Source organism: Panthera pardus, unplaced genomic scaffold (genome assembly GCF_024362965.1).
Source record: "Panthera pardus isolate Hobbes unplaced genomic scaffold, ASM2436296v1 HiC_scaffold_19, whole genome shotgun sequence".
Classification (NCBI taxonomy): Eukaryota; Metazoa; Chordata; class Mammalia; order Carnivora; family Felidae; genus Panthera; species Panthera pardus.
Genome location: NW_026526754.1, coordinates 21,851,172 through 21,920,926, shown reverse-complemented (window position 1 = coordinate 21,920,926; position 69,755 = coordinate 21,851,172). Strand labels below are relative to the sequence as shown.

The following is a 69,755-nucleotide window of genomic DNA, read 5'->3' as shown; positions in this document are numbered from 1 at the left end:
AGTAAATGATATATGTATGAATCTATGTGTATATGGCTATATATCTATTGGAAAGATTTAGCTATAGATACTTGATCGCGAGAGCCTCTAATTCAGCACTGGCATCTGTCCACCAGATGTTGGATCCTTTATGAGGGAGAACTCCGACCACAACCGGATGAGGAGGCCTAGAATAAGGGCCTGGGACAAGCTCAAGAATCCATAGGGGCGCCTGGGTGGCACAGTCGGTTAAGCGTCCGACTTCAGCCAGGTCACGATCTCGCGGTCCGTGAGTTCGAGCCCCGCGTCAGGCTCTGGGCTGATGGCTCGGAGCCTGGAGCCTGTTTCCGATTCCGTGTCTCCCTCTCTCTCTGCCCCTCCCCTGTTCATGCTATGTCTCTCTCTGTCCCAAAAATAAATAAAAAAACGTTGAAAAAAAAAATTAAAAAAAAAAAGAATCCACTGGTGACCTTGACCGGAAAAGCATGCAGTCTTCATGCTGTTTTCCTGTGGAACCTGACTTCATCCTGTTTTCCCCGACACTTTCACTTTTATTTCGCCTTTAATTACTATTTTCTTTCCAATTGTAAAAGGAGTGCATGCTTCAAGGGAAATGCAGAGAAGTCCAAGAGGAAAAGTAAACCACTCACTTCCGCACCATCCAGAAGTAACGATTGCTAATATTGTTGCGTCTTTGGGTTTTTCTCTTATATAATTTCTTTACAAGACTAACATCAATGCCGTACGCAGCTGGCTATGAGCTAGCCATTGGTCTGAGCCCCTTGCACCCTCTTAACTCATTTCATCTCCGTGCCTCTTTGAGGGAGGTGGTATTACTCGCCCGGCTCACAGACGGGGAGACTGGGGCCCAGAGAAGTTCAATCGCTTGCCCAAGGTCACAGAGCTTGGCCAGAGCAGAACCGAGCTTTGAGCCCAGGCAGTCAAGCCTCACAGTCTGCAGGTCTGAACTAAGCCTGCCCCCTGCACCGTGGCTCCTCTGTGCAATGGCAGAAGTGATGTGCGCCCCGTGTGTGGAAGTTGAAAACACGCACCTACAAAAGGGGAAAAAAAATCGCCCACCTAAGGAGAGCAGCTGTCAGTACTTAAGTGTAAGTCAGCCCGGTATATGTTGCCCACACAGCTATGCAAATGAAGTCACGTGGTACAGGCCCTCTGCTGACTGCCTTTTTTCCTCTTTTGCAAATATCATGAGTTTTTCTCACGCCCTAAGTTCTCCTCCAAGACATGCTTCTCCAGGGGCATCTGATCCCTCCCCCCCCATCTTGATTGTACGCTTGACCGCCTCCCCCATTGTTGGGCCGCTTTCCCTGTTATAAATAACGCTGGCCCAGAGGAGTGCATATTTGTGAGGCTCTAAATAACCCCCCGAAAGGCTGTTCCGGTGGGAACCCCTGGCAGTGGCTCAGTGCCCTGACACTTCTGAGATTCGGGCACCAGACGGAACCACGGCCAGCCACGTAATTTGCAGGGTCCAGGGCAAAGTGAAAATGTGGGGCCCCTAAAGCAAGAAGAACGTGATTTCCTTTCTTCGGCAATCTCTCTTGATCTGTCGTGGTGCCGGCTTGTGCCGTGTGCCTGGAGCATGGAGATACTTGTGGGACACATGCAGACCCTCACGGCACCCCAGGCCGTGGAATTTGGTGGGCAGCGTCCAGAGGTTTGGCCCTAAGCTTCCCTGCACCTGTCTGTGCCCAAGCCCCCACAGAGCGACAGTGATGTAAACCTGTGAGCCACGCCCACCAACCCACTCATACAAATCCAACGAATGGAATTATTAAGAATTCCAAGACAACAATCTCAGAGCGTTAAATCCCAAGCCTGAGTGTCGAGCTCTGTGAGGCTGCCGGCCTTAGATGGGGCAAGTGGAACTGTCACCAGAGAGGGACACGCGAGGCTGTTATTTCTATGCTCGATACTTCAGGAACACGCACAGCTGACTCTCCCTCGTAAAGAACACGTCATCTGGATACACAGAATGGCAAAAAATAAAAATAGGAAAAAAAAAAAAAAGAAAGAAAAAGGCACGGGGCGGGGAGGAGGAAGGTGTAGGCAAGTGAGGCCTAGTTAATGGCAGGTAATACACGGGCCCTCACGGTAGCCTTCGGGCCCCATGCTGCCGTCACCCCACTTTACAGATGAGGAAACAGAGGCTCTGGGAGTGGAGGATGCATCCCGTACCACACAGATGGGTGAGCGCAGGAACCAGGATGAGGAACCCACGCCACCGTGCGCCAGCGCCCAAAGTTAACCAGCGCGCTAGAAGCTTCTCTGAAAGGGCTGCAAGCTGCTTTTCCTTCAGGCTACTGAGTTGGCCCTGACCTCCCTGTGCCCAGGAGGTTGCAGCCGGTAGGAAGGGGAGGCAGAGAAAGGTGTCCCCGCGAGCGAGCGTGAGTGCGAAAGGCCAGCCAGACTTGCAGAGAGCAGCTGGGCTTGGCAGGGGCGGGCCCTGAGAACTTGCACTTGGAGCTGGCCCCGCCCCCCCTGCGGGGCGTTTGCAGGCTCCCCTGTCTCCTGAAGGAGGAGGGAGGGAGAAGGAGGTGGGCCTGTTCTCTAAACAGTCTGTTCTTCTCACCAAGTGTTTGTCCTTGGCCCAGCTTCCCTCCCAAAAGCTGAGTAATCTAGAAAAATCGCAGCCGGGCACAGAGGGGCAGGCCCAGGGGCCCGACCTGGATCACGGCCCCAAGCGCAGTTCTTGGCAGGCTCACTCTTGTAAGTTTGTAACTGTTTAGACCAGAGGACAGGAAGCACCAGATGCCTCTAGAGGATCAGGCCAGCCAATGGGCAGAGCCACACTGGGGGTCTATCTGGGCGGCTCAGTCGGTTGAGCCTCTGACTTCCGCTCAAGTCACGATCTTGCGGTTCGTGGGTTCCAGCCCTGCGTCGGGCTCTGTGCTGACAGCTCGGATCCTGGAGCCTGCTTCAGAATCTGTGTCTCCCTCTGTCTCTGCCCCTACCCCGCTCACGTTCTGTCTCTGTCTCAAAAATAAATAAACATTTAAAAAATAATAATAAATCACTGATTTGCCCTATGACCAGCACTCCCGGCGGCACCTGCCACGGACAGCTGAATATGTGTGAGCTTTTGCTGATGATGCCTGACGCTCGGCCATGCGGAGAGCGGTTCCCAGCTGAAGCCCCTTCTTCCTGTCAAAAGAGAAATTGTTGGGCAGTGGACGCTCTGCCTCCCGGTCGTTTATACCTTAGCGTTTCCATCAGCTTCTGGCACTTTCTCAGGAGGATGCCGTGACTGGAAGGAAGGAAAGACGGCCGCCCCCGGCCAGAGGTAGGGACAAGGTGACCGGGGAAGCAGGTGCCACGTGTAAGATGTACAGGAGGCTCCCTGCCCGTCACGGTTTCACCTGCCGCTGACTCTGTCTTGGGTCCTGCCGCTTACACCGAGGCCCCTAACTAAGCTCGCATCGCCTGCGGCCTGACTCCCCCGTGGCACGCCAGGCGGACCACATGTTTGTCTTTTTGTCAACTGTTAAAATGAAACACTTGGGAGGGACTTCAGGGTCTGGGTCCAAGGCCAGCAGGTAACCCCGAGTGGGCCATATCCTCCTCTAGAGTCTTCCGACGTCTCGTGTAAGGTTAGACAACGCGGAAAAAAGCCTTCCCAGAACTGTTGCAGCCGGCAGAACACAAACACAGTTGTTCGTGGTAAGTCTACTCCTTGGTTACACCCCTGCCCTCCCCGACGGAACTGCAACCGAGCACGTCTCAGGGTATCCGTGCGCTTTGGTGGAGACCGGGAACGTCTCAGGGTGCCCGTGTGCATCAGAACCACATTCTGAATCTGGCGTCTGGTATCGGTTTGGGGGGGGAGTCAAGCCCCCCAGGCTCTAGAGCGATGCTGGGCAAAGTGGTCACCAACGGCCCCCGGTGGCCATTTCTTTTTTTAAAATATTTTTTTCAACGTTTTTTTATTTATTTTTGGGACAGAGAGAGACAGAGCATGAACGGGGAGGGGCAGAGAGAGAGGGAGACACAGAATCGGAAACAGGCTCCAGGCTCCGAGCCATCAGCCCAGAGCCCGACGCGGGGCTCGAACTCACGGACTGCGAGATTGTGACCTGGCTGAAGTCGGACGCTTAACCGACTGCGCCACCCAGGCGCCCCCCCCCCCCCGGTGGCCATTTCAATGTCAATTAGCCAAGACCACCTAAGACTCAAAATTCATCGCTCGAGCCTCATGTCGAGCATTCACAGCCACGTGCGCTAGGGACTGTTGCCCTGGACGGCAGAGGTTACAGGACGATGCCATCATCACAAGGTTGTACAAGAGACGCTGGCCCACAGCGGCGCTTCCTGCTAGCTGTAGGCCTGGGAGCAAGTCACTTACGCCTCTGGGCCTCAGTGTCGTCATCTGCAAAATGAGAGTTAATCTAGTCAACAGCAGATGCTTCGCGGAGGCCCTGCCAGGTACTCTTCGAGGGGCTGGGGATACAGCAGTAAGCAACACAGGGAGATAAAATCATGGCCCTCGTGGAACGGACCTTCTAAAGGAGGGGCCGCCCTTATCTCCTGGAGCTGGTTTGAGAATGAAATGAAATAGGGCAGGAAAAGCACTTTTTGTGGTTTCTGGCACGTTCCAAGAGCTCAGTAGATGGTAGCTGCTGGTGTTACTAGTTATCAGCTCCCTTCTCCCACGCCCCGCTAACTGGGATGGTAAACACGTAACCGGCCTGTCCATCCTTCTCATCCTATACCCGTGGCAGACATTGCTAATCGATCACAGCACACTCTCCCCTGAGCCCAGAAGTGGTGCCTGAAGGATTCTAGGAATAGAGCATCAGGCAGCACTCCTGCCCCCACTTGGGAGAAAGTATTTTTTTTCAAATACTGAAGTGTCTGGTCAGTACCTGGTCAGCTGAGCAGCTGGTCTGCTCTGACCTGCCAGGGACTGGCTTCTTGCGTCACTGCCCCCCGGAGTAGGCTCTGGCTTTGTTCCCACCAGGGCTCCTGGGGTCTCGAATCCTGTCCCTCTTTTTTGTTCCAGAAAAGTGGATTGTTTCTAGGCAGGGCAAATAAGTCCTGGCCAAAAAGGTCTGAGTGAAACCCAGCAGGCGTCCCCCGTGAACACACAGTTGTGACACGGAGAGGATAAGGGGTGGGCGGAGGAGGCCCCGTGCCCCGGGGACCCCAGGGAGGCCGGGACACCGGGTCCCTGGAAGTCGGCTTCACAGACGAGATGCATGTCCTGCACTGCAGCCTCCAGCCAGAACCCTTGCACTGCCTGCCCGAGCCTCTCTGTCCTCCACTGCGGGGACTCACCCGGAGGGCTGTCCTCTCTCCGGATCTTGCGTCACTTCGTGTATGCCGGTCCCTCCAATCGTTCCTTCGGCACGGCAGGTAGTAACGACACCCGGGGTCGTTGTCGGGAGTTCAGCTCTCCCGTCTACCATTTACCAGCTGTGTGACCTCGGGCAAGTTACCGAGACTCTCTGTGCCTTGCTTTTCTCCTCTGTGAAACGGGGTTTACAACCGAGCCTACAGGGAGCGTCTGGGTCACAGGGAGAATTTAGTGAGTCATTGCAGAGGGCTTAGCAGGGTGCCTGGGGTGCTGTACCCAGTCCACAACACAGGTTCACTGCCGCGGTCAGTGTTTTCTTTTTTTACTCTGTTGGCGTGGTAAATTTCATGAACTACCTTTTTTTTTTTTTTCAAATACTGAAGTTTTCTGGCTCCCCTGGGATAAAGCTTACCCGCTTTTGACATAGAGACTGACATCTGAGCTTTTCACAGGGGTACGTGGGGGATCAGTAGGCAGGTGAAGGAGGAAAGGGCATGAAAGGCAGAGGAAGCAGTGGGTACGAAGGCCGGGGTAAGAGGCAGCAGGTGAGTCCAGGGAGGGCCCAACCTGGCTTCAACCAGGGGAGCTTGCGGGGAACAGCGGGAAACGCCGACTCCAGGAACATAGAAACCCGTCAGCGCTGAGCTGCGCGTCTGGCACTGGGTGATTGAGCACCTTTATTTAAAAAAATTTTTTTGATGTTTATTTTTGAGAGAGACAGAGACAGAGTGTGAGCAGGGGAGGGGCAGAGAGAGAGAGAGGGAGACACAGAATCCGAAGCGGGCTCCAGGCTCCGAGCGGTCAGCACCGAGCCCGACGCGGGGCTCGAACCCACCAACCGTGAGATCGTGACCTGAGCCGAAGTCAGCTGCTTAACCCATTGAGTCACCCAGGTGCCCCAAGGCAGCTTTATTTTAAGTTCTACAAGTGCACCATAAACTTGGAGAAGGCAAAGCGCCTGTATCCTTTTTTTTTTTTTTTTTTTTTTTTGTCACATTCCGTATATATTTGTTGTCTGTGTCGAGTTTTAGCAGCTTTGAGGCTCCTTTTCCTACCAGCTGCAATCCACCAGTAGAAGATGCAGGCCGGCCTCCCCCAGATCCCATCCGTTGTGAATAGTTGTGAATGTCCGAGTTGTGAATACCCAGAATATTCCGCCTGGAGGCTTTCAACCTCCTCCCCTTGAGGGCAGCCTGCAGCCTCTGGTTGACCAGTATCAGAGTGTGGCCCCCTTGCCTCAAGGTGGAGGGGATAATTTTGCGTTTCTAGTCAAGCTCCAGAGCTCTTTCTGGGAACGAGCTGAGATCCCCCTTGGCTGGGCTTCCTCCTGCCCTGTCCTACTTCCTCTGTTCCTTACAGATTTCTCCTGAGGGCTCTCCCGTCGCAAACCAGGGCAGAGAATCCAGGTCTGGAGATCTGCTTCTTCGACGCCTCACCTAAAGCTCTGTAGATGGACAGGTAAGTGAGAAAGCAGGGCTGTGGGTGCCAACGGTTATTTTGCCCTTCTTGCGCAGGGACAGCCCTGCCCCCTACCCGATCGCCGGGGTTCCCCAGGCGCAGGCCTTGAGGCTAAGATCCAAGTTCAAGGAGCTGATTTGGAACGTGCAGAAACGCTGACTGGGAGGAAGGAGCAAGGGAGCAAAAGGGAAAGGGTCCCCGCAGCACGAATGAAGCCAGCCCCACTTCCGGAGGTGGCCGGAGCTTTAGGCGCAGGGAACTCTCGGAAATAGTGGAGAACACACCCTTTGGAGCTTTCCCACCCCAGGGGTGGGGCGGCCCGGGTACTTACACAACACTCCTGGCGCGTATGGGCTGACAGCTGCTGGCAGGGCTAACCGGCCTGCGTTTCCAGCCTGCCCGGCCAGGGGACAGAATCGAAGGCCTCACATCCAGGCCTGCAGGTCCTGGCAGCTGCAGAAGGGAGGCCGGAGGAATACGGACGGAACACCAACAGCATGGGCTGCATCGTCCTTTGGGAAACGATTCCTCCCCAAAGTCCCTTCCGGGAGCTTCTCTTGAAGTTGCCGATCTGAGAAGCCCACCCACGGGCCTGGGCGTATAACACATATTTAGCCAATCACAGCAGCCCACTTCCTTGGCGACAAGTGATTGGCTCAAAGGGTAGACACGTCCTCCAGGCTGGGCCAATCAGAATCGTGCCCTGGCATTTTTATACAGTTGTCCGGAGAGAGAGAGAGAGAAGTCCTCTTTTCTTTATCGCTGAGGGAGGATGTAAGCTGGAAATTCTCTGCATGGAAGGAAGTGAATTACACTGCAAGAGAAGTGAATTACATCCCCCCTCTTTTTTTTCTCCCCAAACTATTGGCTTATGTCAGTACGGTTTCTGTTTCTCTCACTTGCAACAGCGGAGTCCGAACTCATATGGGGTCTAGCCTTCTTGTACTCCCTCCGACTCACGAGTGGCAGCATTCTGGAGACGAAGACCTATTTGTTGACTGAGAATCTTGGATTATGAGTCTGTGTACTCAAGGCCAGGCCATTCCCATGTGGTTTGTTCCCGGAAGGCTGAGCTCAACTGGAAAGCTTCGTATTTTTCTCTTCCAAGTTGCATAACACATGTGATTCCAGGAAGTAGGAATGCGGGTTGGGGGTGTGGAACAGGGAATCAGAGGGATATACCATGGAGTTGTCCAATGCCCTGCCCCCAGGCAGGGGCGACTTCATGGTGGATCTCATGGGACCTCTGGGGAGCCTGTGTAATCCAGCTCAGAACTGTCCTTCCAGGAGACAAAACGGGGACACATTTGTGTGTGAGTTCCTGCGCCCCGCTGCTCAAGGGGAGGCCGTGGGAGTTAACCCCATGGCCAAATTCTGGGCTGTGCATGTGTGAGTCCCCAAAGGGCTCTGCAATATTGCACGCCATGGTGTCTGAGAAGTCTGAGGGCAAAGGCAAGATGTACCTGGCCTTGGCTGGGTCTCCCCATCACTTTGCTTTTGACAAAGCAGCTCTGTACATTGGACAGGCCCGTGCAGTGACGTGGGTCGGGTAGGGAGAGGGGGTGGGAAGGGTGTGTACGTCTCCAAGTGACCGTTTCTCATCCGGCAGATTGGGGGCCAAAGTCCACCCGTGCTGGGATTTTTTGGATTGGGACGATAACTGTGGAGTCATGTCTGTCTGCCACACCTCTTCTCTGCCTTGTTGACCTCCAATCTCGTGCAAAGTCCTTTTTCTGGTCACCTCCCGGGCCTCCAAAGACTTGGCTGGCCTGGTCTGTGTGTCGATCCCCTGTCCCCTGCCTGCTTCCCCTGACGCCATTGGTGGGCTGGCACCAATCCTTCCCTGGCTTCCATGTTCTCCTCCTGGCCCTGCCCCTTCTTCTTGTGTTCATCTCACCGACTTCTGGACATTGTAAAGGAAAAAGGAATTCTGATCCCATCAATTATGCCACCCATTGGCAAGCAGGGTGGGCTGATTGTTCCCCATTGGCTTGCCCCCCACACCTCTCCCCAATTCATTCTCCAGGTTCTCCAGATTCTAGAAGTTTGACATTGACGGACATCACCTGGGCCCCCTCCCTGTGGACGTCCTGTTGGCTTCAGCCAATGGAAGGCACGAGGAGATTGGAGGGCGGGAAGGGAGAGGTTGGGACATTTCTTTTCCTGCACGCTCCCTGCTCTGGGTTGATGTTCCGTCAGTGGCTTCTCCCTTCCATGACCCTGGCTCCTGTCAGGCCATCCTATTAAAAAAGAAATTATTCTGACAGTCGTTAAAGATGCAAGTAGACTTGTTTTAAGACCATGGCAATAGGAGAGAGGCTCTGAGCTCACCTCTGAATACAGCAGAGACAGCTGGGGGTTTATAGCTGGATGGGGGGATGGCGAGCCCTGGATGGAACCTTACAGGGACGAGTCATGGTGGGGGGCACAGTTCTTGCTGAAGACAGGCCAAAGGTGGGAGATGAGGAATTTGATCAGATACCAAGGGTCAGGGGATTCTCCCTGAACTGACTTTGCAGGATTCTTTGCCCAAACTGGGCTTGGCAGGTCCAAGAGGATGGGAGCCAAGGTCAAGGCCTCATCAAGGAGAGGGCTCAGAGGAGCCTGACTAACATCCGGTCAAGGAAGGAGGAGCTTTAGCAACCCCCATCTGAGGCTCCCGCCCCCCCAGGCTGCGGGAACACTCCTTCCTGTCTCCCCATCCCCAGGCTCAGGGGACTCACAGCTTCATTCTTGCTGGCTCGGGGTGCCTCAGTAGCCCTTGTTGGTTCTAACTCAGAAATTCTCTTCAGCATTCTGTCAGACGTGCCTTGGGTCCGCGGTCCTCACCGTGGCTCTCTCCCCTGGGAAAATGTGCCTTTCTGTCCATGTCTCTGTCATTTTCCAAAGTGGCTTTTGGAGTTGTCTCCTTTCTGTCTCACACTGCCACCACGGAGGATTTGAACTTTGGTCCCGGGGGAAGATGAATCGGAACTCACAGCATTGCATAGAGGAAGCACCCGAAGGTCTGGGTTCCAGGCTGGCCACTTTTTACTTGCCATGTGTGTGCCGATGGACAGGTGGCTGGGCCCCAGACTCCCCTTCAATAAAAAAGGACATAGTACAGTGACCCTGCCAATTAGCCTGCCGTAAGCACCTCGTCGAGCATTATCAGGTCACGGAAGGAATCTTTATTGAACGAAAAAGTAAATGGATGACCAAACAAAATGAGCTAATGCATAAAGTCATCCCTAACTTCTAATGTCTAATCAAACTTTAATTTTTTTTTTTTGAGAGAGAGAGAGAGAGAGAGAGAGAGAGAGACAGCCAGCCTGTGGGGAAGGAGCAGAGGGAGAGAAAGAATCCCAACCAGACTCTTCCCTGTTGGCACAGAGCCCGATGTGGGGCTCGATTCCACAAACCATGAGACCATGACCTGAGCTAAAATCAAGAGTCAGACACTTGACTGACCGAGCCACCCAGGCGCCCCCAAATTTTAATTTATAAACATTTATCTTTTAAGATGACTCTCTTAGCCAACTTCCACCTGATTTTTTTTCAACCTGGTTTTCGTTTGTTAATAATCAATTCACAAATTAGTGGGTTAAAATTTCCCCTGCAATTAACTCCATTTACAAATTTCGTTCTTTAAAAAAATTTTTTTCAACGTTTATTCATCTAGGAGAGACAGAGAGACAGAGCAGGAGCGGGGAAGGGGCAGAGAGAGGGAGACACAGAATCTGAAGCAGGCTCTAAGCTCTGAGCTGTCAGCACAGAACCTGACTTGGGGTCCGAACTCACGAATCGTGAGATTACGACCTGAGCCGAAGTGACTGAGCTACCCAGGTGCCCCAAATTTAGTTATTTTAAGTTCCCTTAAGTGTTCCAAACTACATTCAAAATTTTTAAATGTCTCAATCTTAGACACCTTAAAAAACAACTAAATGTGCTTTTTTTATATAGTGGTAAAAAATACATAACATAGGGGCGCCTGGGTGGCTCAGTCGGTTGAGCGTCCGGCTTCAGCTCAGGTCACGATCTCGCGGTCCGTGAGTTCGAGCCCCGCGTCGGGCTCTGGGCTGACGGCTCGGAGCCTGGAGCCTGTTTCGGATTCTTTGACTCCCTCTCTCTCTGCCCCTCCCCTGTTCATGCTCTGTCTCTGTCTCAAAAATAAACGTTAAAAAAAAATTAAAAAAAAAAATACATAACATAAAGCTTAGCATTTTTACCATTAAATTTTTAAAAATTAATTAGTTAATTTCTTAATTTACATCCAAGTTAGCATATAGTGCAACAATGATTTCAGGGGTAGATTCCTTAAGCCCCTTCCCCATTTAGCCCATCGCCCCTCCCACCACCCCTCCAGCAGCCCTCTGTTCTCTATATTTAAGAGTCTCTTATGTTTTGCCCCCCTCCCTGTTTTTATATTATTTTTGTTTCCCTTCCCTTATGTTCGTCTGTTTTGCGTCTTAAAGTCCTCATGTGAGTGAAGTCATGATTTTTGTCTTTCTCTGACTAATTTCACTTAGCATAATACCCTCCAGTTCCATCCACGTAGTTGCGAATGGCAAGATTTCATTCTTTTTGATCGCCGAGTAATACTCCATTGTCTATATATACCACGTCTTCTTTGTCCATTCGTCCATCGAGGGACATTCGGGCTCTTTCCATACTTTGGCTATTGTCGATGATCCTGCTATAAACATGGGGGTGCACGTGTCCCTTCGAAACAGCACTCCTGTATCCCTTGGGTAAATACCTTAGTAGTGCAATTGCTGGGCCGTAGGGTAGTTCTACCCTAGTTCAATTTTTTGAGGAACCTCCATACTGTTTTCCAGAGTGGCTGCACCAGTTTGCATTCCCACCAACAACGCAAAAGAGATCCTCTTTCGCCGCATCCTCGCCAACATCTGTTGTTGCCTGAGTTGTTGATGTTAGCCATTCTGACGGGGGGGAGGGTGTATCTCATTGCGGTTTTGATTTGTATTTCCCCGATGAGGAGTGACGTGGAACATTTTCTCATGTGTCGGTCGGTCATCTGGGTGTCTTCTTTGGAGAAGTGTCTGTTCATGTCTTTGGCCCATTCCTTCACTGCATTATGTGTTTTTTGGGTGTTGAGTTTGAGAAGTTCTTTACAGATTTTTGGATACTAACCCTTTATCTGATATGTCGTTTGCAAATATCTTCTCCCAATCTGTCAGTTGCCTTTTAGTTTCGCCGATTGTTTCCTTCGCTGTGCAGAAGCTTTTTATTTTCATGAGGTCCCAGTAGTTCATTCTTGCTTTTGTTTCCCTTGCCTCCGGAGACGTGTTGAGTAAGAAGTTGCTGCGGCCAAGATCAAAGAGGTTTTTGCCTGCTTTCTCCTCGAGGATTTTGATGGCTTCCTGTCTTACATTGAGGTCTTTCGTCCGTTTTGAGTTTATTTTTGTGTCTGGTGTAAGAAAGTGGTCCAGGTTCATTCTTCTGCCTGTCGCTGTCCAGTTTTCCCAGCACCATTTGCTGAAGAGACTGTCTTTATTCCATGGATGTTCTTTCCTGCTTTGTCAAAGCAATGTTGGCCATGCATTGGTGGGTCCATTTCTGGGTTCTCTATTCTGTTCCGTTGGTCTGACTGTCTTTTTGTGCCAGTACCATACTGTCTTGATGATGACAGCTCTGTACTACGGCTTGAAGTCGGATTGGGATGCTTCCTGTTTTGGTTTTCTTTTTCAAGATTGCTTTGGCCATGCATGCGGGATCTTTTCTGGTTCCATACAAATTTCAGGATTGTTTGCTCTAGCTCTGTGAAGAATGCTGGTGTTATTTTGATAGGGACTGCCCAACTGACTCCCTCGGTTAGCAGACGGGTCCTGTTTCTTCTGTGAAACATGGTAGCACGCTCAACCCTGCACCTGTGGACTCCTTCCCCTACCAATTGGTCTCAATGCTTATCTGGGGTTGGGTGCGTTTGTGCCCAAACTTGTTCCTGGCAGTTGTGTTTGTCATTGTCATTAACTGATTTAATTAAGCATGGCATACACCGTGGGAATCTGAGGGTGACAAGAACGAGCGAACGTTGTCTCTAGGAACTCTAGGAAGGGGTGGATTCCAGGCTAAGGGAACTGATATTGACTTTGCTGATTGACCAGAGTCCTGATTTCTAGAATAAGAAAGCCTCCTTGTCTTTCCGAACTTCTCTGTCTTCCCTTTCTCCTGCTCTTCCGGTTTTCTCTGCTAGTTTGTCTTCCCTTTTTCTCTGCCTATTAAATGTCCAAACAGGGAACTGGTTTTTAAATGGATTTCATTTTAATTCTATTGAATATTTGATTTCTGATGTATTGCATTCCTTGAACCACATGGAATATTTCCCGTTAATTAACTCGAACAGTCTGTCTTTACTCTCGGCGTGTCACTGCTATGGTTGCTTCAAGCCAAAGGGATCCTCACTTTCGCTGTGTCCTGTAGACAGTCGTGGCTTCTGATTTGCATATTGTCCACATGAACTTCTTCCTCCCCGTGGGGCCTCCCCATTGTAATGGTTTCCCTTCTCCGGCGTGAAATAAATGGTTCCGAAAACATCTCCTGTGAACCTGAAAGTATTCAACGTTCAAATTACTGTTGGAAAAACTTTTGCGTCAGATTTGCAGGCTTGTCTGATTTCAGCAAAACCGGAAAACCCAGGTTTTCATATACTGTGTTTGCCTAAAGTCAGGCAGCTCTACAGACACATTCCTGCCTCTGAGGAATTTATACCCTGCTCAGGGGAGAGAAGACAGAAAATGTGAAAATTTAGCTGATGATATAAGAGTCGCTGTGTCGCTTAAACTTTTCTTTTCTTGTCTTTGTTTTTTTTTTTTAGAAGATATATATATATATATATATATATATATATATTTTTTTTTTTTTTTTTTTTTTAGAGGTAGAGCGTGAGTAGGGGAGAGGGGCAGAGGGAGGGAGAGAGAGAGAATCTTTTTTTTATTAAAACATTTTTTTAAAGTTTATTTTTGAGAGAGAGAGAGACAGAGACAGAGCGCGAGCGGGGGAGGGGCAGAGAGAGAGGGAGACAGAGAATCCGAAGCAGCTCCAGGCTCCCAGCTGTCAGCACAGAGCCCGATGCGGGGTTCGAACCCGGGAGCTGTGAGATCATGACCTGAGCCGAAGTCGGACGCCCGACTGAGCCACCCAGGCGCCCTGAAAGAGAGAGAGAGAGAGAGAGAGAGAGAGAGAGAGAATCTTAAGCAGGCTCCATGCTCAGTGTGGAGGCCGATGTGGGGCTCAATCCCAGGACCCTGGGATCATGATCTGGGGTGAAATCAAGAGTCAGATGCTAGACCGACTGAGCCACCCAGGTGCCCCTGAAACTTCTCTGACATGGCAAAAGTAAAAACTAGTTCAGAATAGCAACAATCACTAGACCAAGAGTTAACTTTCGTGTTTCTTTTCCCACGACGGGGAACTCGCTACCTCACAGAGGAGCCCATTCTGTCTGCATCAGAAAGAGCTTCTTTATCCCGACTCCAGTCTGTCTTCCGGTAACTGTTTTTCATCTGCTTTTCGGAGGTTCATGCACGAAGACGGCCAGTTGCCAAATGGAGAGGCAGTTCTCCCGTCCTCCGTGAGGACTGCCCTCCTGAAGGATATACTGCATCTGAGGCCTCTCTCCCCGCTCTGTCCTGAGCACTGCCCTGTGTCAGCCGGGCTCCTCCTCTAAGCGTGGTCCCCCCATCAGCACGCAATTCTCAAACTGTGGTCTGACCGCTCACCGTAAAGCACGACCCCCTCTTCCCGTGTTCGGGGCAGGAGTGCTCCTCCAGAGCCAGTTAGGTCTGAGCCTCCCCCTTGCTCTGCTCTGCATCACTGTGGGGGTGGGAGAAGGGCCTCCCCCACCCCGGCTGTATTTCCCAGGCTCCCTGGTCAGTGGCTTCCTGCTGGGACTGGCCAATGGGGGACACTGGTAGAGACTGGACGGCAGGAGGGGGGAAAAGGCTGGGGTGTTTCTACTCCTTTTTGGAGCAAATCTCTAGCAGCCGTACCTCCTCCACGCGTCAGCTTTCCCTGGGTGACCCCAGCCCCAGGGCTCTCTGTCCCTCCAGCCCAGGGCTGGTTGCCAGTCTCCGTGCTGTGCTTACTCTCTGGGGGCACTTCGCCAACTTGCGTGGCTTCTCAGATCTCCCAGCCCTGGTGCAGTCAATACCCTGCATTCAATTCTTCCTGCTTATATACTTGATACATATATGGAGAGAGAGAGAGTGTGTGTGTGTGTGTGTGTATATATATATAATATATATATATTATATATATATACACTTGACCCTTGACCGATGAGGGGTTAGGGCAGCTGAACCCCTGCACAGTTGAAGACCTGCATATAACTTGTGACTCCCCCAAATCTTCACTAGTAATAGCTGACTGTTGACTGGAAGCCTTACCAATAATGTAAACAACCAATTCACACATATTTTGTATATGTAGTAGGCACTGTGTGCTTACAATACATGATGCTGGAGGCAACAAGATATTAAGAAAATCGCAAGGAAGAGAAAATACGTTTATAGTGCTGTACCGTAAAACACCCACGTGGACTTGCACAGTTCAAAGCCACGCTGTTCAAAGGTCAGCTGTGTGTGTATATAGTTTATGCTTCCCTGTGGACTCTAGTGCAGCGTGTGACTTCTACTAAGTAGTTTAAGGTTGCAAACAGATGTGGGGGCTGGCACGTAAAATACCAGCCGCTGTTATATCTTTCACACACATTTTCCACATGTGATGCTCGAAGAATTCCTCGGTGGGAGATACCCATTTTGTGGAAGAGGAAACTAAGGCTGAGGAAAGGTATGGCAGAGCCCAGATTTGGGTGAGTGGCTGCCCAAACCCTTAACTATTAGACCGCTTTCCTACTCACCAGCAGCTAAGACCCCAGGTCACGTTGCCTTTCCAGTGTCTTCCGGCTGGATGTCTGGAACCCGAGCGGCGTTGTCTCTGAGCGACTCAGTTCCTGAAAAAGACCATTCAAGAGCCCTGTTTTACACTCCCTCAGTCACTGGCCCAGCATCTTCATTTTCCAAACGTTCCTGGGAACCTCTTTTCAGAGATTTGACAATGGGTGAGCTCAGCACCGATTCTATAAATGTCATTTGCTATAAATATCTGTTCCGTGTAAGGCACCTGCTTCAGAATGACAACCACCTTGCTGAGAACAGCAAGTTTCAGGGTTGTGTTTTATTCCCATCTCTAATTACAGCTGAGGTGGGATTTCTTTCTTTCTTTCTTTCTTTCTTTCTTTCTTTCTTTCTTTCTTTCTTTTTTTCTTTCAACTGGTAGCTCCAAGGAAAATGTGGAAACCAGGACGCCGACCTTACAAAGTCTGTAAGCTTTTGCAGTGAAAGAAATAAAACCCATGCCCAAGTGAATGGTCTATGAAAGGCCAGCACAGATTTTTCTGGTTGTCTCAGGGCATGTATAGCTGAGCTACCTCGGATCGATGTCAAGGTCTCCAAACTCTGCTTCTTGGTGGGGAGGCTCAGACCCCTGAGGGCAGACTGCCTGGGTTCAATTCGTATCTCCGCAATGTTCTAGCTGTGCAACCTTGGGGGATGAATTCAGCTCCCTCATCTATGTCCGGGTGTTAGTGACAGGGTCGCCCCAGCGGACGTGAGAATTAGCTGAGAAGGTAGTTGCAAAGCACTTAACACGGCGCCTGGCACACACTCATTAGGAAGACGTTACTATGGCTAATATTGCATAATATAATCACCATATAATGTATGCGCCACATAATTACTATTACTGATACTCCCTACTGTCATCACGCATTTATATATATTGTATAACTCGTCCACCTGGCATGGCGGTTGGGCCCGAAAGAGGCAATGCTGTGAAACACGCACTGTGGGGCTCACACACACTAGTTTCTGTCCGTTTTCCGTTCCTGGGTCAATAACAGATTAAAACCTTTGTGTACTGTCTTACATCCTGCCCCCCTGGCTGAACCCCTCTCTCTCCCCTGCTTAATATCACAGGGATGGGTCCCAGCTTGTCCAATGCTGGTCACTCCCCTCTTCCTGAAATGCCCCCTCTCCCGCTGGAAAATCCTTCTCAGTCTGCTTCACTGGCTCCTTTTCCCTTAGGAAAAGGATCCTAGGGGGCTGGGGATCCTTGGGGCTTCTGGGCTCTGCCCTAGACCACCTTCTACCTCGAGCATCCCGGGCCATCTCACACATCCCTGGCCTGATCGCCCCCACCCTACACACCCATAGCTTCCAGATCTGCATGTCTGGCCCACTCTCTGTCCCGTTGCAGCCCTGTGGTTCTGCTGGCTGTCCCCACTTTGATGTCCCACGGGCAGCTCAAATGCCACTTGTCCCAAACTGGACTCATTCCCTCCGCCTACCCAGATATTCAGGCCCAAGCTCGAGAATGTTCCTTCATTCTTTTTTCTTTTTTTGAGAGAGAGAGAGAGAGAGAGCACACGCAAGGTGGGGGGGGGGAGAGGCAGAGAGAGAGAGACTATTTTTATCAATTTTTTTAAAAAGTTTATTTTGAGGGGTGCCTGGGTGGCTCAGTCGGTTAAGCGTCCGACTTCGGCTCCGGTCACGATCTCGCGGTCCGTGAGTTCGAGCCCCGCGTCGGGCTCTGGGCTGATGGCTCAGAGCCTGGAGCCTGCTTCCGATTCTGTGTCTCCCTCTCTCTCTGACCCTCCCCTGTTCATGCTCTGTCTCTCTCTGTCTCAAAAATAAATAAACTTAAAAAAAAAATTAAAAAAAAATTAAAAAGTTTATTTTGAGAGAGATTGACAGCATGAATGGGAGAGGAGCAGAGAGAGAGAGAGACAGAGAGAGAGAGAGAGAGAGAGAATCCCAAGCAGGCTCCACGCTGTCAGCACAGACCCCGATGTGGGTCTTGAACTGACGAACCTCGAGATCACGACCTGAGTTGAAACCAAGAGTCAGACGCTCAACCAACGGAGCCTCCCTGGCACCCCTTCCTTGACTCTTTTAAAAAACTTCATTAAACCTTTTGTTAAGTGTACAATTCAGTGATTTTTCATATATTCACAAGCTGTGCACCCAAGAAGCAGAAACCTAAATGTCCACCAACTAATTAATGGACTCCCGAAATGTGGTCTCTGCATACAATGAGATATTTATTCAGCCACAGAAAGGAAAGAGGTACAGATTCGTCCTACAACCTGGGGGAACCTCGAAAACGTTACACGACATGGGAGGAGCTTGCCACAAAAGATCACATGGCGGGAATCCATCCGTACGAAGCATCAGGAAGAGGCAAATCCATGAGAGGCAGAAGGTAGGCTCATGACTGCCAGGGGCTGGGCCAGGAGTGAGGGGCCAGGAGAGTGACTGCCGATGAGTGCCGAGTTTCTTTTGGGGGAGACGGAAATTCTGGAACGTTGGCCATTGTGAACAACACTGCTGTGGACACTCACATGCTAGTTTTTATGTAGATGTATGTTTTCATTTCTCTTGGGTGTATTCCTGGGGCTGGAATTGCTGGGTCATGTGCCAACTCCATGTTCAACATTTTGATGAACTGCCAAGCTCTTTTCCAAAGTAGACACAGCGCTTCACATGCCCACCAGCGGGGTGTGAGGGGGCCCTATCCCGCCACCGTGAGATCATGACCTGAGCTGAAATCAAGAGTGGGACGCTTAACCGACTGAGCCACCCAAGTGCCCCTCTTTTCCTCTATTTAAATGGGGCTACTTGTCTTTGTTTGTTTGAGTCGTAAGTGTTCTTTATCTATCCTGGATACAAGAGCCCTATCAGATATATGATTTGCACGTACTTTCTATAGAGAGTGACCAGCGGACGTTCTAGAAGGGGCTCTTTCTATTGGGACGCTGGGGAAGGCCTCTCCGAGGGGCACGCCTGACATCTGCATGAGGGGTCCGCTGCCGTAAGTTGACACACCTGAAGCCCCCTTAGCTCTGGGCTTTCCTGTCATCGAGCCATTACTTGCCCTCCACTGTGGAAGTCTATTCGAGTAGAACCTTCTGTGGTCGGCAGCCAACAGCGTTCACCCCAAAATGACTGCTTGCTCCCCTGCTAGACTGTAAGCCCCACGAAGCCAGGAGAGTATTTGTCCAGCTCAGATTTGCACCCAGGCAACTCTTTTTTTTTTTTTTTTTTTAATTTTTTCATTTATTTATTGTCGAGAGACAGAGAGAGCACAATTGCGGAGGGGCAGAGAGAGGAGGAGACAGAACCTAAGGCAGGCTCCAGGCTCCAAGCTGTCGGCCCAGAGCCCGACGCGGGGCACGAACGCCCAAACCGTGAGATCATGATCTGAGCCCAAGTCGGACGCTTGACCGACTGAGCGCCCCTGCACCCAGGCAACTCTTAAAGGGAACATCTTTGCCAAAGTTTAAGGATCAAGAGCTTTCACAGAGAGGTCCGGGTATTCTGCTCTGCTTTCCCTAGACGACTGGAAGGCTTGGCACCCGCCATGCCAAGGTTCCTGCAGTGGGAATGCCAGTGAGGGCAAAGCGGAGAACCAGTGGTTCCCTTTGGATGTCAGCTCTGAAGCCGAAAGTGACCGCCAGGGGAGGGCGCAACAGAGAGGATCACCTTTCGCAGAAACACTTTTCTTGCAGATTGCAGGACGATCTTAGCTCATTTATATTCCGTGCCTGCCCCCTGCAGGCGAGTGAGTTTGCGATCCCTTTGGAACCACAATGGGCCCAGGGCCAGGAATGAATGAATGCATGCCTGCATTTATACCACTCCCTCAATTCTTGACGCAGTACATTAAACAAGGTGTCAAATATTGTCATTTGATTTCTAAAGAAACATGAATTAGCTTGCTGGGTATAGGGTGCGGATTTCAGTTTAAACAAATTTAGTTCCGGCGTGCCGTTTTCCTTTGCCGCCTTTGCTGGGCCGAGTTGACCTCGCGGTGCTCAGAATCGCGGTTCCCTTGAAAACCAGCCCTTTACGCTTTCCGTCCAATAGGGGGCGACAGCAACAACGAATAGAAGGAGAACAATAGTTAAAGGCGAAATACAGTCAAGGTGCTTCCTACAGGGATGCTGGGCCCGTGGAGTCATATTCTGGATGGGAGCCACTTTTGCGGGGGGGGGGGGATTACTTAATATAATAATGCATTCAGATGGTTCAATCCCCATCCGCTGGTATCTGGCCTCCCACTCATTTCCATCACAGGTGTGACTTCTTTGACCCTTGTGCGCTCTCCCAAAGGCTTTTAAGCGTGTCTGAACAAATAGAAATATCTATTTACACCCCCAACCTTACCCCAAAAGGGAGCAACACCGTTCTGGACCTTGCTTTGTGTGCTCATGACGTATCGGGTAGAATGTTCCATATCAGTCCATACAGAAGGTCTCTCCCCACCCCAGACTCCCCTCCCTCACCTCTTTCACGGCTGCATTGGTTCTCCTTGGCAGACCTGTGTCATACTCTATTCACCCAGTCCCCTACCGATGGGCATTTTAGGTCACTCCTAACCTTTTGCGGCTGGAAATAAAGTTCAATGAATAACCTTGAATAGATTTACACACACGTGAGCCTGGCTATAGCAGCGGCTGTAGCCCCACCTGCACAGGAGAATCACCTAGGGGGACTTTAAGCATCCCGGCCCCCTGGCTGGACCTGAGATCAATCGCATCAGCATCTCCGAGTGTGGGGTCAGGGCACCACGCTAACTCCAGGGTCCAGCCAGCCCTGGGCACCACTGACCTCTTGGGGAACTTGACTGGTCAAGAGCACGTAGGCTTGTAAATCTGCTAGACATTGCCAAGTGGCCTCTGTTGGGCGTGATGCCCACGTGCACCCCCACCAGTGTGACAGGGGCTGGGTCTCCCTAGCCTCACCACAGAGCAGGCTTGTCCAACTGTGATCTTTGCTGACCTGCTAGTTGATTTTGAAGGGATCTCTGTCCTGCCTTAATTTGGGCTGAAAGGGAGCATATGTTTGAGAGCCATTTAGTCTATCTGGTCGTGGCCTGGGCCGGTTTCTGCTTTCGTTTTTTTTGCTCAGATTGGCGTCTGTATACATCAGCAAGATGAATTCTTTGTGATGTGAGTTGCAAAACTGTTCCCTGCTTTGTCTTTTGTTTTCACACTTTGCACGAGGCACTATGTGTTGTTTATGTTGTTTCTCCTCGGAAGAGCACTCTTTATCCATATAAATGTGTCCTTGTTTTGTCCTAGGTTTGGATTTTGAGTCAAGCCTGAAAGACCTCTCTCATTTCAGACTTCTTCCCGGGTTTGCTTCGGAAACTTCTGCGGTCTCCTTCATTTACACTTAAAGCCGTGATGCTTTCGCATTGCCCCCGATCAGTGGTGCGAGGTCTGCATCGTTTTTTTGTTTCTTTCCAACGGTCAATTGTATCAGTACCTTTATCAAGGAGTAAGATAGGAACTGCTTTGGGCTGCCTCGGACTGGAATTTGTTTTTGACTTTTTATTTATGGCAACACCTGCTCCTGTTTTTCTTTTTTACCTGCCTTGACACGGTTACTAGTCTTTGTGGTCTGGCAGGATAAGGAATGAATGAGTGAGTCAGCCAGGGAGGGAGGAAGATCGAATGAGTCAGCTTTTGCACTCAGAGGAACCCAAAGGGGGAGATAACCAGAATACAAATAACCAGAGTACAAAGTAAACAGTGATCCCACCAGCGTTCTGGAAGCAATCCACTTTCTATCCCCTCCTATTTGAAATGCTTCCTTCTTTCCAGTCCCTCCGCACCTAGAACCCAGGGTCAAACACGGGGTGGGGTCAGTTCCTTTGGTCTGCTCCATTAAGTCACCCGCTTGGAGGTCCCCTTTGGAGGCTAGGAGGTCTGCAGTTCTGCAGCCTGGGCGGGGGGTGGGGGGTGGGGAGGAGGAATAAGGAAGAGGGAGAGGCAAGGAGTGGGAGGGAGGAGGAGGGCAGAAGACAAGGGAGGAGGGGGAAGGGAGGAGGAGGAGAGAATAGGGAGAAAGGAGAAGGGGTAAGTGGTGGAGATAACGGGGAGAGTTAAAAAGGAAGAGAGAAGGGGGAAGAAAGGAAGGGAGGGGAGGTAAGAGAAGACGCGGAGGAGGGGTTGGGAAGTGGGAGGAGCAAGGAGGGGGAGGGGAGGAGGGGAGCAGGGAGGGAATAAGGAGGGCTTCCACAAGGAAGGGGAGGAGGGAGGAGGGAGAGGGAGTAGGGAAGGGTGAGGGAAAGGAGAAAGAGGGGTTGGGGAGGAGGAAGTGGGGAGGAGGAGGGGGGGGAGTGGGAGAACGAGAAGGGGGTTGGGAGGGAGGAGGGGGAGGGAGGAGCAGAAAGCCCCTCCTCCAGCCCCTGCCACGGAGTTGCGCAACCCGCCCGGACTGGGATTGGTCGTAGGCGAATCAAGAGGCCCCGCCCCCACGGCCCAGCGGCCAATGGCCGGAGGGGGGCGTGGCGGCGCGGCCTGGATCCCAGCGCGCGCCCTGTGCGCCCTCGGAGCCGCCGCCGCGCTCGCAGCTCGCAGCTCGCCCCTCGCAGCCCGCGCCGCTGTCGCCGCTGCCACCACCGCCGCCCGCCCTCCGCGCGTCCCCGCCGCGCTCCTTTCCCTGCGGCCGGCCCGGGGAGCGCTCGGTCGCTCCGGGCAGAGTGTCCCTGCTGCGGCCCTGCGGCGATGGCCACCAAGATCGACAAAGAGGCTTGCCGGGCGGCGTACAACCTGGTGCGCGACGACTGCTCGGCCGTCATCTGGTGAGGAACTTTCCATTGCTCTCCAAGCCCCGCTCCCCGGGCTCGCGAGGGGCCTGGTGCACTGAGCCGGCTTCCAAACGGGACGGATTAAGGGTCATGCCGTGCTGTCTCCCGCAGCCTTAACCCAGGACAGCGTGGAAAGCCAGCGCTGGCTTCTCCCTATTCAGAGCATCCTTTAGATTGTCCTGCTGGAAGCTTGGCACCTGGCTGCTACCATCGCTGATGTGTGTATGTGTGTGTTTTTTCTTCTCCCAATCCAAAGGGTGACTTTTAAATATGACGGCTCCACCATCGTCCCCGGCGAGCAGGGATCACAGTATCAGGACTTCATCCAACAGTGCACAGGTAGGGAAACGCGCCTTCGAGGGGGTTGGGGTGGGGGTGGGTGGGTGGGGGGAGATTGCTGATCTTTGGGGGAAATTGTCCACGCGGGAAAGAGGAGCTTCTGCGGAGGCCAAGCTGCGAGGAGCCTGGCCACCCCCACCGCGCCTCTGGCGCTGGGGGAACCAGATTTGAGGATTTTAAAGCCTCGTGAAACGTGCTCCCTCTGGACATCCAGAGCAACCAGGGGGGACTGCCTGGCTCCCTTGCTGCCACAGTACCCTCTCCAGAAGAGATGGCTCCTTTGGCTCCTCTGCCCCCTGCGGGTCACTGGTTTTCCAAGGGTCAACTCAGTGTGGTTCCGAACTCGTCTTCCGCCCTCCCCACCTTCACCAGTCAGTGAGCCAAAATAAAAACAATCCAGGAACTTGCAGGAGAAAGAAACTCAGCTATATCCTCCCTTCTCCCGAGATCATTGTCAGTGTTTTGGTTATATGTGTTTTTTCCTTGTAGAAAATAGAGTCAGATAGGACAGAGTACACGCCATATGACGAGTACAATTTCATTGATGTGAAATTGTAGAAAAGGCAAATCCGATGTGTGGTGTGGAAAGTCAGAAGAGTGATCTCCTTTTGGGGCAGATAGCCTTTGACTTGGGAGGGGCACACGGAAGGCCGCGGGCTTTTGAAAATGTCTCCTCTTTCCATCTGGGAGGCGATTACACAGGTGTGTACCTAGGTAAGAAATCATTGAGCAAAATACTTCTGATGTGTAAACTTTGTGCACTTCCCTGGGGGTGTGTGAAACCATTGAAAGGAAAGAATGCATGCTGTGTATAACCACAGACCCCTCGGTAGAGGCAAAAAGCCCAGCCCCTTTGGGAATGGGACCCATTCCAGGTCTCTGGTCTCTAGCTTTGAAACAGATGTGCAAACAAAGGCTGTGTGGCCTGGAGGTTAGAGCAGGAACTCTGGGCCAGCTCCGCAGACTGGGTGTGAATCACCAACTGGCCACTTCCTGGCTGTGTGACTGGGGGCAAGTTACTTAACCTCTCGGGGCCCTGGTTTCCTTACCTGTAGTCTCAGAGGACTGCTGTGAGGGTAACTGAGTCAACGTGTGTAAAATGCTCGGGGCAGTGCCCGTACAAAACTACACGGCCAACTGAAATGAAGAAAACGTACGAAATTGTGCCACGGGATCACGTGGCCGCGCCTTTCCTTCACTGTTTCCTTATCCAAATGGTATTTTGCCTTTGGTTTAATTGAAAGAATATTTCTGAAGAGTCTGCTGTGGGCTGGGCGGTCCTAAGGCGTACAGATTGCTTAAAAATTAAGCCTAAAATATCAGAGGTGTGAAATGCTGTAACAGCTCCCGTTGAATAAGGCACCGAGGGTGTCTCGTGGAGAGCCGCTGGGGCGGGATTTGAACCCAGGCCCCTGACTCAGGATCCCTGCCTCTGTACCACCACTACCCTTCCTCCGCTGTGGTGGATGGTTTTGCAAGTAGCCTAAGTACAGACTCTTGGCTTTCCCCCCAATCTGGTGGACAACCAGGAGATTTAGCAGTATTTTTTGCCTGGTCGGATCTGAGGCTTTGTCCGACCGGCCGGCCTCCCTCCTCGCTGAATTCAGGAACAGAAAACTAGCAGTTTCTTTCCTCCCTTTGACCATCCATCACTTCCCACCCAACCCCCTCCCCCCTACCGCCGCCGCCATCAGACTGGGTCTTGCTTCTGAAGCTATTGTCCGCTCCAGCAAGTAGGAGAAGGTGACCCAGGGACGAAAGTGCATCCTGTCAATAGAAGAGACTCTGAACAGATGCTCGCGGCCATTGGAAGGGCTTGGTGCGGTCAGAGAATACTTCCTTCCTCCCCTGGGGCCTTGCAGGCGGTTTACTCTGACCCTTCCCCCAGTGGCAGGGATGGGAGTGGGGAGTGCCTGGCGGGGGAACTAAAAATGCTTTCCCTGCTGCTCGTTGATCTTATGAATGGGCTGTGGGATCCGAAGCTCCGTCTGCTTTGGCTGGAAATCTGCCTGCCTTCCCCAGCCATCTGTTGGACAAATGTATAGACGAGTTATGGTTGCTGTGTCTGCACTGGTTCCCCTCGGAAAACCACGGCCGTGTCCTCGTGACCCAGTGACAAAGGACTCAGAACGCACCCACCGGCCGGTAGCTTTGTACTCGCAAGTCGCTGCACTTGGCGTGCCTTGTCCCCATGACTGAGATAGTTCCCCTTCCACAGGTGAGTAGCCCGAGGCCCAGCGCAGTTAAGCAACTTGCCCGCCATCACGTACGTAGTTAGGACGTGGCAGAGCTGGGACTTGAACCCAGGCAGGCTGGCTCCAAGTCCCATGTTCGTGGCCTCGTCTCTCTAAGGAAGTGGGTTTAGATTTTTTTTTTTTAAGTTTTATTTATTTAAGTAATCTCTACACCCCACGTGGGGCTTGAACTCCCGACCCCGAGATCAAGGGTGGCTCACTCTTCCGACCCAGCCTGCCAGGTACCCCGGAAGTGGTTTAGATTCTCATTTTCAAGCCAGGAGGCTTCTTTAGTGCTACAGTAGGTTCCAGTTTGTTTGCAGGATACACCACTTATGTGATGCGGGGAGGGCTCTCTGTGGCCCTAATTCCCAGGCAGGTGTCCTGCAAGCCTGAGGGGCCCAGGCCGTGGGGACAGGCTCTCGCTCTGGCCCAGCCTTCCCCTTTCCAAACATCGAACAAGGTGCAAAGGGGACTTAGAAGCCAGAAGGCATCGCTCCATCTCTCCCTCCAAAGGTGCTGGGGTGGGGTGGGGGAGGGGCGGTGGGGCGGGGCGTTTCCTCCCGGGCTTTCTCTCCTCCCTGACAGCCCGTTTCTGGCATTCTCTCCGAACCAGCCCTTCTTTCCCAGCCCCGTGCCCTCTGGCTGCTGCCTCTCATCTCTCCTCGCCCCCAGGCCTGGCCTCTCCTTGGCTGCGGCTGTTTTCTGGAAGGTTGCTCATCCTCCTGTTTCTGCTGGCAGGGTTTGGAGCCCTCTGTGTTCTGTACTGGCTCTTTTGGTGCTGGATGCACCTGCCCCCCCCTCCCCCCCCCCAACTGCTTTACTGCCTCCACTCTTGGCTTTTTGCCCCACACCTCAGTCCACGAGAGATGGTCCGAGAGCTCGCATAGTGGGATGTGTTTTTTATTTCCACAGCCCGGAGTTAGAAAATCTCTAGAATCACATCCCAACTGTGTCTCTTGCTTGCTGTGTGGCCTGGGGCAAGGACATCCCCTTCTCTGTGCCTCAGTGTTCTAGTCTGTGAAATGGGCGTCCTGGCGGTGCTCACCTCTGACAGTGACTGGGAGGGTTGGCCGAAAGAACACATTTAAAAGGAGAGCGCAGGCCCCCGATGGCACGTCGACTGTTGGTACTTTTTATGGGGTTTACTCTCGTACCTCTTACGAGGACGTTGTGTTTTCTGTTCTGAAGGTCCCGGCACGTGCCTCAGCGCCGTGCCCAGGGGGCCCAGAGCTCCAGATTAGCCCCAGTAGCCACTCGACCCCAGGGCGGCGTGGCACGCCTCGGACCTTTCGCCTGGGTCTGTGCGCAGTAACGCTCAGTCCATAAGCACCGACTGCGGAAGAGACGGTTGGCACAGCGGTTCAAGGTTTAGGCTGCATCGGGCCGGCCTGGCTTCCGGGTCGGGCCAGTCGTGTGACCTGGGGCAGTTGCGTGACCTGCCTGCGCATCCTTTGCTACAGTGTGGTCATTAGGAGGGTTAAGGAAGCAACTCACCGTGCTGAGGAGGTCCTAAGCGCTCCTTAAATGTTAATGACTGTGATTGTCATGGTCTTCATCTCCTTGGTGGAACTTAATTGGTGTGGCAGGAGCCTGTGTGGTCTGAGAGCACCAGAGAGGTGGGAGGGTCAAGAAGCGATGGGGAGGAAAGGGGTAGCCAGCTGTGCTGCAGGGCGGGGGGTGCCCCCGACAGAGCCTGGGGGAGCCGAGGGGAGCCACTTGCCAGGCTGAGTGGATATGTGATCCCTCTGATTGCGGTAGAGAGGGCCTGCGGATCATGGGTACGCGACGATCAGTGGCTCAAGCTGTCTATGAAATCACGTTTTGTTTTTGTACTTGATAAGTAATGTGTGTCCCTGGTGGAATATTGAGAAAGCCAGACTAAGCAAAAAGAAGAGAATAGAAGCTGGATATAGTTCAGATACACTTTTATTACTCAGAAATGAGTTCGTTAATTCGTGTGTCCTTCCTTCCTTCCTTCCTTCCTCCTTCCTCCTTCCTCCTTCCTCCTTCCTCCTTCCTTCCCTTCATGCCTCCCTCCCTTCCTCCCTCCACATATTTCTGCCTTCCACGTATGTGAGTGGCTCTTCTGCAGGGTCCTGTTCTGGGCACTGAGGATAAATATAGAAACAGAGAAGGTCCCTGTCCTCAGAGAGCTCATGTTCTATTGTCATTGCCCAGCCTTTAAAATGGCTACGTAATGTTCTCTCATATACGTGTAGCATTGTTTAACCAATTCTTTGTTGATGGACCCCAAAGTACTCTGTCGCAAGCCTGTTTTATTTTGGAAAGGATCCAAGCACCTGGGAACGAATCCACTTTTCTGTGGGTCCATATTTTAGAGCCGATCGGGTATGAGCATCGATGGTCAAGCCAGGGTATCTTGCCTGGACTTGTAGCCTTGAGGTGCCGTGTGACCTTGGGCAAGACTCCCGCATTTTGTTTCCCCCTCTGTAAGATGGGGATAATGACTGCACCGCTTTGTTGTGAGAATACATTGACATGATATATACAAAGCGGCACTTGGTATGGCCTCAGGGCTCAAAACTATGGTTGTTGCTAATGCAGAACCTTCTTGGAAGGTGTCGCACATCAATGGATAGGTTGAAATAAACTTGGAGGTCAGCGTCTGCGTGAAGCTTGATTGGGGTAGATGCCCCGTGATGTTGGCTAGATGAGGGTCTGGGTGCGGATAATATTCCCACGATGCTTTGTTGAGCCTGGAGTCTTCAGCTCAAAACCTCACTCACAGGGAAAAGCAGGGTTTGATATTTTTGTCCATCCTTGGACGTCCCATCCTTGGGGTGGGGGGCTTTTCTCATTTCAGAGTAATCCCCGCTCTGCCAGTGTAGTTCCAGGGAAGCTGACTTAACTCCGTACAGCCCCATTGGGAGTAAGCGGTGTCCTCTGTTGACTGATTGGTTCGGGGTTGGGCCCTCGTGACTCAAGTCGAGCCAATCGGCTGCATCCCTGATACTTTGGACAGAGTTGCTGGGCGAGCCCTTTTTGCTCTGGGATTAAGACCTGTTAGCATAGTGAAGGCCTGGAGCTTTCGGGACCCTTGCACCCTGTGGGGACTCGGGAGCAGAGCCAGAGATGGGGAGCGGGACCTAGAGGGCATGGCTTAAAGTCTCAGGTGCAGCCACGCCTGGAGCTCTCTCCTGAGGCTGTTTGCTTCCATGGGCCAGTTCAATTTCTTTTCCTCAAGCCGACTTGAGTAGGCTCTTTATCATTTCCATCGAAAAGAGCCCGAGGCCATAGCCCCCAGGGTAGATGGCTGGGCGGGGCTGAGGGAGGAGAATCCAGGCTGGCCCAGGAATACAAAAGCTCTCCTATGAGGATTGGTTGAGGTATCCGGGCATTTTTAGCTCGGAGAGGCATCTCAGGGGACTTGAGTGTTGTCCTTGGTGTTTGAGGGGCTGCCCTGTGCCATGTGCCCACTTTACTTCTTCACACCCCAACCCCACATGGTAGAACGACCAGACAGTAGGAATTTCAGGGGTAGATTGTAGGTTCACCTGAGGAAGGACTGTCCCTGGGTTAGAATGGGCTGTCACTGAAGGCAGTGAGACCGCCATCGTGGGAGGTATGTCGGGAGTGGTTGCCTGACCACTTAGCACAGATGTTTAAGAAAGGGTTTGAAAGGGGCCATCCGTGACCATGCACTCTCCTCTTCTGGTCTGTTCTACTCCCAGGAAGAGAAACAGAATGCATTAGTATAGACCGGGGATGGGGTCAGCCCTACCAGAGGCTGACAGCGGCAGTCGGATGGTTTCTAAGGAAAATGGGTGCGTTTATAGTTAGAGGAAATACTATTTATTCTGACACTTGCCCAAGAACAGTAAGGCAGGCTTTATTCAGGGGGACTGTGTGACAGGTGTAGGGACCATTACCGTGTGGGTTTGCAACGGGGGAGGGGGATCAGGCTCAGTTCTGAATACGACAAGAAAAAGTCCGAATTTATAGTCAAGAAGCAAGGTGGGGGCCAGTGGGTGGGGAGTGGCCAAGAGGAAGCGTCAGGGCTGAGGGCGATTCTGGCCGAACTGCTAAACTTAGCAGGATTCTTGCTGAACGCGAGTAACACACAGATGAACACAGAAGTCCGAAAGTTGAGACCTAGGTGAAGAAGCGTTCAGAAGGCCAGATTAGAATTTGGTCAAGGACGGAACTTTTGCTGCTACCAAAAGAAAGCGGATGGGGCGCGAATAAGACAAATGCCCTCGTCTGGGGCCTCTGTGTGTGCAGCTGCACAACGCACGTACAATCGGCGGTCAGTTTATCGTGCTGTTCTGCACTTGGCTGTTTCCCGACCCCCTTGTGGCCCATACATGTACAGACTCCAGAAATTTCAGCCAAAAGGTCAGGAGAGAAACGTCTAGTGAGTCTAAGGGAATAGGAGGTCGAAAGGAAGCTTTAAATCTGCAACAGTGCTGTGAACGTGGCAAAGCGCTAAGCAGTCTGTCCGCCCATTGAACGAACGGGGACGGAGCACCTCCTTTGTTCCAGAGACAGTGTTGGGTTTGTGATTTTTAGGTGACACTCTGAAGGCTAGTGACCCACTACCTGCACGGCTTTCTGCGATATACAGTGTCTCGTTGCTTTCTTTTCCCGCACGTGTGTCGCCGAGGGGTTTTGAGCTGCACTGCCTTGCTTCCTTGTGTCCTAAGATGCATGGGCACACTTGAGATGGCTCGTCTGGATTGCCTCTGGGGTGATAGTGGTGCCTGCTTTTGACTTTGTGGTCTTTCCCCTTCCATGGGGAAGGCTGCTACCTGTCCAACTGCCTGGTAAGTAGTGTGTCCTTGTTCAGAAAGAGTCTTCGATGAATTGAATTGAATTGAATTGAATTGAATTGAATTGAATTGAGTTTTTGCTCCTTGAAGATCGCTGGGAGTTGGTGCAGACTTTTAATGTATTGCTTGTGGAGCGACTAGGTGTTCCCTCCGCCCCCTCATCTTCCATCATTTCTCCACCTGTTACATTCTGGGGACTCTCCCCTCACCCCTAGAGCACGGCACCCCACGCGTAGGTCTTTGGTAATCTGGTCACCAAAATTAGTGGCCGTTTCTTTGTCCTGATTCCACTCTGTGTTCTCCCAGCTTTTGTTGGTGAGCACGACTCACTGAAAAAACACGTTTCCTTCCCTCTGCTTCCCCCTGCAAACACACATACTTCTCCTTTTATGTCTCTTACCTCCTGTTCTCATTTCCTGCTCCCGCTTCTCTTTTCCCTTCTTGCCCCACAAGAGTGGGCGTTTCCCACCCTTGATCTTGGCTTTTCCTTCTGCAGGGAATGGGGTGAGCGCCTGCTGGGTGCCACGCCCTTTGCCTGGTGACCGCGTAGCCCAGGGCCAGGTGGCGTCAACTCCTCTCCCCTTTGGAACATCTGGTGGCTTTTGCCTATAAGGTCCAAATGCTTAGCAATAACACAGAATGCCCCTTACGAGCCCTCCCGTTGCTCGTCCCCAACACAGAGGGTTCTGACCCCTCGGTTGCTCAAAGGCCAGGCTCCGTGCGGACGCTTTGCACACATTGGCACAGATACTGTTTCGTATCCGTGAAGGATGTGTGCGTGATGAGTAAGTAGCAGTTTTCCCGTTTCACTGATGAGGAGTCTGACCATTTCCTTGAAGAGTCGAAAGTTGCTTGCTTGAGATGGGAGAGTGGGTGGCCTTGGACCCCAGATCTGTGTCCAAGGAACTTTGTCCTCCCGGAGGACTTCTATACACCTGTCAAGGCCCAGTGGAAATGTCCCCTCCGTGCAGATGGCCTCCTTGCCTCTGTGATGCTCACCACATTGTGCGGGGTGAGGGGTGCCTGTTTCTTCAGCGCTGCAGCAAGGGCCTGGAGAGAGCCACTCGGGCCGGGGTGGTGGCCTCCTTGGTGGCGAACCCCTGCCCCCCGCGGTTAGCCGGTCCCGATCTCTTTTCCTTATGTGGGCCCAAGTCGCAGGCTGCAGCACTCAGCAGCGCCTCACGTCGTACCCACGTCGTACCCACGTCCCCACGTCCCCACGTCTGTCGTCTGACTTTCCCTGCTGGAGGCTGAGCTCCCCCCGGGGCGGAATCCTGGTTGCTGTCCCGTCAGCACCTGGAACACCACCTGGCATTCTCATCTGCTGCTTGTTGAGTAGAGGAATGACAGTCCCCTGAGATGTTTGAGAGCTGAGCTACCCCCCACCCCCCTGCGAAGGCACGCTGTGCCCCTGCTGAGGTTGCAACCCAGTGGCCCGTATGGACATCTGCAGGTGCCAGGGCTCCCTGGCCGCTGCCTCTGCCCCCACTGGCTTCTGGCTCCGGTTTCCTGCCCCAGGGCCCTTGCATGGCTGCGTTCCTCGCCCACCTGATTTTGTGTGCTTGGCTTTTCAGATTCAGCTCAGTCAGTGGCCTCAGCAGGGGCAGGTCCCCCGAGGCCTGTGTCTGACCTGCTGGCGGGGCTATGCCCTCAGCATTTTGTCTTTTGTCTCACCAGCACATTTTGAAATCAGCCTGCCTTACGTCCTGAGTTGGTCCTGGGCTGCGTTTATCCTCCTCTATCTCATTTTTCCTGTGCCTTCTGGAACAAATTCCCACAAACCGAGTGGCTTGAAGTAACGCGATTTTATCATCTGACAGTTCTGGAGGTCAGAAGTCCAAAATCTGTGGCACCGGGCTAAACTCCAGGTGTAGGCAGGGGTGTGGTCTTTCTGGAGGCCCCAGGGGAGAGTCCATTTCCTGGCCTTTTCCAGCTCCCGGAGGCGCCTGCGTCCCTCGACTCAGGGCCCCTCCTCCACCTTCGAGGCCAGAGAGAGCGGGTCGCGTCCTTGTCAAGCTGCTGTGTCTCTGGTTCTGATTCTTTTGCTCCTGATGACGTTGGGCCCACCTGCATCATCCAGGATGCTCTCTCCTATCCAGATCCTTAACAATCACCTCTGCAAAGGCCCTTCTGGGTCAGGTGCTATAGTCGTGGGTTCTGGAGATTCCGACGCGGACATCGTGGCCAGCCAAGTCTTGCCAGCCGCTGTGATCTAATGATTTCATCTCATCTACACCGTGGCCCAGTGTGGTAGGTCCCGCTGTAAGTCCCACTCCGTAGGTGGCAAAACTGAGGCTCAGAGATGGGAAGGCCCTGGCCCAAGGTTGCACAGAGGCCCCGCTCTGTTCCTTCCCTGGCGCCTGGGTTCCTGGCCACCCCCCCAACACCCCGCTGCTTCCCTATGCTTGCAACTGAAATTCTTTTCAAACAAGCTCTTTTGGGAGCGCCTGGGCGGCTCCGTCGGTGAAGCGTCCGACTTCGGCTCAGGTCGTGATCTCGCGGTCCGTGAGTTCGAGCCCCGCGTCGGGCTCTGTGCTGACAGCTCGGAGCCTGGAGCCTGCTTCCGATTCGGTGTCGCCCTCTCCCTCTGTTCCTCCCCTCCTTACGCGTGCACGCGCTCTCTCTTGAAAAAAACATTAAAAAAAAAAATCTCTCTTAAAAAAAACACAAAAAAGCTTTTTCCTTCCCCCACCCCCCAGTTTTACTGAGAGATATTTGACAGACGTCATTAGCAGCGTAAGGCACAATGGTTTGCTTTCTACGTGCTGCGGAATGATCACCACGGGAGGTTCTGTGGATATCTGTCATCTGATGGGGGTGCAATAAAGCGAAAGAGAAAGCATTTCTCTTTGTGATCAGAGCTCTTAGGACCCACGCTCATAATAGCTTTCCGCAAGGTCTTTTCTGGAACGCTCAGGGGCAGACCTAAGGCCTGTGTCCCTGGCTGGTGGCACACGTTAGTGGGACTCACAGCTCAGAGGTGATTTTTCTGGAAGAAGTGGAAAACCTGCGATGGTCTTTGAAGGACACCTCTGTGATTCAAATGCCTCTGTCCTTCCCAGGGGACAATTCTGACTTTGCTACTTTTGCCTGAAAGGACGTTCCGGGAGGTCATCTGATCTGACCCGGAGGTAGTTTTCGTCCCTTTTGGGGGGCTCTGATTCTACCCCGACTGTAGACTGGAGCGTGTTGTTCCTGGTTTCAGATAAAAGCCAGTTGCCGCCTCGGGCAGGCCAGGGTTCCCTCTGGGTCACGCTGGGCTCCTGGGGAAAACTGAGAAGAGCCGGGTCCTGGGCTGCGAGCCCCCCTCCGCCCCCCACCCCCCAACAGAGGAGGGCCCGTGTTCACTCCCGCGAGCCCCGCAGCCCTGAAGACGATGCCCCTCGCCCCGTTCTCGATTTAGCAAAACGCGCTGCCACGTGTCCGATTCTGAGAAAATAGCTTACTCTCTCCCTCAGCGTGACTTCTCTTCACTCCCATCCAACAAATACAAATCAAGGACCAGCCGCATGCCAGCCCCTCTGGCCGCAAGGGACATAAGTCACAGAGCTCGCGTTGTTTTGGGGGCGCAGGGACCGATCACAGACAAGCTGGCAAATTGGGTCACTCCCGAATGCCCCAAAGAGGATGAAAAGAAGCCACGGCCTGGAGGTGGCCCGCAGCGGGGCCACCGTCAGCCAGGGTTTGGTCACGGGAGGCCTAAAGAGGAGGGGACGCTGAGGCAAGCCTGAACGCGAAGGAGGTGGACACTCGGGTGCCTGGGAGTGGAGTGGGCCCGGCACAAAGGAAGGCCCTCAACAATAAACAAAAAAGAAAATGGGCGAGGGGTTTGAACAGGCATCTCTCCCAGGAGCCTGGCAATCCCACTCCTTAGTATCTACCCGAGAGAAACGCAGTCACGGGTCTACGCGAAAACTTGCGCGCGAATGTTCACAAGCATCGTTCACGAGAGCCGGGGAGCGGAGACCGCCCGGCTGACCGTCGTCGGATGCAGGATAGACAAAACGCGTCTCTCCACGTGGTGGGACGTTACCCAGCCGTAGCAAGGGAGGAAATCGCGATTTGTCGACGCCGTGACGCTGGCGAGCCTTGAGAACGTGATGCCAAGCGAAAGAAGCCAGACGCGAAAGGCCACGTGTTGTGCGATCCCATGTATTTGAAGGTTCCAGAACGAGGCGCTAGGGAGCTGGGGAGTAGTTGCCGGGGTGGGGGGCAGGGGATGAAGGAAGATAGACCACCGGCGGGTAGGAGGTCTCCTTTTGGGGCTAACGGAATGTTTTGGAATTAGACCTAACGGCCAATGAATTGTGCGTTTAAAAGGGGTGAATTTTGGGGCACCTGGGTGGCTCAGTCGTATGAGTGTCCGACTTGGGCTCAGGTCATGATCTCACGGTCCGTGAATTCAAGCCCCATGTCGGGCTCTGTGCTGACAGCTCAGAGCCTGGAGCCTGCTTCAGAATCTGTGTCTCCCTCTCTCTGACCCTCCCCCATTCATGCTCTTTCTCTATCTCAAAAATAAATAAAAGTTGAAAAAAAAAGGTGAATTTTATGATACGTGAATGACGTCTCAGTTTTTGCAATGTGTAGAGGCAAGGGGGTCCGGGGGGCCCCGTGGGCCGCGGCGACGACTCTGGGTTTTACTTGAGCGTTTTCTTCCTATGCCTTTGTTCTACAGCCTTCTGGAAGTTTGCCTCGGTCCTTCTCGTGGAGAATCCCCTGCTCAGCATGTTTCGCTCTTGTCACTGTTCCGTCTGTTGCAGACCTGCCCGTCCCCACGGCGACCCTCCACCCCCGTGGGCCCCTCGGATGCACTCAGCGCTGCCCTCCCCGCCCCCCCCCCGCCCCGCCCCCCCTGCACGTGCCGTGTGCACTTGATGTCCTGGATTTCCATTCTCCTCGCCATTTCCATCGGCTCCGTGATAGTTGACCTCTTGTCATCACTGTCTAGCGTTTTTTCACCGCTGGCTCTGTGCCAAGGCTCGCTTCTGAGGCTTTCGCTCTCCGTTCTGGGGAGGATTGATATCCAGGGACATAGGTCCCGTGGCTGTGTTCTCGTCTTCCCGAGCCCACGCCCAGGACGGAGCCGGTGCCCAGGGCGTGTGTATCTCATTGCCGTCAGCCCTGGTATCAGAAATGAGCATTTAAAGAAAAGTAGGCGGTCCGTCTCGGGTATTCATAGGGGTTAATAAATTAGTGAGTCGGTAAAAGTGAAATGAGTCAGCTGTGAACGTGTGGGCGAACTTGAGGGCTGGAAGGTTACCAGCCGTGGGGATCGGTGGGGGTGCAAACGTTTTGTGAGTTCTGTGCCCGGCACCCAGGGGCGCCGGAGTTGAAAGAGCCACACGCCGCAGCCCGGAGAGCTGGGGATCGGAGTGAGAAGCCACTGGGCCGCAGTCACCCCGTGGAAAGAGCCAGAGCTGGGACGCAAGCCTGGGGCTCCTGGCTCCCTCAGGCTGCTGGGGTCTAGGATTTGCTTGGCTCCCCGAGACCCAGTTGAAACGTCACTTCCTCTTGGAAGCTCGCCCTGATCGCCACTCCCCAGGCAGAATGAATCTCCTGCTTTCTTTGACGTTCCCATCCGCCCTGTGGAAACTTGTTGCTGTGGCATTAACTGCTCTGTGTCACACGCTCTGTTTTTGTTTGCCGGGCTAGAGTGTACGTCCTTTGAGGGCAGGGATGGTGTCTTCTTCTTTTTTCAAAAAAATTTTTTCTTTAATGTTTATTTCTTTTTGAGACAGAGAGAGACAGAGCGTGAACAGGGGAGGGGCAGAGAGAGAGGGAGACACAGGATCCACAGCAGGCTCCGGGCTCCGAGCCGTCAGCGCAGAGCCCGACGCGGGGGTCGAACTCACGAACCGTGAGATCATGAGCTGAGCCGAAGTCGGACGCTTAACCGACTGAGCCCCCCCCACCAGGCGCCCGAGGGACTGTGTCTTCTTGAGCAAAGTCCCTCTTCACAGATTGTTAATACGTGTCCACGACGACCGACAGCAAAAACAGATGCAAGAATGCAGAGCGGGGCACAACAGGGGACTGTGGTGCTGGGACAGTCAGACACTTCAGTGTCCCCACGGTGTCTCGCTGCAGGTGCTGTAGGAGTGGGTTCTGCCTCCGGGACCTGGTTGTGGCCTCTGTTCTCAAAGTCAGAAGGTCCCGTCGGGTTTAGCATGCTGACTTCCATTTAAGGAAGTAAAACTAACCATCAAAAAAAAAAAAAAAAGACAGCAAGAAAGTTCCGGTGCCTTGTCATCTGGGGAGAACCTTCAGCTACCCTGACAATTTGGGTATCCAGATCAGCCCGCTCCCGGAGGGTTCTACCGAAGTAATCACCTTGCCTTCCCTCTGGCTGTCGTGTACTCCATTTTCTCCTGTTTTCTGCCAGAGTGGGAAAGCTGGGTCACTCGCGTGTAATGGAACCGCAGTGAGTCAGGAATCCCTGGAGAAGTCTACCGCCTTGAGGGGCGCCTGGGGGGCTCCGTGGGTGGAGCGTCCGACTTCGGCTCAGGTCAGGATCTCGCGGTTCGTGGGTTCGAGCCCCGCATCAGGCCCTCGTGTTGACAGCTCAGAGCCTGGAGCCTGCTGCGGATCCTGTGTCCCCTTCGCTGTCTCTGCCCCTCCCCTGCCTATGCGCTGTCTCTCTCTCAAAAATACACATCAAAAAACAGTTTTTAAAAAGCCTCCCTTTGACGAATGGGGGAGCAGATCTCAGACGGCAGGTGTGGACCCTCTATATACGGACCCACAGCACAGAGCACGTAATCAAATCCAGTCTCCATGCCTGCTCTGTGACGAATGAACCAAGATGTGAACAGGGGCCTTATTCCTAGGGTAATGGGCTTTCTTTCTCTCTTTCTTTCTTTCTTCTTTTTTTTTTTTTTGTGCTTAGTATTTCCCCCAAATTTTTTGAGTGGGACAGGAGGGTTTTTGTTGTGTGTTTAACCAATCAGGGCAAACAGTTAAGAACCACCTTGAAAAAGAGAGTGTGAGTCACATGGGGCTTTTCAGTAATGACAGGTCTCTCCTGTCAAGGGAGGAACTCGTTCCTATCAGCCTCAGGCCTCAGTCCCCTCCCGGGGGCAGCCACCAAGCCCCCTGTCCTCTGACTCCTAGAGAGGACGTTCTCCACCTCCCAGGTCCTCGTCCGTTACTGCCTGGGCTCCCCTCCCCCGACTATGCCTGTCCCCCCACCCCCCACCCCTGTGAGCAGCCCCGTGGAAGGGAGTGGGAGGGCTGCTGTCGTCCCTGTCCAGCTGTCCCCCGGCCCCAGGCAGCAGGATGTTCGAATTCTTTCCCATTTCCTCCCGCACCCACTCCAGGGAGCTCTCTTGGTGGAAGCTGACAGCTCAGCTTTTTGGTGTGTGGGTTGTTTTCTTCCTTACATGAACCTTGTTTGCATAACTTCTTAGGGAGTCTATATAAGGTAAGGTCAGCTTTAGAGCAAGCTGCAATCATGTCGCGCTCTGGGGCAATTTCCTCCCCGCTTCTCCTTCCCTTTTCTTTTGACTCGCTCTTGAGAGCGAGTTCACTGTTGGATGGAGGTTACGAAATGATGCGTGTGCTCTCTCTGTCCCTCTGCTGGCCAGCAGATGTGTATTAGTGCCCACGAAGTGCCTCATGCCGTGGGAGATAACACCGAGTGGACAGATGTGAAAGTACCTAAATAGATAAACCGGGCACATGCCAGAGCGTCTACTTAGGGGGTTACGTAGGTGGTGAGACCCTTATCGTTGGCTTATTCGTACTTCTCATGATCGTCCGCTTTGTGTTTTGTGTGAAATGGAAAAGAATTGTTTAAAGCATTTGCAAACGATCCTCAGTCTCCTCTGGGTTCTGTCCCTTTCCAGCCAGGGCTGGCTTCAAGGAGAGGCAGAGGGGAAGACTAGGGTCCCTTCTGGGAGAAGGTGGGGGCCCTTGGTCAGTGTGGACCCCGTGTTGGGGTCCCCCTGCTGACAATGCTGGGTGGGGTGGTCAGAATCTGCCTCTCAGGATTACCTGAGCTGAAGCGGGGGGGAGGGGGGGCGGATTTCAAATCAGTGGGGAGAGGGCAGGAGAGTCCCTGAGAGCTTGGTGGAGATTCTGTGCCATTCACAGTTTTTGGGAAAATACGGAATGGTTCATCCTGGTGGCCGTGGCGATGCCAGCGAAGTCTGACTCCTCCTTCCTTCCTCCCTCTGTTCCTGTGCCCTGTGTGGTCATCTCCTCTCGTTGTGTTTCCTTCCACAGCCACCCTGTCCTAAGTGCTTAGCATCATGCCCCCTGTCCTCTTGCCATGTCTACTCTCGCTCCTGAATCCTTCCTGCCAGTCCAGCCCCAGACAGAGAGAGTGAGAGAAGGAAATACAGGGGCAGGTGGTGAGGGGTGAAGGTGGTCATATGGGAGAGAAAGGAGGGAAATGCAAGGCCCAGAAGGGGGTGAGAGAGGAGAGCCCAAGGCAACGAGGGGGATGGAGGAGAGAGCCCAAGGTGACGACAGCGGCATTTCTGGGCGCTTACTCTGCACCAGGCCGTGCCCACGAACTTGGCAATGGCAGCCTCACGTTGTGTATTAACTTGCTAAGTACATGAAAGCAAAGACCTTGAAGAGAGAACTGGAACATGGAACCGGGTGGACCCTGCCCGGTGTTGCTCTGCCCTGAGCTGATGGGGCCTTAGGGCTGGTGGGATCTCTTTCACACTGTGAGGCTCTGTAGGCCACCCAGAGGTTAAGTTCTTTTGAGTGTGGGGTTTATTCACACCATGGGAGGGCCGTCTTTTCATGGCCAAGGTTCTCGCTGGGTGAGAAGGAGTGGGTGTTCACAGCCCCAAATTGGGAATGATGCCTGAGGCACAATCAGTCTGTAAATTATGATGATGCGAAGCCAGGCCATACAGGAAGCTCCTTTTCACGATCACTTCCTCAAAACCAGAGAAGTGTGGGTGGGAAGGGAGGGGGTGGGCTGGGCTCGGGGCACTGAAGCTTTTCTGCCCTTGAAACCTCCTGCCACGCCTTTACCACCAGCGCTGGCACGAATGCTCCTCCCCTCCCCCACCCTCCCTAGGTCAGTGGTTCTCAAGCTTTGGAAGCACCCAGATCCCCCAGGGGCTTGGCTGCCACTCCCCATTCCCAGAGCTTGTGAGTCAGTAGGTCTGGGGTGGACCCGGGCAACCACGTGCTCATGGTTTCCTGGAGGGGCGGGGGGGGGGGGGGTGCTGACTGGACTGGTCCGGGGGCCCCCGCTCCGAGAACCGTCCTCCGCTTAACCAGTGCTCCCACGGGAAGGGCCAGCGTTGTCTGGCTTCTTACCACTTTAGCTCTCTGAGCCTCAGTGTCTTCGGCTGTAAAATGGGCCCGGGAGCAGTGGAGACCTCACAGAGAGCTCGGCACGAAGCGATGTGCCAATACGCGTAAGCTTAGGACGGTACCCGGCCCGTCGTCGGTGCCCAGCAGACGGCTCCTGTTATCCTCAGGACCCTCGTTCGTCTTATCTGCGCCCCCCGTGCTTAGCACTGTGCCTGGCACATAGTAGGCCCTCCGGAAATGCCCGTTGGAACTGGAAAGGTAGGGATAGAAAAAGAGCGGTCTCCCCATGAGCCGCGCCCGTCACACGCCCTCTGTTTCCTGCAGCCCCCTCAGCCGCCTCATGACTGTGCGCGTGCGGAAACTGAGGCTTAGGGGCATTCGTGCGTCTGGTCCAGGTCACAGAGCTGGTACGAAGTCGGGGGAGCTTCTGTTGGATTCCGGAACTTGGACTCTTCGCCTGGGTGCCGGGCCGGGGAGCAGAAGGCTGAACGTGAGCGGCCGGTGGAGACGGCTGGGCTGAGGCCTCTGGGAGAGGGAGTGCGGGGGTCCGCGTGCTGTGGGAGTGTCTGGGCCCGGCTTCCCCCCCTGGGCTTGCCCACACCCTCGGCTCCCCAGTCTCAGGCCCCAGAGGTGTGCCCCTGGCCCCCTGGGGACCGGCTGGCACCATGAGAGGGATGGCAACGTCGAGTAGTAACGTTCTCCCGGCCAGTGTCCTTCTTGGTCCACACACGTGTGCCCCCACACACACACCACACACATTTACGATGAGGCTTAGCGCTGCCTTTCTGTGGAGGCACCCACGTTTTCCTGTGTGTGAGCGGGTGCCAGCGGGACAGAAGTGAGGGGTGTGGCGTTTTCCACGCCCCTGCGGTGCTGTGGCCGCGTGCGTGTGTGTGTGTGTGTGTGTGTGTCTCAGGTCGGCCCCGTGTGTCTGGAGGAGAGGAGGTGGCCCGGCCCAGACTACGAACGACCGCCTCCCCCTGCACAAACCAGTCTGCGGTCAAGATGGGCTTAGAGCAGGGGGAGAGAGGCTTCGCGTCTGCGTGGGCAGCTGCGAAAACGTCGCCCCGACCAACCGCGTTTTCCCCGCGCAGGCTCAGCTGACTTCCCGGTGTCACGCCCGATCGGGAGCAGCAAACATTTGCAGGCGTAACGGGACTCTCGAATTTTCAAAGACGTCAGCAGTCTTGTTGGCCAGACTGGTGTCAGATAAGCCAGCGCCCAGCGGCCACCCGGGCAAACAGTCCCCCGCTGCCACGAGGATGTAAATGACATTGGCCTGCACTTCTGGAAGGTCCGCAAAGGCCGGGCTCCCCACGCCCTTGGTGACTGACTGCTCGTGGGCCTGTCTCACGCCAGGCCCCGGGCTGGCACTTGGGACAGGCAACTTTCCCACGTGGAGGCTCTGGCCGGCGACGGGGGGGTGGGGATCCAGCTGGAGCCACGGGAACCCAGACATCCCGCGTGGCTGCGTCCACTCGGGTCCTCAGACCCGCCGCCTCGTTCCCGCACTCCGTCCTGTGGCCACAGCTTCAGGGAGAGGCTTCCGCTGTGGCGGGCCGGGCGGGCCCCCGTGGTATTTAATCCCCGTGGGCGACTAGTGATGTGGTCCCCTGTTTGGAAGGATCCCACACGTGGCTCAGCAGCTGGATGTGGGAGGAGCAGACCTTGGCCGTGGAAGGGACCCATCGGGCCACCGCGGGGGCTGAACTTGCTGAGGGAGAGAAGCCGGGCCCCAGAGGCCGCGGGCAGTGTGATTCCATCTACGTGAAATGCCCCGAACAAGCAGATCCGGAGACAGAAAGCGGCTTGGTGTTGCTTAGGGCCGGGCGGACGGGGGCCGGGGAGCGACTGTCGTGGGCGAAAGGGTTTCCTTTTGGGGAAGAGGCATGTGTTCTGGAACAAGGTAGGGGCTGTGATTGCACAACGCTGTGAACGTACTAAATGCCACTGAACGTGTGCTTTAAAATAGTTGACGTGGTGACTTTTATCTTTCACTGCGGCTTTTTCTTTTTTTTCTTAAAAATAAAAAGGGGGGGCGGGGGCAGGCAGTACCCAAAACAAAAAACTCACCGCGTTTTACGGAGGAGGGAGCGGAGGCTCAGTGTTTGGGGATTAAGTCAGGGTCCGTGAGGGTACGAGATAGAGGTCTCACCCCCACGTGGGAGCCCCTGGACTCCTTCCTTTCCTCCCGTGGCCAGTCTGTCACCAAGCCCTGTCGATCTGACCATGCGGTGTCCCTGAGACTGTCCTTCTCTGTCCCCCTGGACCCCCGTGGGTGGGTCCCCCAGTGGGTGTCCGCCAGACTCCCGTGGCCGGTGGGGGCAGTTCCCCAAAGGAAGGGGGCTGGGCAGGCACGCCCAAGCCACCCAGGCCTCGGCCTGCAGCCCCCTTGGCCAGGATGCGTTACCTTGGGCACATCGCATGACCTCTGAGCCTCATCTGTCACAGGGTGGAGTGCATGTTGATGAAGAAGACGCTGACGTCCCCTCCTCCCCCACTGCCCGCCTCACGGGCTCATTATAAAGACCAAATGAGGGGCGCCTGGGTGACTCCGTGGGTTGAGCGTCCGACTCTTGGTTTCGGCTCAGGTCACGATCCCAGGGCTGTGGGATCGAGCCCTCTATCGGGCTCGGTGCTGAGCGTGGAGCCTGCTTGGGATTCTCTCTCTCTCTCTTTTTCCCCCTCCCCTGCTTGCACTCTCTCTCTCTCTCTCTCTCTCAAAGAGAAAAAAAAAAACAAACAAGAAATAAAACTTAACAAAGACCAAATGAGACGGTGAAGCATGAACGTGTTTCAGAACTGTGACTGGTGGTTCCGTGTCCTTTAAGAAATCGATGCCGTGGAGCCTCCTGGCTTGGCCTCTAGTGTCTGGGTCAGGAGTCCGTGGCCTGCAAAGGACCGTGTTCCTTGGTTCCCTTGTGACAGGTGGTTGCCCCTCCAGACAGCTTCTTGGCCAACTTGTGCTCAGGCTCTGAGGTCCTAACGAGGCAGAGAATTTAATCAGCCCCAGACTGTCGCCTTTACACCCAGAGGGCGTGTGACCTTGGTGCCTAAACCTATATATGCTGTGTGGGATTCAGCACAGAAGCACCTGGAAAGTCTAGGAAGGAAGATGCCTTGGGTTTTCAGAAAAATACAGGAAAATAAAAAAAGGCCTCAAATGTGGTCCTTTGGCCGGCAGCGTTTGTGTCACCGGGGAGCCACTTAGAAACACAGGCCCCGGGGCCCCATCCGAGACCCGAGGCCTCGGAATCTGCACATTAGCAGGATCCCCGAGCGATTCAGATACACACGGACATGTCAGAAGCACAGCTCCCCGCTGTCGTTGGGAACCTGAGGAATCCTACAGCCGGCAGCCAAAAGCCCTGCATGGATGGAAAAGCTGATCGAGCAGCTAGTAGGAGAGGAGCCCCCCTGCCCAGAACAGTCCCATGCGGGCGTCTCCAGCCAGGGATTGAGATGAGCTCTCCGCCATCATCGCGATTAAAATATGAACCGTTTGGGAACCCAGCTGAGTAAGGGTCTATGATTTCCTCAGTGAAAAACACAGAATTTCGGTGGAAAACACAAAGAGGGGCTTCATCAAATGGGGACCCCGACTGTCTAGAAGGTCATCGTCAGCCAGGGGCGGTTCCGCCCCCCAGGGGACGGTTGTTGTCCCGGGGGCGGAGGGGTGATCCTGCATCTAGCGAGTGGAGGCCAGGGATTCTGCTCAGGACGGTCCCCACCGTAAAGAGCGAGTTCCAGCCGTGAGCTAGACGTGGCCCGCGGTCCTGGAGCCGTATCCCACAGCAAGATCGGGGCCACGCGATCCCCCCCAGCTCCCACCCCGCAGCTCAGTTCCTATTCCGAGCAGGGCCTCCGGGGCTCAGAAGACTTGAGGAAGGTCTCCCTACATAAGATCCAGAATTTGAGCCCTTCCCTGCGCGAGTGAGGGATGGGCGGGGGGGTGGGGAATGGAGGTTGCAGGGGTCGTGGCCACAGAGGCCTGGGTTCAGATCCCAGCATGGCCTCGAACTGCCCATGTGGCCGTGGGAGCATCACGTGTTCCTTCTGAACCCCCGTTTCCCAGCTGTGAATTGGGCCTCGGAGGCTGTGGTGGCAATGCTGGATTAAACGAGGGAATGTCGGGGGCGCCCGGTGGCTCAGTCGGTTAAGCATCGGACCCTTGGTTTCAGTTCTGGTCATGATCTCCTGATTCGTGAGATCGAGCCCCGCATCGGGCTCCGTGCTGACAATGCTGAACCTGCTTGGGATTCTCTCCCTCTCTGCCCCTCCCCTGCTCGTGCCCTCTCCTCTCTCTCTCTCTCTCAAAATAAATAAACATTTTTTTTTTAATGAGGGAATGTTGGCCGAGGTCCGTGTTGAGCGCCTGCCACGTTGCCCTGGGTGCCTTCCGGCTCGTGGCTGCTCCCCGGGGACACCGTCTTGGGACGTTTTAACTGAGCCCCGTGCCCTCTCCTTGCTGTCCCGGCAGATGACGTCCGATTGTTCGCCTTCGTGCGTTTCACCACCGGGGATGCCATGAGCAAGAGGTCCAAGTTTGCCCTCATCACGTGGATTGGTGAGAACGTCAGCGGGCTGCAGCGAGCCAAAACGGGCACGGACAAGACCCTGGTGAAGGAGGTGGTGCAGGTAATTGGCTTTGTGCCCTTTCCGAGGCTGGGCGGGTCACGCCCCACTCAGGGTCGCCGTCCCCAGGGACAGAGCAGGCCAGGGTTGGCGCCTGTGACTGAAAGCAGGCTGGGCCACATCTCTGTGCCTGCTTGGATCGCGGGTGGTCATGGTTGGCTCCCAGTGGTGGCCTTGACGACCCAATGGGCACCTTCATGCATGGCCTCCCTGAACGGTGCCTGGCAAACAGTAGGTACTCAATAACACTTATCCCCCAGTCCTTGCTAGATCAGCAGGAAGAGGGGGAGGTGGGAATACCCTTGGTTTTGTCTCCGAGCTCCTGACACTTCCCCTAGAGGGTTTCTGTTTCCAAGCGGACATATCACAGATCGGTACTGGTGGAAGCTTCCGAGGTGGTTCGTTTGGGGCTAAGGCTTGGGATCACACTGAGAAGAGAAAATCTGAATTCCAGAAAGAGAATCCAGGGGAAGGGAGGCGAAGGAGTGCTCTCTCCTTCCCGGAGTGTTCTCCGTCTCGCAAAAGGGTTTCTCAAAGCCCACGATCGGGACATGATGGCGGACGGACGGGTATGGGCTTTCCTTCGGAGGGGATGAAAATATCCTTGAACTGACTGGCGTGATGCTTGCACGTATCCACGAATGTGTGAAAAGCCACTGCGTTGTAAAAACCCAAACCAGCAACACGCACCAAAACAGGCCGCACGGAACGCGGTATCGTGGATCGGATCCTGGCACGGAAAAGCCAGTGGCATCAGAACGGGGTCAGGGGTTTCGTTAATGGTAACGCGTCAGTGTGGGCTTCTCAGTTGCGAGAAACGTACCGCAGCAACGGAAGACCGTAAGCCTCATGAAAACAGAGTGTGGGGTGTGTGGGAGCTCTCGTACTGTCTCCTGCAGCTTTTCTGTGAATCTAAAATCATCCCTCGCGGAAAACGTTGATTTAGCAAATTCTATTAGGAAAGAGAAAAAGAAGTCCTTCCGTTGCATGATCGTGGCCCATTTTTTCCCACCGAGCTCTGCGCATCCCCGCGGTCACAGCCTGCAAATCGCACGCGAGGGGGCATCTCCTAAATGATGTGGCTGCCGGCTCCGGGATGCGCGTTTTTCTGGTGGCTGAGTGTTCCTTTGCCAAGTGCATCGTCATGGGCCAAATGTTCCCCTGGTGTTGGCCCATCGAGTTGCTTCCAGTTTTTATTTTCACAGATAACGTTCCAACCACCCTTTTCATACACACGGCTCCTCTGCCTCCCCCGCTGACTTATGTCTTTAGGGTACATGTTCAGGAGGCGGGGTTCCAGACTTAATAGACACGAAAATCATTTTAAAAAGGTGCGAGGTGTCAGATTACCTTCCAGAAACGGGTTAGCACCGTGTCTGGGACATAGTATGTGCTTAATGCATGTCGTTGATTTCACATTCTGATCCGCGTTACTGGTTAACATCACTGGCTGCACCCTGTCCGGCATGGACCCTCGCTTTGGAAAGCCACCTGCTCAAACCAGGGCCGTTTTAATGGTCAACCGGCCATCAGGGGTCTCCTTTATGGCGGCAGCCTGTTCCGTGGCCAAAGGTCTCCCGCCGAATTCCTCCTTGCACGCTTATTCCTCTCCCCTCGGCGGCCCGGGAGAGAGCGCCTTGCCTGGGTGACGTCCAGTGGGGCAATCTTCTGAATCTCGCAGGGCTCCGTGTTCCTTTCCACTTAAAATAATTGGGGTAAAAATTCAATAACATCAAATTGCTCATTTTGCCCATTTTAGTTTATTTTTTTTTTTAAAGAAATCTATTTATTTTTTAATGTGTATTCACTTTTGAGAGACAGACAGAACACGAGTAGGGGAGAGGCAGAGAGAGAGGGGGACACAGAATCCGAAGCAGGCTCCGGGCTCCGAGCTGTCAGCACAGAGCCCGACACGGGGCTCGAACTCACGGGCTGTGAGACCATGACCTGAGCGGAAGTCAGACGCTCAACCGACTGAGCCACCCAGGCACCCCTCATTTTACCCATTTTATTTTATTAAAAAAAATTTTTTTTAACGTTTATGTATTTTTGAGACAGAGAGAGACAGAGCATGAACGGGGGAGGGTCAGAGAGAGGGAGACACAGAGTCTGAAACAGGCTCCAGGCTCTCTGAGCTGTCAGCACAGAGCCCGACGCGGGGCTCGAACTCACGGACCACGAAATCATGACCTGAGCCGAAGTCGGCCGCTTAACCGACTGAGCCACCCAGGCGCCCCTCATTTTACCCATTTTAAAGCCTATGACTCAGTGGCCTGGAAGCACATTTCCAGCGTTGAGCAGCCATCACCCCTGTCTAGTTCCAGAACTTTTCCATCACCTCCAAGGGAATCTCCGTCTCCGTGAGCAGAGCTCCGGGAGAGTTCCTTTTGGGTCTAGTGCTCGTCCCAGTTTGGCTCAGTGAGCCAGTGACCGAGGGTGATTTGGGGAAATAGAATTCTTTGGTGGGGAGTTTCACTTGGGACTCTTGGCCATCATCCGTTGGTTGGCGAGCTCAAAGACGTGAAAGCGAAAAAGGGAATTGCCTGACTCTCTAAACTGGGAAGTGCAGGGTTACTGGGCTTTAGGTGTGGCTGGGTTCTGGGCTCAAGCAATAGCTTCCCCTCATCTGTCTTTTCTCTTGAGTTTAGCCTTCGGCGGCCTCTGTACAGCAGAAGTGGTCCAGGCTCTGGTGGTTCTTCTGGGTGTTGAGCCCAAGGGAAGATAGAGCCCTCGGTGTCAATCATTCCCTTATAAAGGACCCTGATTGGCTCAGCTCAGGTCACATGCACATCCTATGGGCAGGGAGGCGGGGCTTCGTGTTAAAGGGATGCCGATGAACGTCACTTGGGTGGGGGAGCTGGGACGCCATCTTGGCCTGCAGGTGCCATGTTGCATCTTGACCGTTGCCCTTTGTGTGTTCCACTCTTGCATTTAAAAGGGTTTAGTATCTGAAGCTATCGCGATACCTCGCGCTTATCCGACAGTTGCAAATACAGCCATGTAAGTCCCAAAGGGTCAGTCATGCGGGCCTCATGGTGTCTTTCGACAGCCGCTAAAATCGTGCCGATCCTGGTGCGGGTACCAGCGTCCCCTCTGTCTAATAGAGACTCAGACTGCGATGCTGAGGGGCCTTCCAGACGGGACACTCTGGATTCTGCGTCTTGTGGACGGTGTTACTTCCCCAACTGCCTCTTGCCATGATTTCCAGGGGAAGACTGAGCGTACTGACTCTAGGACTTAAGATTTTCGGTACACCCTTGGCTTTTATTGCAATGGAAGTAACATCCCCACGGCCTTGCACTTGGCGCGAAACGCAGGCCGTGTAAACTGACACCGAGGCACCAGAATCGAGAAAGGTGGGTCCTTATGCTGCCTGCCTGGCCACAGGCAAGCCTCTCTCCCTTCCCGGGCCACAACTTCCCCACTGATAAAACGAAGGGTTGAGTGGGTTGATTTGCTGGGTCATATTCTGCTTGGACGTATCCCGAAGTGTTTTCATTTTATTTTATTTATTTTTATTTTTGTTTTTTTTAGTGTTTTCATTTTAAAAAAGTGCTACTTGGTCCATGGCATCATACCTTTACAGGAACCTCATTTCGCTTTGTCCGGCGAACGGGCGGAGCTTTTTGAGCGAGGCGCTGTGGGTTCAGATTTCAGCTCTGGGCGGCCTTGGGCACGTTGCTTGCTTTCTCTGGGCCTCCCGGTCCCCTGAAGTCCAAGAACGGGAGTAAAGTGGTATCTGCCTCTCAGACCACGGTCTCCGCCATCAACGACGCCGGAATGTCCTGGCGCTGGGGCGCCTGCGTGGCTAAGACGAGCTTCCGGGCGGGTCGGGCCGGACAGTAGCGACGCCCGGGCTTGAGTCCGGGGGCTGCGCGGAGGGGACAGCACGCGTGGCTGCCTCGCCGCGGCTGTCGTCTGCCGCACAGGAGCGCCCGTTGTTCTGGCGCCTGTGGGGGATTACGGGGACAATGCAGCCACCATTGTCCGGGGCCCGCTGTCCGTGCTGGGCCAGGCTGTCTTGACTGGGATCAGACTCTGTCACTGATGTGTCGTGCTTGCCTTGCAGAATGTCTCTATTCACGTGATCCTTTTATTTATTTTTTGATGTCCTCTGAACGTTCCGGAGTGGGAACAGCCAGAGGGCGCGTCTCCGCTCTCAGCCTGGGCAGAGGAGAGCGGTGTTGTTTCCCCCAAGGGGCAGGGGAGGCAGGAAGGACCGACGTTTCAGGGACTCTGCAACCATCAGCTTAATGTGTACTCTGATGGCTCCTGAGCCCCGGGAGTGGGGTCGGCTTAAATTCTGGACCCCTTCCCACCCCCCAGATATACCTAACACCCAGACAGGAGGGAAAAGTCCCATATCGCAATCGTGTATTCTTTGCCGGACAGGCCACTTCTATCACTGTCCCCATTTTATAGACAAGGGGCTTGGGGCCCAAGGAGGCTGAGTAATTTGCTCAGGTTCCCAGCGCCTGGATGCGGTGGCACTCCGTCCAGCGCCCAGACTGCCTGGCCCCAGAGCCCCGACGCTGGCACCTTGCCCTCCTGCACGTTTCCAAAGTCCTCAGCCCCAAGGAAATGTTCTGAGGCCACATGCGGGTCGGAAGCCCTACCTTTGCAGGATCACACGGCACATTAAACGCTCTGAGAAGTTGTGCAGGCAATAAACCTCTTAGATTTATTTTCAGACATACTTCATCTTCTTGATGGTAGAGCCTTAAAAAAAATTCTGGAAATGGAATATCATGACTCCGCAAATTGCGCCTGGGTGGCTCGGTCGGTGGAGCGGCCGACTTCGGCGCAGGTCACGATCTCACGGTTCGTGGGTTCGAGCCCCGCGTCGGGCTCTGTGCCGACGGCTCGGAGCCTGGAGCCTGCTTGGGATTCTGCGTCTCCCTCTCTCTGACCCTTTCCCACTCACGCTGTCTCTCTCTCTCAAGATAAACATGTTTAAAAAATAAATACATAAATAAAAATGTTGCTGTGTCCAATGGAAAAGGTCATGGGCTGAAGGGGGAGGGAGACCCAAGGTGATACTCTAGCTCCATAACTCTTTGCTTTAGGACCTCGGGCAAGTAACTTTATCTTTACAACCTGTGAAAAAGGTGTTATGAAAAAGAGAACGCAAATGCCCACAGAGCTGTTGCAAAGGATCCGGAAATGCAAAGGATGTAAAAAAAGTTTTCTGTTTTGGTGACTGGTGAACTTCTATTCGTCCTTCAAAACCCTCATTCTTTACTCCATTCTCCTACCAGCCTCAGGCAGAATTTCTCCTTCACGTGTTTCTGCTATGATCCCATGAATTTCATGGGTCCCATTTAAGTATAATTAAAGGACCCTCGAAAGGAATCTCGAGGGCAGGGACCAGGCCTGCTTTATTACAGAACAGTCCTTGTACCTGGAAACGCACCAAAACAGGTGCGAAAAAGTAAAGAGACACATCTGTTCACACGGGCTGGCTTCGGACTGTGTCTTACTCTGCGTATCCCTAGGACAGAAGAACATTCCTACATGTTCCATAACCGGTGTCAGGATCAGATTAAATTGTGGAAGCCAGTTACCCTCAGGGAGGGCTTTGGCGGCGGGGCTGGAGTTTCCAGAGGCTCTGCTTTCGTTGCAATAGCGAAGCTGGCTGGGTCGCCCGGGAGAAAGCCGCGCTCCTCCGTGGGACGAGATTCGTGGGGTCCCCGCTCTGCCTTCAGAGCCTCGGTGCCGCCCAGCACTCGGGGGACGGGCTCTGGCTGCTTCGTGGCCCTCCAGAGGATTTCGGCTGTTCGTTTTCACCGGGAAATGTGTACGCTTCTTCAAGCTCGGGGTTTATGGAAAGGCCCTTTATTCTCGGAGCCGGAGAGGGCCTTCTGGGCCCCGTGCGTTTCACCTGGGCCTGGGCTCGGGCAAAGGGGCTTTCTGTGGCCTGTGGCCTATGTCTGAGACCCAAACGACCTGATCGGAAATCCAACGCCCCGGCAGCCCGTGAAGGGGGGTGGGTGGGTATCGCGGAGGGGGCCGGGTGAGGTTATTACACCCAACATACAGATGGGGAAGCTGAGGCTCGGAGGGAGGAGCCAAGGCGAGCGTTGAGGCAGAGAAGCAGATGGCGGGGGTCAGAGGCCGCCTTCAGGGTGGGGAGCCCCGCGGCCCCCTCTGGGCTCCTGCTGCTAAGAAGGTGCAAGCTCCAGTCGGGAAGGGAGGAAGCTGTCCCACACCCGGAGCCTGGCGCAAAAATGGAAGCCACCGTCACAAGCAAAGAGCGCTGCCCGCCGGGCTGGGGCCTGGGTGCCCCTCGCTAAGCCCCGGACGGGTCCCCGCCCTCCGCCAGCCCGTGGTGGCACGGCCCCTGCCTGGTCACCCTCCAGCAGCTGGCCTCCTGGCGCCCCGCGCAGCAATCCCCTCGGCTGTCACCAGCATGCAGTTTAACCCCCGTGGTGGGGACGGGGTCAGAACGCAGGCAGGTCCCGGAGCATCGAGTCCAGACAGTTCCTGTTCACATGTGACACGCGTACCCCACGTTCTCGTTGGGGTTCTGTGGAGCTGCCTGTACTCTTTTTTTTTTTCAGATGTTTTTTAAAAAATGCTTATTTAAGAGAGAGAGAGAGAGAGAGAGAGAGAGAGAGAGAGCGTGCACAGGCAGAGGAAGGGCAGAGAGAGAGGGGGAGACACAGAATCGGAAGCGGGCTCCAGGCTCCGAGCTGTCAGCACAGAGCCCGACGCGGGGCTCGAACTCAGGAACCCCGAGATCATGACCTGAGCCGAAGTCGGATGCTTCACTGGCTGAGCCCCCCAGGCGCCCCGAAGCTGTCTCTGTTCCTGGCGTCTTGTGTGTGTCGTTTGGATCTTTCCTCCCTGTTTCTTGTCCCTTCCCTGTACCGCTCCTCACTTTTGTATTTATCTTGTCATTTTCTGTCCCTGGATATGCCGCCTTTCAGACTCCCTTCTGGAACAAGCCCCATGCACCCTGGTTTCTCCCCCGTGGTGGTGCATCCCAGGGCCTTGTGGTTGTTAAAAACGTTTCAGAGGCGCCTGGGTGGCTCAGTCGGTGAAGCGTCCGACTTCGGCTCAGGTTGTGATCTCGCGGTCCGTGAGTTCGAGCCCCGCGTCGGGCTCTGTGCTGACCGCTCGGAGCCTGGAGCCTGCTACCGATTCTGTGTCTCCCTCTCTGTCTGCCACGCTCTCTCTCTCTCTTAAAAAATAAATAAACATAAAAAAAATTTTTTTTAAAGTGGCTCAGACAAAACGAAGGCACAAAAGAACAATCAGCCGTGATCCCTCACCTCACGCAGAGATGTCTGATTCCTGCGGCTTCCTGTGGAGTCCTTGCCAATGGAATGTGTTTTACGAAGGTGATTAGTCATAGCAGAGGTACCTGTGTCCTCTTAACACTTTGTAAGTGTGCTTTCATCATTTTAGCGTCTGCGTGCTGTTGTGTTCAGCGTAGTGCCCGTGTGCGACACGGGCACGCTCTCCCGGCAAGGATCTCAGCACGGGGTGAGTCGTGGCTCCCAGGCCCAGCCCAGCACTCGGCAGGTGCAACCTCTATCGGGCTACTTCCCTAACCTGAGTTTGAGCCTCCTCCTCTGAAAGTTCGGGACGAGCATCTCTGGCTGACGCGTGGAGTCGCAAAAATTAAAGAAAATACCCTATCAAAGTGCCTGATGTGTATGAAGGGTTTGACGGCGATGCTGTTTACTTATTCAGCTTTTGTCGAAAAGTGAAAACAGTCTGGTGTTTACGGACAACGAACATCTGTGCGTATATATTATAATTAGGAAAAAAAAATCTGCTGAATTATTTCCCGGGCAGCCTTCCCCCAAGTGGGCGTGGCTGGGGAACAAGAAATGATGGGCACAATTTTGACCGGGCGGAAATTGAACACCCCGGCCCGGATTGCACTGTGCTTGCCAGTTGGTTGACAGCTGGGGCTCTGGGTTAAGGAGGCTTCTGATGCGAAGTCCGGACTCGTGAGGAAAGTGGCACGATTGGTTATGTCTGCCGTGGATGCGGGAGGAGTGACGTGTGTTTCCCACATTCCTGATCTGGACGTAGGCGTAGTCAGACATCAGGCAGAGGGGAGTCGGGCTTCTGTAAGTGTCCACGGTCAGGAAAGCGGGGGTCAGAACCTAGGCAGTCACCCAAGTTTTAAAGAGGTGGGTGGCCCTGCCGGGGTCAGGATTCGAGGCATATGGACAACTGTCCCTATTAGGTTTTGGCCCAGACCTACCCACCGCGTGTTCTAGGATGTCATGCCTCCTTGCCATCCGTCTGCGTTGGACGATTCCCTGAATCGTGCCCACCTGAAACCTGACTGCGTGCCTCTCTCATGGCCTTTGTTTTCTCTCCCCCGCGAAGGAGGGTCACATCATTCACGAGATGCTCAGGTGACGTATGTGCCTTTGTTCCCGAACCTGCCGAACACTAGACTGTACCCTTTTGGTGTTTGTTTTTTTCTTGTTTCTCTGATGACTCATGGCTGTTATAAGAACCTGTTCTTTTTGAGTAAATTACACTTTGCTGGAAGGATTTTGAGAAGCTGGGTCTTTGAAGCTCTTTAGAATGGTTGTAGGAGGGCAAGCGTGGGGGGCCCAGGAGGGGTTGCCGCTGAATGCCCAGCGGGTTCGATGCCGTGCATTTTCATCTGGCACATGGTCCTTGGAGGGTGTCCTTTCTCCTAGCAAGATTCAGGCGGCAGGGTACCAACTGCTTTCCTTCAGCACACTGAGGTCTTTGGTTTCTAGTTAATCTCCACCCACTTGGGGGAAAGATACATGATTGTGGCCAGCGTGTGTCTTGTCTTGTGTCTCACACACACAGGAGGAGAGAGCCTATTCCCCACACGTCTCTGCAAGGGTTTGGGACGGGCCACGTCGGGCCTTCCTTTTGAAGGCCAGGCCTTCCTTTTGAAGACGGGCCTTCCTTTTGAAGGCCAGGCTCTAATCCCATAGTTGACTTTTCTGTGCCAGTTTTTTTTTTCCCTATTGCCCATCAGATTCTGGCATCTGAGGTGGAATTTTGTCCCACGCGCTCCGATGGCTTAAGTGCAAACCCAGGTTGGCTGGTGGGAAGGTGCCAGAAGAGCCTGTTGCCTAGCCCTCTTCTTTCACGCAGCTAGAAACCAGGGCCCAGAGCCATTGGCTGCTTCCCTTAGGGCATTTTCGAGTTCTCTGCTTCTCCTTTTATGCTCAGACTCTCAGAGAGAGCCCTAGGTACCAGAATTTTGACTTCCCGGGACCTGGGAGAATGTCTGCTATGCAATAGGTGCTTCGTAAGCATGTGTTTGTTGCGTGAGTTGCATTAGCTCTCCTTATCTTTGGATACAATGAAGGTCACCTCTCTTACCATGCCCTGCTCTGTAGGAACGTGCATTGCTGACATCACAAACCTCACCGTTAAAGACTCCACGTTCCTCTTCTCTTCCCAGACCCTCCTCTGCACCCACATTGTCTGCACGGGTTAGCAACCCACCTTAGTCCTAATGTTCTGGGTACGAGACCTGACACTTCTACCCTGACAGGCCGTCCTCCCACGGCTAACCCCGTGTCCCACCCCAGCTTTTGGGTGTGCAGCTGGATTTGCTATCTTCTCTCTCCAAGGGCGAGGTGATGCCAGAGTCACTGCCTTGGTTATTCTCAGGAATTCCCCGGACTTTCCTCCACTAAAATAAGGGTGGAGGTGAAGGAATCATCGTGGGTGAGAGAAGAGGAACGAGCCAGCTCCCTATGCCTTCAGACTCGAGTGTTTCAGGAAACTTTGGATCTCAGAGTCCCCTGGCAATCTTGCAAACAAAGGTGAACCCAGCCAGGATCACCCAAACTATCACCTAACGATTCTTGGGTACCCTCATGGAGTGTCTAAGCCCTTTGCACCCTCGTCGGATCCACCCGACCAGGAGATGGAATCTTGGGGGGACAGGGAAGTGGGGGGTGGGGAGTGGTAGTTCGGGATGGGGGAGGGGGGTAAGTCCCTGGGGAGGGCCGGCTGCTGGAGATTCAAACGGACAACTGCCCCTTGTTTGTGTTCGGTCCAAACCTGCGGCACCCAGCATGCTTCAGGATTGACGCAGGGGTTTAAAGCCAGCCAGTTGGGAGCTGTTTGAAAATGACATGGTTTAAAACCAAAGATCGGAAAATGTTTTAGTGTTTTTTAATGTTTATTTATTTTTGAGAGAGAGAGAGAGAGAGAGAGAGAGCAGGGGAGGGGGAGAGAGAGAGGGAGACACAGAATCTGAAGCAGGCTCCAGGCTCCCAGCTGTCAGCACAGAGCCTGATGCGAGGCTCGAACCCTCGAACCGCGAGACCATGACCTGAGCCGAAGTCAGACGGTTAACTGACCGAGCCACCCAGGCACCCCAGCGCTTTTTAAACCAGCTTTGCAAATAGATTCTTGGCTGTGTACAGAGCCTGGTTCCTAACCTGTCCTCTAGAGTTGCCTTCCTTGGAACAGACCATTGGAAGCTTCCGCTGGAAAGAATGTCTGTCTTACATCTTTGAAATATGAACACATATGCACTTGAGAAAAGTCTCAGGGACAAATGTGTCCTCAACTTGGTCATTGGTTTCTAAGCCATCCTGGAGTCAGATTTAGATGGATGGGCCTCTTCCTTGGAAAAGTCCTGCCATGGCAAAAAAAAAAAAAAAAAAAAAAAAAAAGGTGGGGTGGAGTGGGGGGAGTGACCCTTTCTGGAAGCTATCAGACAGGGACAGAGTGTTCTTAGATGTGACAAAGAAGGTCTTTCTAGAACCATAGGTAACCCTACCTGTAGACCAGCACCTTTTTGCTTTGAAGTCTATGTATGACATGTGGCTTTGGCAGCCTTGAGGGTATGACAGAGGCTGTCGTGGGGCGGGCAGTCTGGAGCAGAGGAAGGGAGAGGACAGGACAGACTAGGGTCAGGACCTGCCTCCAGGACCCCTGCCATGAGGCTGCTGTGTGCCCGGGGATGAATAGCTTCCCCTCTCTGGGTCTCATGCTGCTTTTCAATCAAAGGACGGGGTGAATGTCAGAGTTAAGGTTTCTTTTTTCTTTTCTTTTTTTTTTCAACTCCAGATCAAGATGAACATTTCCAGGCCTCCAGTCAGCTCAGCTCAGCTATTTTATGATTAATGTTTCTCCTTGACTGAACACATTATTCTTTCAGACTCTTTCCTGTTCTAGCTAGACCTGCCCCGCCACCAACCACTCGTGGCTGCTGAGCTCTTGAGGTTTGGCACATCTGTACCGCTTTGGGCCGTAGGTGGGCCATGTGCACCGGGTTCCTGAAACTTAATACGGAGAAAAGAACGTAGAAGGTCCCATGAGTGATTCTGTATGTCCGTAACCTGTTCAAATGGCAGTATTTGGGATATATAAAGTTAGATACAATCCTATGAAAGTATCACCTGTTTTTTGTTTGTTTGTTTGTTTTTTACTCTTTTCACCGTGGATGCTAGAAAATGAAAAATTCCCTATGTGTTAGCATTGCTCTGGGCCCTGTGTCCTTCCTAATGAGGACATGCCTCTGTCTCTTGCAGCTTCTGCCCCATGGGCATATGGTTTTGCTGTTTCTGCCTCTTTTTGAAATGTCACAATGAAGCCCACCCCCCCCAGGGGCGCTGGTGTCCCCCCTCTCCAGTGGAAGGCCTATCCTGAGGACTGCTGGAAAGGGACAGAGGTGGGGGGGGGAGGGGGTTGATGCGGGTTGGGTTTTGGATTGACTCAGACCTTCAGGGACTTTTTGTAGAGTCCACACCCTCAGGGGAAGTGTCAGCTCCCCTCTGAAGCCTCTGGGGGTGATGAGCATCCTGTGTGGGGGAGGCCTGTGAGGCCTGGTGGGGCCCCCTCCATGTGGCTCCACCCCCTCCCTCTCCTTTGGCCCCCTGGAGGGCAGGTGCTGTTCCCATAGTGGGAGCCGATGGGGCTGTTCCTCTATGTACTTTTGTTGGGTATAATCATCGTTCTTACTAGCCTTTTGGTTTTTAAATCATGTCTCTGGTATGTAGCGTAGGGTTTCGGGGGGTGGTTTTGGTAGTCTAAGACATAGCTGTGTTGGGGGAGGGTAATTTTGCTCATTTACATTTATTGTTATGTCGTGTTTTTACTGGGTTCCATTATTCTGGATCGTTCCTCATTTTGGCCGTGATTTGCTTTGCCATATGCCTGTGGTCTTAAGTTGGACTATGCATAGCTCCATTTACACTTTTACTGTAGATTTCTTAGGCTCTTATCAAACTTGTCTTAATCTAAATCTTCTAATGGCTAACAGACACAAACAGGAGTGTTCGTATTTCTTTAGATTGCCATATATAGCTATCATGAGGCAGGGGAACTTCGGACTTCCTGCTAGAGGCCTCTCGAGATGTTGGCTTCCTCCTCCTGGGTCTGCTCTCTGCCTCTTCCCCCCCCCCCCCCGCCGTGCCGCTTGGGCTCAGGTTGAGAAACACGTTAATTCTCAGTTCCCCTTTCTGCCCCAACTCGTGTTCCCTCACTGTAGTGAGGACAGACGGCACAGGATGACGGAATGGGACTAGAGAGTGTCAGAAGGACGTCTAGTCCTTCTGGGCTACACAATCTCTCCAAACCCAACCCGTGGGTCTTATCTTAAAGGAACACAGCTAATCTACTGAGGGAGGATTAAGTGAGAAAATGCGTGAGCCTACACCTGGCACATATTAGTTGCTTGATAAATATTAACCTTCCCCTCTCGCCTCCCAGTTAGTAGTCTTAGTTCCTTGGCCTGGCAAATGGTTTATCTTTATACTGTGAGGCTCAACCTTGAGTGTTCCCCTGGTTTAGTCATTGTTCTTGGAGGCATGGAAATAAAGCACACGGTCCCACAAATACCATGACGTTCGTTCCTTTTTGTGGCTGAATAATATTCCGTTGTGTGGATAGACCGCAGTTTTTCGGAGGACATCTGGGTGGTTTCCACTTTGGGGCTGTTACGAGTGATGCTGCTATGAATATCCGTGTACAAGTATTTGTGGGACCGTGTGCTTTATTTCCTCGTGTAGAGCTCTGGGGGTGAACTGGCTGGGTCACACTGAAGTGTTTTAAGTTTGCCAACGCGTGACTGCGTCTGGTACCCGTAGGTGCTTAATAATGGCGGTAATTGTTAACACAATTTCCTTGTGGATTTCTTTTTCTTTTTTTTTTTTTTTTTTAATGGGGATGATTTTTCTGACCTTCAGGCTTGTTACTTGTACCTTGGTAACCGTCTCTTACACCATCCTGAAATTTTCCTTGTTTATCGAAGTCTTGTGACCCACATACCACAACAGCCGTTGATTCGTTGATTCTTCATGGCTCGGAGTTATCGGATAAGCCCGGTCACCCGCTCCACGCATTCATGCCACGGGCATTTACGGAGTGCCCCACGTGTGCCTGGCCTGTGGGATGTTATGGTTGAAGCCTGTGTCCTCTGGGGGCGGGGGGGGGGTGCTGGGACAGTGGCCGTACCCATTTAGCTCTTTGCTGTGGCTGAAACCGGCCGTTGTGGGAATATTCACACCATGGAAATGAGCAAAAGCTACTCACCGCTTGTCTTTCTTCCTGTCTCTTTTTTGTTCTGGAAAGCCTGGTGTTCCAGCCGGGCTTTCCAGCCTCCTCTCCTGCTGTTCTCCTGACAGGTTGGTCTTTCACAGACAGGGCAACTGAGGCCCGGGGAGTTGAAGGAGCTTGCCCAAGGTCATGCAGCCAGAAAATGGCAGAGCCAGAATTCAAACCGGGGCTGACTTTGGCCCCACGTCCTTGGCCTCGGGCCTACACCGTACCCTGATGTCACACGTTTTGTGATCTCCGGTCACGGTTTTTCTTTCTCTCGCCAAACCACGCAACCACGCGATTGTCGTTTTGATCATTTCTTAGCGTTTTAGGTGCCAGGACTCGCTCGTGTGTCGTCTGAGCAGCATGTAGATCCTGTCCCTTCTTCGCGGGAACTCTGTGTTTTATTTTGTTCTTTTCTTGCAGAATTTTGCTAAAGAGTTTGTGATCAGCGATCGGAAGGAGCTGGAGGAAGATTTCATCAAGAGCGAGCTCAAGAAGGCGGGGGGAGCCAATTACGACGCCCAGACGGAGTAACCCCAGCCCTTCCCCTGCCCCTTGCAAAGTCATCTGCCTGCCCCCCCGGGGGAGGGGACCGCGGCCTCAGCCACCAGACCACCAGCCCGCCAGGGACGGGAGACGCAGTGAGAGGCACGCGCCTCCCTGTCTGCCGCCTGCCTCCCCTTCCCCGCTGCCCTCCCAAGCCCGGTTGCGCCCTATCTCCCGAAGCTCGCGGAACATGTTTCTTTTATCTCCTCTTCCTTTCCCCGCTCTTTCTCGTTCTAAGGAAAAATCATTTTGATCCCAAGGCCACGCACATCATCAGATCTGAGGCTCCCCCTGCGGTGACCCCCCTTTCCTGGCATTCTCTTACACCGTAGCCCGCCTGGCTTCTCCACCACCACCTTGCGTGGCTTGGGGGCCGCGCCTGTCGGGGGGCCGTCTTGGGAGCACCCTCGTTCATCCCATGCGTCAGGCTCGGACCACCCCCCCCAAAGCGTGCTCCGGGGGTCCCTCACCCCTGCATTCAGAGTTGCCTAAGCTACCCATGCCCGGCAGTGACACATCGAAGCCTGACTCCGACCGAAGAGAAGAGAGAAAATTTGCCTTAACAGTTGCCCAGCAGCGGCTCGTTCCTACCCTTTTGCTCGGAACCCCACTGCGCGGCGCGGAGTGGGGACACGGGTCCGAGTCCAGCTGTGACCTGGCATCTCTCAGGGTTCGCTTCAGGGGCTCCCAAGGTGATGAGGACGCCAGGGAGGGAGGCCGGGGTGCCGAGTGGGGATTCGGGCAGAACCCGATTCCTCGCTTTCGGGGGGCCCCGCCGAGCCGCCGGTGGAACGGACCCCCGCCCGCGTGGCCCCAGAAAGTCAGTGGTGTTCATCCCAGGTCCACACCACACGTCCAAACGCAGTTTTGTTTTCAAAGGAAGATGAGATTGGCTTGTTTCTTCATGCGTCCCGTTCTTTCTCTTTCTTTCCTTGCTCATTTCATTTGGGGGTAGGAAGTCTGTGCTGTATCGGGGCTGTGAACATCTGCCCTCAAACAGTTTACAGAAATAAATGTTTTTTTGTTTTTCAAAAAGAAACGAGTTTGCCTGATTTGTCTTAGGAAGCGTCTTCCTTCCCTGTAACAACGGAGGCAGTTGTCCTATTCGGACCTAAGAGGCATTTATGGGGCTACTGGGGACAGAGGCACATTCACATTCAGTAGCTTAATTTTTAAAAAATTTTTAAAAATTATTTATGTATTTATTTAAATTTAGTTAATTAATTATTTTTAAAAGAGACAGAGCGTGAGTGGGGGAGGGGCAGAGAGAGAGGGAGACACAGGATCCGAAGCAGGCTCTAGGCTCCGAGCCGTCGGCACAGAGCCCGACGCGGGGCTCGAACTCACGGACCGCGAGATCATGCCCTGGGCTGTAGTCGGCCGCCCGACCGACCGAGCCACCCAGGCGCCCCAGTAGCTTAATTTTTAACCACAACCTGAAGAACTAGATGCCATTTGTGTCCCTTTCATGGAAACTGAGGCTCAGAGAGACTGAGTGGGTCACCTGCGGCCGCCCAGCTAGAAAGCGGAGCTGGGATTCGAACCTCCGTCTCCCAGGGCCCCAGGCGCCGCATCTGGGAGGGCGGCGGAGAGGCCCTGCGTTTGAGAGGGTGACGACGCATCAGGGTTGTGACATGTGCCGAGTGGCCAGGACCGTCCACGCTGGCTTTTCAGGAAAGGCTGACGGAGAGCGCCCTCCTCGGCTGGGCTGCGACAGCCTTTCGGAGGTTGTCCTCGAGCCAAAGAACCGTACTTCCGGGACGCCAGCCCCGGGGGGGACTCAGAATCAGGCCGGAGGAGTTTAAGTCAGACACACAGACGGCGGGCGCAGAGGAGCTGAGTGTTGGGCCGGGCAGGGCAGCACCCAAGACCGGCGCAGGGCTGAAGGCAGCCTGCCGCACCCCCCCCCCACCACCACCCTGCCCCAGCCGCGACGGGGTTCGAATGCCTGCCCGTCTCCCTAAAGCTCAGTGGCTTTAGGCAAGTTACTGAACCTCTCTGGGCCCCAGTTTCCTCATCTGCAAAACCAGGAATACCTACCACCCGCCGGGAGGGGTCGGAAGGCAGAAGGGGCGGGAAGGATTCTGCCGGTGTCCCCGCCGGGGCTCCGCTCTCATGACGCCAGGCCCACCGCTAGGTCTGGTTAGCTCTGCGTGTCCCAGATTTTTCCCCCACCCGGAACGGAGCGAGCCGAACTAGGTCTCCGGCTTCGCGGCACGTGGGTTTTAACTCTGGTGAGAGAGCTGGGGACACTTACAGGTAAGGACAGGCCCCCTCTGGAAGAAAAGCCGGGCTCCAGGAGGGCAAGTTACGAGGGCCCTGGGCTTGGTCAGAGGCATCAAGGAGGGCTTCCCTGAGGAGGTGACGCCTGAAACCTGAAGGAGAGGAGCAGTGAGGTGGGTGAAGGGGGTCGGGGGACAGAGGCTCCGTGGGGATGTGTGCCCAGGGCAAGAAGCAAAGGGCGAAGCTGGGTTTGTGTGTCAAGGAGCTTGGGTTTAATCTACAGTGGCGGCTCTGGCCTTTGCTGGGATTTCAGAGGGCACCTGAGGGGATCGTGAGGTCTCGAGGGCAGAGAGAGGCTTTGCCTCTGCGTCTCTTTATCCCCTGTAACCAGCGCCTGGCAGGGGGCCAGTGACATTGCCGGGGACGACCTCTGGCAGCTCCCGTCTCGGCAGAGGGCCCTGAGCCCCGCCTCCCTGATCCCCCCCTCGGTCAGGGCCTGGCAGGGGGTAGGGATGGGGTTCTAGCTACTCAAGTCTCCGCCTCGATGCGCTCTGAAACCCTTCGCTTGGTCATTCGACAGCTGTTCCGGGTCCCCCCGAATCGCACGGTGAAAAACAGCCACCGTTTATTTTGCCCTTGATTTTGTGAGCCGGGGATCCCGGAAGGGCTCAGCAGGGCGGTTCTCACCAGCAGGGTGTCAACGCGGTGGCGGTCAGATCCGCCCGGTCCGGTCGTGCTAGCCGGCCACAGGCCCCTCTCCTGTGGCCCCTGTCCTGTGACCGGCAGCCGACACGGGCGGCCATCCGGGAGCTCGGCGGGACGTGGATGTGAGCACCCAGCGTGGCCCCCCCACCCTGGCCTGGCGGGGTCAGCGTTCTGGACTTCTTCCCCCAGAACGAGCGTCCCTGAGGACCAGGGGGAGGCTGGGTGGCCCTCGGAAGTCACGTGGCAGCCTATCCATTGGATTCTACTGGGGCAGCGGTCGTGAGCCCGCCCCCCCCCCAAGTTCAAGGGGAGGGGATGTGGACCTCACCTTTCAGTGGGGGGCGTGCCAAGGCCTGTGTGACCCTGTTAGCGGCCAGGCATCTGCTAGGGCAGGGGCAGCCTCCCGCTCAAAGATGGTCGCGGTGGCAGTGGGGTTGGGGGTGGGGGTGGGGCAGAGGCGATCCACAGTCAAACAAGTCACTTGTTGCCCTGGTGTTTCTGGGCCCTCGGGGAGCACGGAGCTCGCGGCTCCTGGCTGATTGATCCTCGGGGGAGGCTCCTGTTTCTCTACTTCACCCAGGGCTCCTGATCAACGTGGACTCTGGGGGCCCAGCCCCGGGGTGCCCCAGCTGGGGCCGGGCCTCCTGCGGCCCCTCCCCCGCCCAGGAGGGGCTGTCCTCATTACTGTCACTCCACTGCTTCCCGGCCCCCCGCTTCTCAGTGAGCTGCAGAAGAGAGGCAAGAAACGGTACCAAAGGGACAGCTGTGAGGAGGTGACCGCTGGGGACAGGAGATACCTCTGCACTCGGGCCGAGCCAGGTTAGAGGCGGCCGGTGCCTTCACCTCTCCAAGCCTCAGTTTCCTCCTCTCTACAGCAGGACCGTGGGGCGTCCGACTCTCGAGTTTGGCTCGGGTCACGATCTCAGGGTTCGTGGGATCGAGCCCCATGCTGGGCTCTGGGCTGACAGTGCAGAAGCTTGGGCTTTTTTTCTCTTTCTCTCTCTCTCTCTCTCTCTGTCCCTCCTGCCCCCTCACCAAAATAAATAAATAAGACTTTAAAAAATAAATAAATAAGAAATCAGGACCGTACACTTACCTGTCTTCGTCAGCTGAACTCCTACGCAAAATACCGCAGACCCGGAGGGCTTATAAAGAGCAGAGATTGATTTCTTACAGCCTGGAGGCCACAAGTCCAAGGTCAGGGCACCGGCGTGGGCGTGGTCGGGTGAGGGCTCTCTCCTGGTTCTCACTGTGTCGTCACAGGGAAGGGGTGAGGGAGGGAGCTCCATGGGGTCTCCTGCGTGAGGTCTAGCCCCACCTCACGACCCTGTCTCCTCCCCAATGTGCCACCTTCTAACAGGGGCTTGGGAGGGGCTCTCAGCCGTCCCGATGGGGAGGGGGGCCGGTGGTGGGAGCCCGCACGGGGTGAGGTGGGAGGGTTCCCATCCCAGCTCTACAGCTTACAGCCTCTGTGACCTCAGGGAGGAGACTTCACCTCCCTTTGGGGTAGCCAGGGCAAGGCATATGGCCAGGCTGGAGTCCAGTGGGGCAGGGATATGTCCCCAAATATTTGTGAACAGAAATACAGCCAGGCAGGATTTGAACCCAGGCCCATGCTGTGGGTCTGCCACAGGAATGGAGTGAGCACCAACGTCCCGCCCAACAGGAAGAGGCTGCGTGGCCTCACGTGGGTCCCCAGCTGCCTGTTGGCCGGGACAGGGCCCCTTAGCAGGTGGTCCTTCCGGGCAGGGTGTAGCAGGAATTCTGGCAGCTGGGCTCCCATTCAACGAAAGAGAGACGGGGTGCCTGGGTGGCTCAGTCACGTAAGTGTCCGACTCTTGATCTCGGCTCAGGTCACGATGTCACGGTCACGAGATCGTTGGGCTCAACACCGAGTGTGGAGCCTGCTTGGGATTCTCTCTCTCTCTCTCTCTCTCTCTCTCTCTCTCTCTGCCCTCCCCCCACTTGCGCTCTCTCGCTCTCTCTCAAATGAACTTTCTTTTTTTTTTTTTTTAAAGAAAGAGGGATAAATGCCAGGCATTCGAACTCCAATATGGCGCCATGGGGCCATGGGGCCATGACAGCGTGAGAGCCATTGCCACTTTTTCCCTGTAGTTCAAGATAAGAGCAGAGAAAAACTGAAGGTGTCTTGGGGGAGACCGCATGACGCTCTACCTGGCGGGCCTCTTTGATGTGCCAGAGGACCCTTGAAGGCAGACCCAGAAGCATCTTCCAACGGGGACAATCGTCCGAGCCTGGATTCTGCTTATCTTGGTCAGGATGGGTCGAGTCATAGTCTTTTAAACCGTAACCTCAGAGGGGAGCCTGGGGGGCCCGGTTGGTTAACCATCTGACTTCGGCTCCGGTCATGATCTCACGGTTCGTGGGTTCGAGCCCCGCGTCGGGCTCTGTGCTGACAGCTCGGAGCCTGGAGCCTGCTTCCGATTCTGTGTCTCCCTCTCTCTGCCCCTCCCCAGCTCCCTCTCTCGCTCCAAATAACTTTAAAAAAAAGGAAAGAAAAGCTCCTCCTAAATTTAGAAGAGAGTTTCCCTCCCCAGACTACAGCTCCTTATCAGCCCTTTGCTAAAAGCCCCCTGGGAGGGGGGCTTCATTGCCCTGGGATCAAGTTTAAGTTTCCCAACGGAGGAATAGCAGGCCTTGTTTGTCTCTCCGGCCAGGATTCTGTGCACTTCCCTCCTTGGACCGCTGATCCGGCCGTCCTCCCCTCACTTTCCTGAAGGCCCCACCCCTCCCCCTGGACAAGAGACTGGTCTCCGCCCTGATCTGCTTCTTCTAGAAGGTCCTCTGTAGTGGGGTGAATAGCAGTCCCCGAATGATGTGTCCGTGCCCTGGAACCTACGCACGTGATCGAATTTGGCCATAAGGCCTTTGAGATGTAATTACATTAAGGATCTTCAGATGGGATCATCCTGGATTTAGGAGGGGCTCCGAATCCAATGGCAGGTGGTCCTTATAAGAGAAAGCGGAGGAGACTTGAGACAGAGCCACAGAGGGGGAGGCCAGGTGAAGACAGAGGCAGGGATTGGAGCGACATGGCCACGGGACGAGGGACGCCTGGAGCCACAGCAGCTGGAAGACGCAGGCAGTGTCCTCCCCAGGGCCTCCAGCATCTGGAGGTCCCCCCACCCTGCCACACCTTGATTTCAGCCCTCTGGCCTTCAGAACCGTAAGAGAAGACATTTCTGTTGTTTTAAGTCCCCAGGCGGTGGTCAAAGTCACAGGAGCCCCAGGACCCGTCCCTACCTCTTTTGCATCTGCCCCCTCCCCCATTAACTGTCACCCTCTCCAGGGCAGGGACAGCGTCCCCAGAGCCTCTCACATAGGAGGTGCTCAGGCGACAGTCCGTGAACGGGGCTGCACTGCCTTCCAGGCCATACACAGGACCCACTGCTGCTCCCACCTGTTCTGTGCTGAGCCAGGCAAAGCGGCGGGGAGTGGGGGGCGCTTCCCAGCTTCCTCACCTGGATGCTGGCTCCCACCTCTGGCTGTGTCCCCAGATGGCCCCTGGAGGCCGAGCACAGGCCTTATGTGTCCGTCCACCTATCTGGTGCACCTGTCCAGCTTCTCTACCTCCAGGAGCTTCCCACCATTACCCAGACTGCACCTCCCTTCTGATTGTCCCTGGGGGGGCCTTAAGGTTCCTCTGGGGAGGCGCCCAGGGCTGGGAGGCTGGCTCCCACCCAGGTGGGGGAGGAGGGGCAGGAGGGGGCCGGTGTTGCCCTGAGCCCCAGAGCCACACCAGTGAGTCTGGGGAGACTTGGAGACCAGGTGTATGGGGAGGGGGCTTGCAGCCTGCACGGGGGGACCCCATCCCTGGTCTGGGGGAGCTGCCCAGCAGCTGGGGGACAAGGGAGAGAAGAGGGCTCTTTGAACCGAGAGCTAATTCTGGCACGGGTTGTTTTGGCAAATTGGAGAGAGCTGGGGCAGACCGCGACGTGTTCTTGGTTGGCTCGTCCCCAGCAGTCCCGGAGTCTGATGTCACTGGCGAGGGCACACAAAAGCTGCGACGGCGTGCACGGGCGACATGGAATGTGATTCCACTGGTAAACCCCAGAGCATAAAGCGTAAAGGCGGGCGTAAAAGGCAACTCGCAAAATGATAAGGATATAGAATGATTACACCCGAGCTACCTTCTTAAAGAGAATAATATACCGGTTGTGAATATATACGTATCGGCAAAACTGTATCAGACGCTGGGAGAATGAATAGTGAGCCCTGGGGTGGGGGGCGGGGAGGGAAGGAGGGAGCTGGGTCACAGAAGGACTCCAGCTGTATCCCTTTGGTTTCATTTATTTTTAAAAGAGCTACAGACAATATATACAATAAAAGGTCAGCATCTGTGTGGTGGACAGCTGGGGGTTTGGTAGATTATTTGCCCTCTTTTCCTGTCTGTTTGGAATACAGATGTTTAGAAAAAGTTTAAAAATTATTTTAATGTTTTTATTTATATTTGAGAGAGAGAGAGAGAGAGAGAGAGAGAGAGAGGGCGCGCTTGAGCGGGGGAGGGGCAGAGAGACAGAGGCAGAATCCGAAGCAGCCTCCAGGCTCTGAGCCATCAGTACAGAGCCCGATGCGGGGCCTGATCCACGAACTGTGAGATCGTGACCGGACCCGAAGTCGGACGCCCAGCCGACTGAGCCACCCAGGCGCCCCCAGCCTTTCAGACTTTTTCACACAGAGCACACATTTTTATTTTCCAAAACAGAGCTTACGCTCTGTTTATGTTTTTGTAACCTGCTCTTTCCACTTATTAGGACATGGCGAATGCTATTTCCCATCAGTGAAAACTGCCAGCGTCATTGTTGCTGTCTTCTGGACGGTTGTATAGTCATTAGCAGGTGACCGCCGAGTGATGCAGTGCGCCACCTGCACACCAGTCCTCAGAAGCCCTGCTCCAAATGTTGAACCGGTTGCCAATTTTTTTAAGATGGAAAGATTTCACAGGCAAACCCAGCTCTCAACAATTCTTGACAAACCCAAAAAAGATCTGTAACGCCGGGATTACATTCTTGCAGAGCAAGGCGGGGCTGGGCCTGAGACGGCTGCCCGTACAGATGGGAGTGGGGGAGGTGCACTTGGCAGGGCCCTACAGGCCCCGACTTTTGGTTAATCCCCTGCCGTCCTTTTACAAAAAGTCCTTTCTGTTAACCGTCAGACCCCCCGTAAGCCTCTCAGTTGGCCACCCTGGATGACACTTGTAGATAGGTGTTGAATGAAGGGTTCACACTTCAAAGCCACGATAGGCCGGAAGCCAAAGATGCTTCCTATATTTCATTTAAATAGCCCAGATGGGGAGTTGCTATGGCAACTGCGGGACCGTATTACGATCGCTTCAAGAGTGATCACAGAGGGTCCTCCAAGAAGCAGCACCCCCCATCCCTCCCCCCACCCCCTGAGCCTTCACCTCCAGGGTGGCTAAGATCCCAGGTACTGGTTCACAGGGGAAGGAGGCTTGCTTTTAGAACAGAATGTTCTCTCTGGAAGGGAGCCCCGGGCCCCGCAGAGTACTGCAGATTCTGGCTCCTCCCCCCGCAGGAAGGATTCCTTTTATGATTTACCGCCCCGGGCATCCCAGGCTTTGAACATTTGTCTGCCAAACAGGCTGCATTTAGGAAGCACAGAGTTGTTCTCTCACTTAACGAGAAAATGAGGGGTGCCTGGGTGGCTCGGTCAGTGAAACCTCTCACTCGTGATTTTGGCTCAGGTCGTGATCTCCCGGTTTGTGCGATCAAACCCAGAGTCGGGCTCTGCAGGGCCAGCGTGGAGCCTGCTTGGGGTTCTCTCTCCTCCTCTCTGTGCCTACCCTGCACACACGTGTGCCTGCGCGCTCTCTCTCTCTCTCTCTCTCTCTCTCAAAATAAAAAGAAAAAGAAAAAAACAGAAAATCAAAGATGAATTGTGGTAGCCGAATTGTGGTTGTCATACTGTTACTTAAATGCCATGTAGTTAAATAGGTGGGGTTCTAATCCTGGCTCTGCCATTCACTTGCTGTGTGACCTTGGGCAAGTTACACAACTCCTCTGGGCCTCTGTTTTGTCACTATTTATTTATTTATTGAAGGTTTATTTATTGAGAGAGAGAGAGAGAGAGAGAGGGAATCCCAAGCAGACTCCATGCTGTCCGTGGAGAGCCGGACTTGAGGCTCGATCTCACAAACTGTGAGATCATGACCTGAGCCGAAACCACGAGTCAGACGCTTAACCGACTGAGCCACCCAGGCGCCCCAAGCGCAGTCCCCATCTTATGAGGTTGCTGCAAACTGTCCGATATATGGCAAGGCCTTTAGCCCTGAACACAGTGCTTGGCTGATAATGGCAGCCACTCAGTCGTGGCCACCACAACTTAGATGACTCAGAACAATCAGAGTGTGAGTTGAGCGAGAGTTTATCTGCGCAGCCGCGGTGAGAGTAAAGCAGAGAAACCCGGCCCCCATTACTATACCTAAGGACCACTGGAGTCATCCAAGAACCCTAAACTGGGCGCCATGGCAAAGTGTTTGCCGCTGGGGCCGCGAACATGGTGTTGGGCCTTCGAACTGGATTCTGCCCTGACTCTCCGCAACCCCCCCCCCCTCCACCCCGGCCCGGGTCCCTGACCTCCTGGGGCGTACTGCCCCCTCCTGGGTAACCAACCGCCCTTGGACCCAGCACCCGTTCTAACTTCCTTGAAAAGTTAAAAATGAATTCCCCGGGGCGCCTGGTGGGCTCAGTGGGTACAGCACGCAACTCATGATCTCAGGGTTGTACGTTGTAACCCCACGTTGGGCACAGAGATTTCTTAAAAATAAAATCTTAAAAAAAAAAAAAAGAGAGAGAGAAAAGAATTCCCCAAGCTCTCGGCCAGGGCTCTCTGGGTGGGAATCTGGTGGTGTCCATTGGATGCACTCGTGTGAGGTTCGGAAGGCAGGGGCGGGGGAGACGGAAGCTGTCTGTCTGTGGCCTGTTTCCCCCTGACGCGCATGGCGGTTGCTGACGTCCGGTCTCCAGTTTTGTGGGTGTCTCGAGGCAGGTGCAGGGCAGCCGTGGGGGCTGATAGCCTGGACGGCAGCTCAGAGGGCGTGTTCTTGACTCAGTGGTCTCCTGCACCGCTTTCTGGTTCTTAGTCCTCCTGAGGGTGGCGGTTCCCCCGGCGGGTCAGTTCGGTGGCATCTGGGGGTCATTACGGCGGCTGGGTCCGGAGCTGCTTCTCCGCCAGCCATCGCTTCTGTAAGCACCTAATACCCTGTACTAAGTTGCTTTCTGCTAGAAATGCTTTGAATCGTTTCTGCTTTCAGTACAGAGCCTGACTCAGGCCACCTGCCTGGGTCCCCACCCCTGCTGGCCCCTGGTGTATGTGCCCCTCCCGACCTTCCATTAGCGGCTGGGTCTTGATTCTGAGCCTGGCTCTGATCTCAGGCTGCTGCTTACCTCCAGTGTAGACAACCCACTTCAGACTGTCACCTGCCTGCACACAGGCATTCGGTCCCTGCTCCTCGAGAAAAACACGGTACCGGGGGAGTGGTTCCAGGTTCTTGCTACACTCTGATTTCTGGAATCTCTCACTTAGCGGTGAGTAAGTTCAGGAGTCACTAAGGAACATTTCAAAACTACAAAGAACGAGCCTGGCTTGGAAATTACACCCAGTGTCATCACATCAAAGGGCCTGTGGGGGTGGACCGGTTTTCCTTTACGTGCCTTAAAAAATGGGGAGATTAAATTAGTGATTACATCGTGACCTTTTTCTTAGTAGTGTTTCAATCTTTTTAAACTACAGAAGTAATAGATTTCCGATGTAACTAATTCTGGTAGTTTCGGAGGATATAAAAGAAAAAGTCTGGAAGAACACAGACCAAAGTACAAACTGTGGGCGCCTCAATCCTCTGTATTCTTGCGGCTTTGTGATGTGCACACACACACACACACACACACACACACACAGACACACACACAGACACAGGCGTGCATAGATAGAATTTTTTTGATAAAATGAAATTACGTGTAAGTGGGTGCTTGGGTGGCTCCGTCGGTTAAGCATCTGACTCTTGACCTCGGCTCAGGGCACGATCTCACGGTTGGTGGGATCGAGCCCCGGGTCATGCTCTGTGCTGACAGCACAGAGGCTGCTTGGGATTCTCTGTCCCTCTCTCTCTGTCCCTCCCCTGCCCCCCCCCTTAAAATAAATAAACTTACAAAAATAAAAAATGATGTTAAGTGACATTGTACACATACGTGAAGTCTTATTTTTACGTGTACATGTGTATAGTTTTGCAATGTGCTATTTTCAGTTAATGCATCAAAGAAAATGTTCGTCGTCAGTTCGCATAGACGGATCTCCTTTTACTTAAATTCTCCTTCCCTTTCGAGATCATGGAGGTATCCCTACTTGACTGATCCCCCGCGATGGACACTGTGGCAGGCAGAATTCTGTGACGACCCCCCAGTGACCCACACCATGCGTATCCCCTGGGCTTGGGTACGGAGGACCCATAAAGACGAAGGGGCGTCGCTCCTGTGGCTGGGGCGTGTTCCACGGCACCGCTGATTTTAAGAAAGGGCGATTCTCCCCGGTGGGCCTGACCTAAAAGGGTGAGTCCTCTCTGGCGGGGAAGTCCAAAGTGTCCGAGGGTTTGGTGCGACGGGGATACTCCATTGCTGGGGGCGGGTGGCTGAGAGAGACTCCTGGCCGATGGTCAGCGGGGAAAACGGGGATCTCGGGTACAAAGCCACGAGGAAGCACATTCCGCCACCAAGCTGAACGCGCTTGGAACTGGCCCTGAGCCCCAGGCGACTGCACCTTGCTGGCCTTGGGGTTTCGATGCCCCGAGGACCCGGCCGTGGTGCTCGGTGCCACTGACCTGCGCGGCTGTGGGGGCGTCCATGGGTGGCAAGGGCTCGGGAGGGTCTGGTTTTAAGGTGGTGGAAATTTGTTCCCCAGCCGTAGAAAAGGAATATGGCATTTAGGTTGTCCCCAGCTTTTGCTCCTTTGTCTTTAATTGGCCTCTTTGTCTTGAACTCCTTTGCTAACACGTTTTCACTCCAGAGTTTCTGCAGGGTTTTTAAGCTGAACCTTTAGATG

At 54.0% G+C, this 69,755-nt stretch overlaps 1 protein-coding gene across 1 annotated transcript; it reads left to right on the top strand.

The window, feature by feature from the left end:
• Window positions 1-22,134: 22,134 nt before the first annotated feature.
• COTL1 (coactosin like F-actin binding protein 1) lies at window positions 22,135-58,791 on the top strand. The gene is made up of 4 exons (XM_019413032.2): window positions 22,135-22,402; window positions 22,665-22,747; window positions 43,534-43,691; window positions 57,630-58,791. The coding sequence occupies exons 1-4, from the start codon at window positions 22,326-22,328 to the stop codon at window positions 57,738-57,740; spliced, it is 429 nt and encodes a 142-aa protein (XP_019268577.1). The 5' UTR covers window positions 22,135-22,325; the 3' UTR covers window positions 57,741-58,791.
• Window positions 58,792-69,755: the final 10,964 nt, after the last annotated feature.

What these genes read in the sequence shown, in the direction of transcription:
- COTL1 (XM_019413032.2), top strand. Translation starts at nt 22,326, where the DNA reads ATGGCCACCAAGATCGACAAAGAGGCTTGCCGGGCGGCGTACAACCTG. An exon ending in GACTGCTCGGCCGTCATCTG is followed by an intron (nt 22,403 to 22,664) that starts GTGAGGAACTTT and finishes CCCAATCCAAAG; the next exon opens with GGTGACTTTTAAATATGACG. An exon ending in CTTCATCCAACAGTGCACAG is followed by an intron (nt 22,748 to 43,533) that starts GTAGGGAAACGC and finishes CTGTCCCGGCAG; the next exon opens with ATGACGTCCGATTGTTCGCC.